We start from the raw sequence: 72,089 nt of genomic DNA on the forward strand, positions 1-72,089 counted from the left end.
TAGTTAACTCTTAGTTAGTGAAAAAGGATAATCACAGAAGACGAAGGGGAAGGGGAGAACAGGAGGAATATATCCATTATGAATAAAATCAACTGTTTCAATTAAGAAAGGAACCAATGTATCTGCAATATTTTATTTGGACTTATTGATCGCAACCTTTACAAGTAGGCATGGCAACAGGGCGGGGCGGGGGCGGGTTTTACGTTCTCCGCCCCCGCCCCCGCAAATTTAAACCGCGCCCGCCCCTGCCCCCGATACCTGCCGGGAATAAAATTTAGGTCTCCATCCCCGTCCCGGCGGGGTTCGGGTTTCCCCGCCCCGCCCCCCGCCCCCCGCCCCCGCCCCCGTTCCTATTTTTTTTCTTCTTTCTTTCTTTTAAATAAATATGAACAATTTAAAAAAAAAATAAAAGATAAGTAAAATAATATAAATTTTTACATATAAATATATATAATTTTGATTTATATATATATAAATAATTTTTTAATTATATTATTAAGCGAGGCTGAGATGGGAGCGGGTATGGAAGCAGGGGCGGGGTGAACCCAAACCCGATAAACACGGGTTTTCCCCATCTAAATCGGGGCGGGTTCGGACGGGTACTCACGGGGCGGGTTAGATTGCCATGCCTATTTACAAGTATTCATTATACAAAGTTAGTTTCTGGTTGTACATCCTTCCATGCTTGTTGGACATGTCACACGAGGAAGGTATTATATTTTTTTTCAGTCTTCTAAGGGATAATATATATGATCATATTTCTAAATTTCATATGTAAACTTTAACAAAGATGCTAGAGAGAGAGAGGAGTAAGACCCCACAGGCACTTCGTATGATGCTAGAGAGAGAGAGGAGTAAGACCCCACAGGCACTTCGTATGAAGAAAATAAACAATAGTTAAAAGTATGTTTTAATATGAATTTAAAAGTATATTTTTTTTGGAGTTTCGTTACTAAAAATAAAAAAATATTACCAAACAAACTCTTAAAAATTCTTCTAACTTGTATCCAAACAAGTTTTAAGTCTTATATATCAACACTAAGTAATAATTATTTGTGTCTCCTAATCAAATTATTTAGGATTTTGAATAATAATCTTGAATACAAAATAAAGTAGAGAGAATTGCATTAACCTCCCTAAAATTTGTCTAGATAACACAAACCATTCCTCTAAGTTTTGAAAAACAAAGATTTCTCTTAATGTTAATTTTATTTAACTACAGTTAACTTATAAATAATAAAACTAAAAGATTACTCAGGTAAAAAATAATAAATCTTTAATATATATTATTTTTTTCTTCCATTCATTAACATGTTCCTTCTTCATTATTATCTCTTCTTTTCGGTGACTCTATTTAAGCAATTATTATCCTTTATACATAGTTATGTGGAAAGAAATATTTTTTTTATATATAGTAAATTGTTTATGTAATTAGTTTTATGTTAGATCAAAATACTTATTAGTGGAATGTTTTGTGAGCTTGCTAATCCATCATCTTACATGTTAACAATGTTTTTTAGTTAAAGTATCTTGGATTTTTAAGAAAATGATAGTCTTCTTATGAAAAAGAAGTGAGAGTGTATTAATAAGTCCTAAGAGCATTTGCTAACGTACACTCGAATATTTTTTAGTTTGAGGGCATTAACATACTACCCTTCAAAAAAAAATATATATATATATATATATATATATATAAAGAAAATTGTAGTTATAATTTATTAATATACTCTCTTTGAAAAAGAAGTGAGTGCATTAGCAAATTACAAGTGTTACTAATGTAAACTGACTTATTTTAGCATTGGACAAAGTAAGTTACTTTGTACAAGAATTTTAAGATAATCATAATTGTAGCTCTAGTCAAGGGATGTGTGTGTGTTATATAAGAAAAAACATGAGCAAGATAGAAATTTTTTTGAAACTTTTTCAAATCTTTTTGAAGAACTAAATTTTTTCTAAGCATTAAGATGATTTAAGAAATTTTTCTCAAAGACTCGTTTAACTTCAAATGATTGGAAAACTATTCATATATTGATAAACAATTAATTTTTGAAAAATAAAGATTTTAAAACACAATTATGGTTAGTGAGAAGAGATCGAAAGGGAGAGAAGAAAACATATTTTTTTGATATTGATTCATGCCAACGCTCAAAATTACATCCAATTATGACTTTATATACAAATTAGAAATTAAACTCTAGATATTAGTTAAAAAGAATAAGTGTTGAGTTTTTTGAACTAACAAATTTTGATGGAAATGGAAAATCTATTAGTTTGAACTTATGAGAAAGTTCTAAATATTTTTTTGGATGTTACTTTTTTTAAGCTTTTGTTACTTTTCAAGTTTTTAAAATATGTAGTTATTAAAACAATTATAATATGTTTTCTGGTTAAAAATACAAACAAACAAATCCTTACTATCGACCACTCAAACTTATCGTCATTCTTTTCATTTTTGTCACCCTCTTCTCTATCTCACACTCTTCTTATCGGATGAAAATTGAATGCTTTAATTTGGTTAGTGCGAGATCGGGCTTTGATTAATCTATAATGCAATGTCAGTAGGGGAGCATAAACTGTTAAGAAATAAAATATGTGTTATGCTTTACACCACAAGCACCATAATTGAAGGGATCATACCCTAATTAAAACGGTTAGGTAAACAGTGTATGTAGGACCACAGGGCATGTAATTCAAAATTCAGGATAAAGATGCCGGAAGGAACAACTGTCAAATCACAAACGGGAATAGATTCTTACGACACCGACCTCTCTATAATTCATATCTGACTCGAATTATTGGAGCATATATGCTTAAAGTCAATCCCTTTTATATGATACTATTTGAGTCCATCCATATCAAATTTTTACATTTATTACTGAGAACTTAGTTACAAGTTCACGACATCTTTTAATTGTCCACTATTATAGCTTCTTATTTAATTAAGTGGCTCTGTTGAAATTGTCCACAAAGTTTTAAAATGTTGATTTTGGAAATGTTAATATTACAAATGTCTACTTAGCTTCTACCTTCATGATTTACAAGCTATATCTAGTCAATTATATTTTTTTTATTATTCAGAATAATTTCATATAAATGTTATTGAGGTTTACAAATTCACTTTATTCTGGTTATAAAGGGAGTATTATCTCACTGGAGAAGTAATTAATAAGAGATTGATTTGTTATCAAACAGCTAAACACTACAGAATATATACCTTCTAACAATATGTTTTTAATACACATTATTAAGCATAACTAATTAAGACCATATGCTTGACTGATTCGAACTCCATCCAATTAGACCAATACATATTGGTTAGAAAAGTTTATTTTTGTGCATGAAATATAATAAAACTATCTTATTAGATAATAGAATCAGAATTACGGTTAGAAGTTCTAAGTTTAATTAAGAAGGTGAAAATTTAATGATTAATTGTTCACCATAAAAGGATGATAATTTAATGAGAATGTAATTTTCCTATTTAAAATTAAATTCATTTTAATTTTTAAAATATCTAATATATAAAATTAGAAAATGATATATTTAATTTATCTTAAATATAATTTTTAGTAGAATTTTCTTGTAAAATTAACTCTTAATTGGTGTTGGATATATGGCGAAAAGCAAACAATATTAGTTATAACTTAGTGCGAAACTTACATGAATATGAAAATATTATCAATGTAGGTTTATTTCTTTCCTTAATCTATTAAAATCTTGTGTGGTGGATGGACAACTCTTTAAGAAAATTCTTTGACAGCTAGAGACCAGCTGGATTTGTATTTGTCAACAGTTAAAACTTCTTATATACTATAGACTTGTGCAATAATTTACGGAGTGAACCTTTACTTGTAGTCCCAACATGTCCTTAAAATCTTGCTCAGAAGTGCCTCCTCATTCTACTAATTTTACTGTATATCAACATGACAATCTCTGTAATATTGAATTTACATGTACTTTGATAAATAAAAAATTTTAAAAAAATTATATAAACAGTATTACTGATTACGTACAAATTAACTCACTTTAATTATGCCATTGGATAAATTCACTACTAGATTTTAATCTTTTAGCAACATTTTCTTGTTTACATTTGTTAAAATGTTACTATATATTAAATAAATATTATTTTGTAACACTTTTTTGAAAAATGTCATTATAGATAGAGTAACATTTTTTATTTCAATATTATTCTTTCTAATTGTTTTCAAAATCAAAGTCCCATATCGAATAAATTTTTTTTACATAAGTTATTTTGCAACATTTTTTTGAAAAATGTTACTATAATTGCTTTTAAAATCAAAGTCCCACATCGAGTAAAAAAAAAAATATTTCTCTTATATCTAATTGTAACTCATAATTAAAGTCCCACATCGAATAGGTTAATGACTTATAAAGAGTATATATACTCATCTAGTTATATTTAAGATAAATGAAATTTGATATTCTATATATAATTAGTGGTGACTAACTAAAAATGTATTTTCCTAAAAACTTAAGGAACTCTTAGAAGTTTAGGAAACATAAAAATATAATAATTGATAGTAATATTAATTAAAATTAATTTTTATTTTATAAGATTAACAAAATATTGGTAACATCATTAAAATGTTACAAAAAATTATTAAAATGTTACAAAAATACTACTTTGGTAACATTTAAAAAATGTTACCTAATTATGCAAAAATGTTATTAAAAGTCTTTAGCAACATGGACTATATACAACATTTGATAATATGTTGCTAAAACAAATTAGCAACATTTATACATAATTAAGTAACATTTTTCAAATGTTGCTAAATACCATTTGTGTTGTAGTGAAAATATGATTTCTTAAGTTTAAATTAATTTCTTTAAAGTTATTCTATTAGAATTGATGACTTGGAGGTAGGGATGGCAACGGGGCGGGGCGGGTACGGGTTTCATGATACCCGTCCCCGTCCCCGCGACTGAAACCCATACCCGTCCCCGTCCCCATACCTGTCGGGTATGTAAATTTTGTCTCATCCCCGTCCCCGTCGGGTATCGGGTATACCCGTACCCGTACCCGTAAAAATTACAGTATTTTTTTTCTTCTTTGAAATAAGGATTTTGTTTTGCAAATTCAACCAAATTGAAACACGCAGAAGTGAAGCAGAAAGAGTACCTGTGGTTGGTGCGGTGGCTCCGTGGCTGACTGGCTGGTGCGGTAGGCGGCGGCGTGGTGGGCCTTGGAGAGGGAGACAGCGACGGCCACGCGGGCGAGGTTAGCGTGACTGCGGTGCACCGCGGCGGCGAAGCGTCAGAGGCAAAGGTCCGGGTATAGCATGGTGTTGCAGCTTGCTCGGATGAAGTCGATGTCGCCGGAAGCCTCGGGTGCGGCGGTGACGGCGGTGGCAGATGGGGTGAAATGGGAGAAGGTGAATGTGAATGGGAAGAGTAAGAGAGAGAAGCGGAAAGGGGTTGTTGTATCAGATTTGAAAAATTGAAACCCTAACCTAAGTGTTTGATTGCTCACGTTTAGATTTTACAATAATATTTAAAATGTTAATTTTTTTAAAAATAATTAAACGGGGATGGGTATTTAACCGGGGACGGGGATGGGGACGGGGACGGGGACGGGGACGGGGACGGGGCGGGTAAGTATATACCCGACCCCGTACCCGTACCCGATTTTTTTTATCGGGTTTTACCCATACCCGTACCCGTACCCGGTCAAAGCGGGTATTTCCCGTCAAAGTCGGGACGGGTTCGAGTATTACCCACGGGTACGGGTTTATTTGCCATCCCTACTTGGAGGACACTCAGGATATCCTAGTTTTGTTTGGCAATATATTTAAAAATAATTTGATCGGAAGTAGAGTTTTGATATAGGAATTCAATTTTTAAATGGATTACACATCAAAATAATTTGTTTGGACATCAAATTTTTTTATAAAATATTATAGGAAATTTTTTAAATGAATTAAATTAAGAGATTTCAAGTAATACCTAAAATATCTTCACTGTGAACTCTCTCACTTCAAAGTTTTGATAAATAACAAGGCTCGTACGTCTCTTTTTCTCCCACCCTCTTCCCTCTTTCGGTACTTTAAGTATTGTTTTAAAATTATTATAAATTAATGAGATAAACTTATTGCGTATCGAACACCTATTTATGTTAAATAAACTCATATATTAACCAAATAAAATATAAACTAAAATGACTAGACAAATTAACACACTTATAGTACTATACAAATTAACTCACTCGAATTAAAAAAGTACTCCAAAGATGTGGTCAAAACAATTTTCTTTAAATATATTCTTCTTGGCTCCACAGGAAGAGCTGTAGATGAAGCTAAAAAAGGATGTACTACTTCTGCCTTCTATAAAAGCCATTTGGGTCTCTTCTGTTTGAAGTAAAAAGCCACACAAACACAACCAAACCAGCAACTACAATATTGTTATATTCTTTTGCTCGATCCACCATTCAACATGGCATCATCTCAATCAGAGCTCAGAAAGATCGGTTTAGAAGGCTTTGCTTTGATAGACAAGTTCTACGGTCCAGCCAGAAGGAGCCCTGCGAGTGATGCATTCCCTGGCCGAAGAGAAGGGTTTTGGGTGGTTCATCAAGCCAATGGCGAGATGGAAGAGCCTGTTGTCAAAACCAAAGAGGTTTGTAGCTATGGGGCTGCGGTTGCAAATTACCCTAGGGCTAAGCCCCAAAATCGTTGGGTTAGGCCTATCAAACCTTTTTAAGCACTTTGGCTTAAATGTTACCACTTATCTTCTAGTGAGTCCCTATAATTTCATGCATGTAGGTTAATCACTATAGTTTGGTATATATGTATGTACTATGTAGAGCTCGATGACCTGCCAGTTTATTTACCTAAGGCAAGGTCTCATGCAGCTGAGGAATTATAATGTTTAGTTTAGTTGTTTTATAATTAATATAAAGTACCTTATGTGTAGTTTGTGTGTAGTGATAAGTCTTGAGTGGATGTATGGAAAATATCTCTTGTCACTGGTGTCTGTGTTCTAATTTCAGTATCTACCCAAATTCTTGCATAAAAATCATGAACTCACCAAAATTTACCATATGATGATATTGGATCAAATCGGTAAGAACGAATGTAAATCTATAACATGGGCCAATTGGTATACCTTGATTTTAAAATGGGATCGGTTAAAACATTTTGAACAATAAATAAAGATCAATTCATCCGTGTAAATCTTGATTAAATATTAATTGAAATAACATAACCTTAAAACTCAAAAAAATCATTACAGTAATAAGAAGATGCAGATCATCATGGTACACTGAATCCCCCAGAGGTACTTACCGAACCTAAAACATATATTTATAGCATGCATGCTTACCAAAAGTGAACAGCTTTAGCGTTTGGGAGAGGCGCATGAAGTCTCATGAAACAAGAATAGGACTTACTTATAACAGTAAAGTATCCCAAGATGAGCACATTCTGATTATAACAAAATGGATTTTCCAATTATCTAGTGAATACCCCTCTTCCTGTTCAAGTATAAACAAACAAGTTTTTCTGAAGTGGTGACGAGTTTTTTGATTTTAAATGTAATTTTTAAAACAATTAGTTTTATTTTAAATGGAGTTGAAATAATTTGGTATAATACAATTTTTTTTTTTAAAATAGGTCCCTGAACTATAAAATTTTGTAATTGAGTTCTTAATATTTTTTGAATTTTTGTATTTAAGCCTCTAGGATTTTACCGTTGACGGTTCTTTTACAAACAGTTAGTTTTGATAAATTAATATTTAATTCCTTCCCAACTTCAGGGACCTAAATATAAAATGGGAAAAAAAATTAAAAACTCAATTACGAATTTTATAGTCTAGGACCTAATTTAAAAAAAATCCCAAAAATTCATGAATTTATAGATGTATTATTTCTAAATAAAACATGGTAATTAGAGATGTGTCTCGCAATTTGCACACTCTATAATAAATCTCTTTTCAATGTTTCACTTTTTCCTGCAACTGAAAAGAACCATTTCGTTACCTTATACAATAATATAGCAAATTAAATAGAAAAAATAAACTGAAATTAAAGAACAGAACCATGTTTTTATTATTAATATCAAAATGAGTCACTCAACTTGTCAAGCCAAAGTTTGAAAAATGGATCAAACCCACTTATATATAGGCACCGACTTATATATAGGCCAGAATTTTATTGTTTTTCTAACTTAATAAGGAAACCAAATTAACCCAATAATTTAATTCTTCAGAAAAATATTATATAATTTTTTAAAAAAATATTGGCAAAAAATAAGCTCAATAATATTATAGTAAACTTTTTCACAACTTGATTTAGCCTATTTGATATACAATAAATGTATTTATAATTTACTTTTTTTAATATATTTATCATAAAGTATTAAGAAGATTTGTAAGAGAATGTATATAACATTATTCTCTAAGAAAAATATTAGAAACCTTGAAGTACAAGAATAACCGAATGAATGAGTTTAATGCTCTGCCACCATTATTTTTTCATTTTCGTACATCTAGGTTTCTTTTTATTAGCAAAAAGAAAATTTTATTAAACATGGGTACAAGGGGTACACCCTTTTACATACTTAACCAAATTTTTACAAAGATAACTATAAATAGCTTACAACAAGCTTAATCTGCAAAGTTCACTTTGCTCTGTTAGCAACATGTCTCATATTATAACTAATTTTTCACTGCCTCACATTTTGTGCTACTATCACTTTATATAATTTATAGGTTCATTCAAAGAAAGAGAATGAGAATAAGTTCTTCAACTTGTTGGACATTCACAACCAAGTTCTGTATCTAATTAATTCTTCTAGGTAACTTCAAATTATGATTGTAATCTTTGAAAATTCTCAAATTTATAAAGTGTTTGATGAAAATATTTGCTACTTTGTTTTTATATCTTCATGTACTTCAATTTCTTCTTTCTTGGTAATGCATACTTCTTTTCCTTCTCCTTGTGTAGAGAGACATAATACGACAATTTATCTTCACATCCTTTCACCATGTACCTTAATAATTGTCGGAGCTAGGTACACCTATTCACAAAGGAAGTCATTTAAGAAGGGAGACTTGACATTCATTTGTTCGAAATCATTAATCAAGTTTTTTTTTTCTAATTAAGTCAAATTGGAAAATATTTTATCATAATTAATTTCATATTGTTGACTGTAGTTAGCCTTCTGTGACAGGTCTTACCTTATTCCTTTCTACTTCTTCTAGAAAAATTCTTCTAACTTAATATATTTATTTCACAACCTAAGAGTGGAAAGCTTTCAGTCATGTCATTCTTTTTGAATTGCTTGAATTTCTTCGTCCGTTAGAAGTCTTCACTTCTCTTCTTATAATGCTTCTTCAAAGTGTAGGGGCTCAAAAGTTGGCAAAAAGACAAAACAAAGTTGTATTTTGCACCGTACAAAAATATCTTAGATTTTTTATTGTTCTTTTAGAACTCTCAAGTGAACTATGAGGAGATTTATGATCTAGGATTAGGAGACTGGTGCAAGTAAACATCAATATATTCTTCATATGGGTTAGATTCTTTAAGTATTAGAAAGTAAACATTTTCTTCATTTCGAGGGATATTTCTCTTCCATATCTTTTTTTTTTTTTTCATTATAAAAAAGAAACGTAGTAGAAACTTGTTTAGTATTTTGAGGAGGCAAATGATATATTTTTCATATAAATTCGTAAATATTTGAAAAAATATATATAAGTACAATTAATATATATAACTACAAGCTATCACACACACAAAGTCTATTCTATGTAGAGAAGACTATTAATGCAAGTACTATTATATTAACACATTTTAACATTCAAAATAAAAACAAATAAAAAAATACAAGTTTACCATATTAAGTTTAAAACAAAATGAAACAACCAAGACGTATAATTCTAAATCACATTACAACTACAAATTATAAATTTATAATACATGGTATAATTATGTCCTAAACATCAAAGTTGATTCAAATGCAAGTCTTGGGTATTCATCACATAAAGTTGACGTGTTCCCTTTTTTTTTTAATTTCTTATCTCATTTAATCATTATTATTTTTTAACATAAATTTAATTATTTTTTTTTTATATATCCTTTTTGAGCTTTAAGCATTTCTTTTTATAACAGACAAAACGAAATCCTTTTAAGTTTCTTGAGTTCAATGCAAGTTCCGGTGGTCTTCTGTTGGGCTTCTCTGGCTTGTGGTAAAAATGGCCCAATGCAAAGTCAAACCTGATCCTTATTATATAATGGATCTGGCCATCTGGCATGCTATTTGCACCGATTATGTAGCTCAAATTTTCTTGTTATACTGACTCATTTCATCCAAAATTAATAATGTGGTTCGAAAATCGGGCTATGTAAGATAATTAATTACTTGTACTATTACATTTAGACTTTATTGGCTCAATATCTAAATAATTTAAATTATTTTATTGTGTGTCTGTTATCTTCACCAGAGTAAATATACATCTATGTAGAGTTACCATAAGAATAAACGGAACCTTCCTATATTCATGAATATTTATAGATATTTAAGAAAATATAAAATTGTAAGCTAAAAGATAAAAAATTAAATTAAAATTAAATAATTTAAAAATAATTTTTATATTAAAAAATAATTTTATAACATATATTTATATTAAAATAAATAATTATAACATATATATTTAATATAAAATTAAATTATTTTATCTATAATTAAGAGTATTTTTAATGAAAATACAAAACTACAAATAGCTTATTATCTATATTTATCTTATTATTAAATAAATATTTATTTATTTATTCATTTAAAATACATGACATACGAATTTTTTTCATCCCGATTCTCAACTCTCTAGTATCAAAACGTGATACGTGATTTAATTGATCTTTTTAATATTTGCCTCTTGCTCCTTTATTATTTTAACTCATTAAAATAATTTATCTACCCTTATTGTCAGTAATTACTGGGAATAAACTCCATTACTTTTATGCATTTATATGTATAATTACTTATTTGGTTTATTTAAATAATTTTTATATTTTTATTCTTATATATAATAACCACATGTTTCAGTTGTTATATAAATAAAATTTAAACGTATAAATTCTCTCATTTAACATTTATCGGTTTCTTCAATAGATATTTTTACTGAACATTTTTTTTTTTACTTTTACCAAACATTAATAATTCAATAAATTTGTTTAATTTTTTTTTATTATCTTGTCATGAGTATCCTTACGTCAATGGACTAAAGAGTAAAGACGAATCTCATTTGATATATTATGATTGTCGTTGGCATAAAATATTTTTTGCATATTAGAGAATTGAACAAAAAAAAATCACTAAATAAATCCTCACTAAATTTAGGATATTTAACCATTATGTTAATCCATCGTATTATAAGTTTGATTAATTTTGCTTTCAACTACTATCTTTCACCTAATAGTTAACTTTTAAATTTCTAACTAATTTTTTAACTACTTTCCCAAAAACACGACCCTAAGTTATAAAGAGCCTAATAATTGAAAGTGAGAAGTCTTATTTAAAAGCATTATAGTAATCATGAGTTGCATATGAGTATTTTTTATCTTTAAATAATTAATTAAAGTAGGATCAAAAGACTCAAAATTTTAAGTCGTTAAAATATAATGATAAATATCTTTTTAAAGGAACCAAGATATTGAATCTTTCTAAAGCAGATATATATACACTTTATTCAATATATAATGTGGAGGACTATTAAGACAAAAAAATGTTGAACGTACACTTTAAAAACAGGTCAAGTGCATTGATAGAAAGAAAAGAAAGATAAATAAAAAATAAATTATGGTAAATGATGTGTGATGACAAATAAAAAAAATTAGAATAAAAGTTCGATAGCAAATAAAAGAATGTAAAAAGTAACCTAATCATTAATGATATGATAATGAATAATGATACACATACTCATGTATATTTCATATATGCCTTGTGATATTTCTTTTAGTTTTCTTTTTAATGGACGGTAGGTCCAATATTCTTACCAACCTGATTGCCTCTTATAATACATATCCTTTGCCAAACGCAACGTATTAAATATACATAGATACGTAGATAATGGAGCATATAGTATCTTTCTTTCCAATTCCCTCCCTCCCTTCTTCCCCTTTCAGCCTGAGGACGAAACATTAGCACCTAACTTCTTTTATTTATAAAAAAAGAAAAAAGAAGAAAGGTGCTAGAGGCTAGCTAGATACAAATTAAGTGTTTCTTGCAATTGATTAAACCACATCAAATATGTGCAATGACATGCACTATATGTGTGTCTGTACACTAATAAAATTAACCTATGTTTCAAGGTACTGCAAAGGGCACCACTTAATTAATAATATGCAATAAGTACATGTGGGTCCAAATGTGAAACTTGTTAGGTAAAGAACCATATTTGCTTTGTCTATAAAAGGGTCTCAGTTTGTTGATTCCAATCAAGACACCACCAAACAAATCATATTAATCCATTTGATTCCACAGTCACTTTGTGACATACACTTTGTATGGCACCCCAAAAAGATCTTGTTAAAATAGGATTGGAAGGGTTTGATATCATAGACAGGTTCTATGGTGCACCAAACAGAAGGCCAAAGGGACGTTGGGGGGTTCAAGCCACCCAAAACCACAAGGAAGAGCCAGTTATCACTAGCAAAGAGGCAGCTTCTAAATTTGGTGGAATTATGGTTATGAATTATTACCCCAAGACTAAACCACAGAACCGTTGGGGTAAGTTCATCCAAGCGTTCAAACCTTGAAGCTAACAAATATATTTACGTAGAAAAATACTAGCAACATTTATCCTAACACTTTTTCTCAATATCTTCTTTATTATTATTGAAAATCATAAATTTTAGTGAGTTTTATTATTTAATTAAAAGAAAATCCTATTAAATAAAATGGAAAACTCACAGAATTTATGATTTTTTTTATAAATTTCAATCAAATAATAAAGAGGATGTTAGTAAATGAGTGTTAAAAAGAATGTTGTCAGTACTATTTATTTATGTATACCAAAATACATATATGTGTGTAGTAAACGGCTGCACTGCCTTATATTTACATCTACCCTTGTCTTTATCTATGTTGTAGAAGAGCTAATGAAGACCATATAATAAGAGTCCTTTTAAGTTTCTATATATAATGTTATGCTTATAATGTAGCTGAGAGCTCTTATGCCTATCATATCCACCAATCTGTATCCTTGTTTTATGAAGTGTGTTTAGTTGTTAGCTATACTGATGCTCCTTTATAAAATTGCGTGGAATTTTTAAAAAAGTTTTCTTTTCTATATATAGTGAAAATTTTTAATAAATAATATAAAATAGTTTTATACCGTTATCTAATTAAATTTTATATAGATAATAAATTTATTAAATTTTAATATAATTATATCAAAAATCATACAAATTATAATTTTTGATTAGTTGATTTTGTAGAACTTTTTGTTTTTAAATAATATTATGTTACTCAAATTGTATTTCACAAAACTTGTAAAATTATATAACCAAAGAATCTATTTTAGTTGCTTGAATACGACATGTGATGTAAATCCACTTTAGTAAAGGTGAAATCTACTTTAGTAGTTCAGTTCTAAGTTATACAATTCATTAATTAGTAACATGTCACGCGCTATTTTATTTATTTAACCTTTCTGTATGGTAAAGTGTATCTTAATTTTACATTATATTATAAAAGCTAAATAAAAAAGTGTGGTAAAGGATTTCTTTTGTTGGTAGATCTCACATAACGTGTAAAATTTGTGTAACAATAAGTCAATACTCAGAAGTGGGATCATCAACATCAAGCTAATTCAACGAAAAATCATTAATTGACAAAAAAAATGATGAAAAAATATTTTTTAAAAAAAATTACATAATTTGATTCAATTTCATATTGAAATGTGAAATCACTTCAAATTAAGTCAAATTACACTTATTTATAAATATATTTTTTTCAAATGTATAGTACATATATATAAAATTAACAAATAACATAAAAAGTATTTTATAAAATTGTAAGTTATTAAAAGGTATGTTTATCTCCAAATATACATTATAACTAATATTTAAAATGTGTTTTTATAAAATTGTAAGCTAATAAAATAAATTTTGGAATGAAAAAATATGAATTATTTATAACATTTAAAATTAAATTTTTTAAGTGACAAACTATATAGATGAGGAAAAATATTTAATATGATAATTAAAATTGTATTAAGTAAATATTTTTATTAAAATAATAAGATAAAAATTGGTATTAAATATAAGTGACAAAAATATTTTATTATTTGTATACTTTTAGTTATATTCTTGATGTAGGGTTTAAATAACTAACAAATTTTAAAAATTACAAAAACTAAATCAAACCAGACCATAAAAGATTGGTTTATTTTGATTCGAAATTCATAACTCATTCAAACTGAATCAAATTGAACACACTTAATTTTTTATTTCATTTGAATGACTCTTAAAGTAAAAATTGAATCAAATCGTAATGCGAACACCCCTACCCAATCATAAATAATTTACATTATAAATCTATGTGTGTGTTCAACGTACATGTAAACTAGGAATGCCAATAGAACGGGACACAAAAGGAACACAAAGGAAGATATGGTGTTAATGCACAAAGGCAAATTCTAAGAATTGAAATTGCAATTCACTCAATTAACAAAGTAAATGGAGCCAAATTTATAGGCTTAGCTTTACAATTGATGAATTGGAAAATAGGCAACTCCCCACGCACTAACAAAATATTTTTAAAACATGGATAACAAAAAAAAATGCATTTAAAATAAACCGAAATTGATAAATTAAAACTTAAAGAATTTTGACCCAATCAACAATCCCTCCCTTAAACTGTATGGTCCTTGTAGTAGTTTATCTTAGGTTCTTCAAGCATGCCCAAAGCACCTCGTAGAAGTTGGAAACTTTTCACTACAAAAAAAAACGTAAATTTCCGACGGATATGAATCCGTCAGAAAATATGAATTTTTTGACGAAAAATTTCTTACAGATATTTCTCTAAGAAATATCCGACGGATTTATATTTCTGTCAGAATTTTTCGTCAGAAATTTCTGACGGATTTTTGTTTACATCGGAAAATTTAAGACCATAACACATTTCCTAATGTCCCTTGTTTGAACTCTTTGGGAATCCGATGATCGCTATTTTTGAAATTTATAAATATTACTTTTAATATTATAAAATGAATAATTTTTATTTTTATTTTTTTAAAAATATTTTTCTTTAATTTTATCTTTTTAAAATGACTTAAATGTGTCTTTAATCCTTATAAAATTAATAAGTTTTGATTTTAGTTTCTGTAAAAAAATTTGTTTTTCATTTTCTAAAGTTAAAATTTTTATTTTTAATTCTTATTTTTTATGTAATCATTTTTAACTACTTTTTATTTTTTTTTTAAATGATAAATAATTATCTTAGCTGTCACCTACAACAATTACGTACTATTATCATATTGGTATTTAACACATCTAAAAAAATTTAGTTTTTTAAAATAAATATTATTTATCTACCTTAAAATAATCAAACTAGTGAATTTATATTTTAGAGGGATGAAAATCAAAGAAAAATATTTTACTCAATTTACAAGTACGAAACAATCTTTATAAATCTTACAAGGATGAAAAATAAAGAAAAAAATTTACAAAGACCAAAATCAAAATCACCCATCTTATAGGGACTAAAATATATTTAAACCTTCTAAAATTAATATTTTCGATCTTAACAATTATTTTAAATAAATAATATTTATTTTTAAATATTTATAAAATACTTAGAGAAGTTAGTATATTGTCTTTAAAATTATAGTAAGCAAGTTCAAGTGTGAATATTTTCATATTTGTGTGTTTTATGAGTTTTCTATTAAATAATTTATTTAACATAAATAGTAGTTTTATATTTTAGGGAAAAAAACAATTTTTTATTTTCTAGAAGTAATAAGCTTAAAATTATATATATATATATATATATATATATATATATATATAATATATATATATAGGGGGTTATAATTATACTGGTGTAATTTTTACTAAATATTACACCGCTCAATAACTTTGTATTAAATGTGAATTTTGTAAATTCAACCGTTAAATTGAAAGTTCATATTACTTTATACGTGTATATCAAATTTTGTTAAAATTGAACAACAATTAGAAGGTAATCAAAATGTTCATATTTTAGTTTATTTTGAAATGAATATATTACATCAATTTTGTTTTATAAAAATGAAGTATCAAATCATCTTGGATTAATATAAAATTCTGTATATATAATCTAAGAGATATGAACTTTCAATTTAACGGTTAGATTTACAAAATTTACATTTAATATAAAGTTATTGAGCGGTGTAATAATTAGTAAAAGTTACATATATATATATATGAGGGGGGTTATAATTACACCAGTATAAATTTTACTAAGTATTACACTGCTCAATAACATTATATTAAATGTGAATTTTGTAAATCCAACTATTAAATTGAAAATTATTTACTCTTAAATCATATATACAAAATTTTATATTAATCGAAGATGATTTCTTATAAAAAAAAATTAAATCTGTCAGAAAATTTATATTTTCTATGAAATTTTTTTGTAGGAAAAGCTATATTATTGATAGAATATTTCTGACAAATTTATATTTGTCAAAAATGTAAGAACTGGTTTTAAATTTGATATGAAAATATTATATGATATAATTAGATAAGATTTTAAGTTAGTATTTTATTAATGGTTGATAATTAGAAAATAAAACAAGGATAAATACATTTTTTGAATTTTATATGTTTGATTTAAGATAACTTACAAAATAACTCTTGGTAAAGTTATTCCGCTCAATAACTCATGGTGTGTGTTGAATTTCATCGATCCAATTAATTGTTAAATTAAAATTTATTAAATTTTACTAATAATTAATATTAAAAAAATTAATTAGTTTTAAAATAAATTATTTGCTAATTAACAATATAATTGAAACATGAATTATTTTAAATTATTTAACTAATATCGTATTCATAATTTACTATATGATCTTAATATTTTTGTATAACTAATATCTGATTTTAAATTTGATATGAGAATATTATGATATATTTAGATAAGATTTTAAGTTAGTATTTTATTAATGATTGATAATTAGAAAATAAAACAAGGATAAATACATTTTTTAAATTTTATATGTTTGATTTAAGGTAAATAAATATACTAAATTAATTAATAATTATTTAAAATGTTAAAATTTAATTTATAAGTATGTAATAAATAAATATTTATAATTTTATAAATTATATTATCATTATAAATTATAAAATTAAATAATTTAAATTATAATTTTAAATAGAAATAAGTATATGTTAGTTATAAAAGTAAATACATATAAATAAAGAATAATAAAATATATTATTATTATTATTATTATTCGTAATATAAAATATTATATATTATTATTATAGTACAAGTATGAGATTGTATATTTGAGGATGACTTAAATGAATTAATTTGTACAAGTTATACTGACAACATACATATACGTTTCGGTAGCTTACTCATCATAACTTCATTGTTAAGTGTGTTTGACCTGGAGTAGTATAGGGATTGGTGACCTTTTGGGAAGTTTCTTAGAAATTGCGCAAGTAAGGATAAAACATGCTAAGAAGTGAAATGTTGTGAAATAGAACCCTTGAGAGGCTAAATATAAGAACTGTTACATTAATAAATTTATTAAAATTAAAAAAATATATAATTTTCGATGGAATTTTCCTACAGAAATATCTGTCAGAATTTTTCGACGGATATTTCCGACAAAAACTTTTGACGGATTTTTTTTTTCGACACCACTTTTTTCAATGGATTTAAATCCGTAAAAAAAAATCCGTCGAAAATTTACTTGTTTCTATCGAAAATTAACATTTTTCTTGTAGTGTTCAACTTTAAGTGGATTTGTCATTATATCTACTAATTGCTCTCCTGTACTGCAATAATTCAGTTCAATTACACCATTTTTGCATAAATCTCTCACGAAATGAAATCTCACATCAATATGTTTAATAGTAGAAACATTATCTCAAAACATGTAGTAGCTTCTTCTTGGCAATGGTTTAGATACTCTAAAATTCTTCTCAATCAAACACATTGACAGGCACATAATGTGCTGCAATGAATTATGCTTCAATTGTGGATAAGCTAACCACTGGTTGTTTCTTTGATGCCCAAGAAATCACACCACCTCCCAACATGAAAACATAACCAAATGTGCTCTTTCTATCTTCAAGATCCCTTGGATAGTCACTATTAGTATAAGCCAATAATTCTTCATTTCTCCAACTTTGTAGAAAATTCCCATAGTAATTTTTCTTTCTTAACATCTTTCTTCAATTAAAATATTTTGTTACAGTTGCAAATGATATCATCGTTCAATGACATATTGGCTTCATAATATTCTATTCTCACTGATTTTCTCCTCTTAACTGGTTAGTTGGTGACCCTTATGTGAGTAACTTGATGATTGATACCCTTGAAATTGTGAACTTTGAATCACCTCTGTTTTTTCCTGAACTCTCCTCCGTTGACTCCTAATGTTGATCTATATTAGTTTGTGGACCATTAATTGACAAGGTATTGCTTTTTTGCTTCAAGTCTCTTCGATCAACTATTAGTCATTTGTTTGATTAAGAACTCTAAATATCAAGACCTTTTCTTCATTTAAGTTGCGTCTTGCATTCCTTATTTTTGTGTCTGGCCTCAATTTATAATAAAATGGGTTTCATCACCTTTGAGCTCATACAATCAACTTTATTCATATAATCCTTCATTATAAAAGTGTCAGTTTTGTTACTCATATCTGATTTTGAATTTGAATTTTGCTAATTGTTGACATCTTGCTTGTTACACATCACAGCCTCAAGCCATGTGTTTCCCATCATACTAGTTTTTCCATCACTCTTGCGAAGCAATTGAACATTTTCACCATTTGTCACCACTTTCCTCCTTATGAACCACATAAATGCTAATTTTAGTTGGATTTTTCTCATTTGTACTTTCATTTACTACAGTTGTATGATGGTTTATGCTTCCATTTCCTACAATTGTATGTTGGTTGATATTCGAGTCTCCACACCTAAATATCTCAACTTGATTCCTTTCACCTCATCCATTGCAACCCCTTCTTGTAATTTGTGAAGCATATCCAAGTTACTCAATTTGCCTATCATGCTTTCATATAGCCACATTTTTAAATCTTACAAATTTGTACCTTTAGTTCTCTTGAGATGGAAACAAAGTTCTACATCGTTCAAATCAGATGATGGACATGGATTTATGTACACATAATTGTCTCCATTTGTTAATAGGCCTTTTGGGTGATATCCAAAAGCAAAACCATGAGGACTTAGGTCCAAAGCAGACAATATCTTATCAATATGTGGAAACATGTGTATGTATGTGGTAACCTCCACAAGTTCCAAACCTTTTCCAGCCTTTGAAAAATCCTCCATAAGAGACAACCTCCTATTGTTGCCCACTAATGCAACAGGTGAAACTAGTGTTTTAAAAATTGACTTAGATCGACTGCTCCGACAGGTTGAACTAGAAATCCACAATCCAGCTGATTCAAACCTTGAATTAAATCTTTATATATTTGCCTCATTACAAATTGGTATTAATCGACCAATTTTGTAATTGAACCAATGAATTGGAAGGTCAACTCAAATCGATTTTTGGGCATGAAAAGAGACTTGTCAGCCTCTACACCAACCATTACATCAACAAGTTTAATTGTTATATAAGCAACTTAAATAAGTTTTATAGTATAAATTATTTTAAATTATATATTTAATAATATAATACATATGCACATACTACATATATTATTTTGTAACATTAATTATAAATATATTTAATTTGTATTAATTTTATATAGTTTAATATGCAATGACGGATCTAGAAATTTAGATAGTGGGTAATACTTATTTATATATTTGTAGTATTAAACAATTTACATATAACTTTTAAAAGTATAAATATATATCATAATTATTTTTTACAAGCTTTTATATCTATGATTATGACTAGGGTTTAAAACAAACTAGGTGGGATCAGACTAGGTTATACTATAACTTAGTAGATCTGAGTCTAATTTTTGCTAAAAATATATGTTTTAAGTATGACTTATTTATCTATCGTAGACATTTTTAAAATGTTTGCTTAGAATCACAACTCTAAATGTCTACTTTATAATAATTTAACAATAATAAAAACATAAAAATAAATATGTTAAATTTTATAAAAATCAAGTTTAATTTATTTATGATATAAACATGTTTTTAATATCTATATAAACTTTTAGATGATAATTTATTTAAAAACACATTTTATAATAAAAATTTTAAATAAAACATAAATCTTACAATCTTTACTATTTTGATTTTTTTAATCAATATATATTATAAATAGAAAGCACAAAAGATAAACATGCATTCTGCAAATTTTATTTTATCAAAAATTTATTTTTTAATATATTACATTATATATATGTGAACATTAATATATATATATATATATATTAAACTTTTACAAGAAATTGGTTTATTATCAGGAAGTATTTTTCGTCATATATGAGAATTAATCTCATTCGAAAGTTTGACAAATATCAAATAAATAGAAATTTCCTCTGAATTTCAATTTTAACATACAATAATTTAAATATATATTTATTTTATTAAAATATTTTAAAATATACTATTTGTACCTGTCTGAATGGCACACAAGTAGTCTTCTTGTATTCTGAGGACCGAACGAGAACTCCAATCGAATATTTTGGTGAGGGGGAAGTACCTGTAAAAGGCACTCCGAAGCTCAAGTCAGGACAGGGCACAGATATCGATAGTAATTAATGAACAGTGACGTTACCTCGTGGCATGAGCTCTTTATAATGACATTTATGGGCCCTGACCTCCCTGGGTCCTGTGGCAGGATTACCATATTAGGTAATACGCCTCTAATCGGCTTATTGGTGTGATTAACTCTTAATCCTTAATTAGGGGGAGTCCTTAACTCTTTATTAGTGGGAATCTGGACCTATGGATCATTTGGTTGCTAATCGGCCACCTAGTTCGGCCATTCGGGTGCCGATTGGGTGTCGGCTACCAGGTGGCCGATCGACCAAGCCAGGTAGCCGAATAGCCTTGCTAGTACACTTGCCCCCTAGCCTTGTGGAAGGGATACCTTTTGCAAGGGTATAGATGTGAGGTTAAGTGATGGGACAGTCGAAAGGTTGGGACAATCTCCAGCGTTGGATCTTGAAGATTAGGCAGTTACACTTTTCAAATTTTTGAATTTTTCCCGCCTTTTTTCCTTTGCTATATATAGTGATGAGTGGTGGGGTCTTTTACGCATATCGCTCTCAACCGAACCGTGTTGCCCGAGCACGTTTGAAGATCGACTTACGCGCGCTGAGTGACCGTTGTGAATTCGTATTGTTGGTAAGTCTGCTTTTATGGCTACTTCGTATGAAAGCTCTTCGGCTAGTGAGGCTCGGTCGTCATCATCCGAGGGGTCATCATCCAGTGCTTCGGGGCATTCGCCGAATGAAGACGAACGATCTAGCAAGAGTGTGAGCGCATCCGAAGAGGCCTCGACCAGCGGGAGTGAGGGGGGTACCGATTAGGACTAGGCGTGTCTCAAATCGGCAAAGGTATGGGCCATCCGAAGTGCCGGAGTACAAATGGGTGAATGGAGAGGTGACTTCGTATTACTCGCGTTACCGAGATACTACAATGATTACCAACCTACTGGAGTACACGAAATTTTTATACTTTGACGTGAAAGAGGAGCCATACCCAATTGGGGTTCATGCGTGCCGAAACAACGCTTTTCCCAATCCCGACATGGTCTGCCTAGACAAGCAAGCCGAGAGGATGACGTCTTTCTATATTTATGATTTTCTTTTGAGAGACTTGAAAGTGACACTACCATTTGATGAGTTTACGATGGGAGTTCTTCAGGTTTTGAATGTGGCGCCGACCCAGCTTCATCCGAATAGTTGGGCCCAGCTGCAAGGGTTTAAACATTTGTGCCGATGTGTGAATATTAGGCCTTCTCCCTTTCTTTTTCTTTACTTTTATTCGTCTCGGCCGTCAGACTTGGCGAAATGGGTATCTCTTAACCGAGTGGGGACTCGGCAACTTTTGGATAGCTTCACGTCGTCCTATAAGAACTTCAAGGCTGGGTTCTACCGAGTGACCATTCGGTCGAACGGATGGCGTTTCTTCTTTGGTGCTGACGATAGGAGTTTGTTTCCTTTGTACTGGACACGTGCCCCTCGGCCATATGATGAAGTGCCGGACGAGCTTCTCACAGCCGAAGAGCAACAAAACGTCCAATTTTTGCTTTAACTTCCTCGGCGTTTGCCGACGAGGTCGCTGATTAACTTGGTTGATTCTTCCCGATGGGATTATGATTTGATAGGTAAGTGATTTTCTTATTTCGGCCTTAAGCTAAATTCATATTGATGTTCACTTGGTTTTTTATGCAGGAATCATGGTGAAGAGCGGTGCGAACGAGTTCAATATTCGTGACCTCCTTGTCAGTTGGGTGTGCAACAGGTTAAGGCTTCCGGGGTTATGGGTAGCTCATCGGTTGCTCCATCGCCTTGGCCAGAGCAGGACAATCAGACCCCTCCTTCGCTGAATCGTAAGCATAAAAAGGGGAAGAAAGGGAAGGGATTGGCCGAGGGGAGCCAAAAGAGAAAAAATGCCGAGGAAAGGCCCGAGAAAACAAAAAGGTCAAAACAAACTGTGTCTTCACCAGGTGGAACGGTAATTTGCGTCCCTCCCAGGTTGATGTCTAGGGCCTTTTGGGGTGAAGGTATTTCTGCCGATTCACTTGTTCGGCCAGAGGCCTTCTCGGAGCAGGGCCGAGAGTTTCTGGGTCAGCTGGACGCGGTATCAAAGTGGAAATACTACTGTGAATTACAGTCTCGGTCATTAGCATTGGTGAACCAACTTGCCATGGGGCCGATCGGCGAATTGATGTAGTTGAGGCAAAGATTGGAGGAGGCTGATAAAGCAATAGCCGAAGCCAATGCAACGACCGAGGAGGCCCTAGCTACAAACCGCCAGCTTACAGCCGAGTTAGACGTGCAGAGGCGCAATAACGACACTCTTCGGCTGGACCTTCAAAAGGCAGTAAACGAGGAGAAGCGCCGAGCCAAAGAGGCCCAAGCCGAGCTGGAGAGGGTTAAGGAGGAGGCGAAAGATCATATTGTGGCTCAACATGAGGCTGGTTTTCGTCATGCTCTTCGGCAAGCACGATACTTCGGCCGTTTTCGCAAGGGCTTTGAGTTTGACATGACGAAGGAATTTTACCAGGGGTCATTTATGTCGTTCGGGGAGATGCCCGCTGGGGCTGTGCCCGATAGTGATGAGCCGAATGACACCCCTGAGGAGGAAGAAACTCAAGGTGCTTCGGATGACGAGGCTGAGGATGAGCAACTAGAGCGGGATGGTGAGCAAGAGGACAAGCCGGAAACTCAAGAGGATGCCCCCGTGAATCCTGATGATTAAATGTTTTGAAAGGCCGATAGAGCCTTTTTTTTGTATGAAAAGGTCATTAGAACCTTCTTAATAAAAGTAATGTTTTCCCTTTTATTCCGAACTAGTGCTGTATATTTTTGAATCGCTAAATCTGGGGAGTCTGCGCCAAACCGTATATTGCATAAGTTAATAACTCAATAATCCGTCCTAGGAAGAACCGAGTGAGATTGATTTGAGACAAAACCAAGTAACCTCTTTCGGAATTGTTTGCTCTTTGAGAGAAAACCGAATGGACCCATTCGCTGTTGCTTACTTTTTGAGAGAAAACCGAATGGACTCATTCGGCGTTACTTGCTTTTTGAGAGAACCGAATGGACTCATTCGGCGTTACTTACTTTTTGAGAGAAAACCGAGTGACCTCCTTCGGAATTTTCTCTTTGAGACAAAACCGAATGGACCCATTCGGTGTTGCTTACGTTTTGAGAGAAAACCAAATGGACCCATTCGGTGTTGCTTGCTTTTTGAGAGAACCGAATGGACTCATTCGGCGTTACTTGCTTTTTGAGAGAACCGAATGGACTCATTCGGCGTTACTTGCATTTTGAGAAAATCGAATGGATTCATTCGGTGTTACTTGCTTTTTGAGAGAAAACCGAGTGACCTCCTTCGGAATTTGCTCTTTGAGACAAAACCGAATGGACCCATTCGATGTTGCTTACGTTTTGAGAGAAAACCGAATGGACCCATTCGGTGTTGCTTGCTTTTTGAGACAATTCCGAGGCACATCCTTGGCCGAGTAGGGTCACTCGGGAGGGAAGCCTTTTTAGAGTGATTCCGAGGCACGTCCTTGGCCGAGTGGGGTCACTCGGGAGGGAAGCCTTTTTAGAGTAATTCTGAGGCACGTCCTTCGCCGAGTGGGGTCACTCGGGAGGGAAGCCTTTTTAGAGTGATTCCGAGGCACGTCCTTGGCCGAGTGGGGTCACTCAGGAGGGAAGCCTTTTTAGAGTAATTCTGAGACACGTCCTTGGCCGAGTGGGGTCACTCGGGAGGGAAGCCTTTTTAGAGTAATTCTGAGGCACGTCCTTGGCCGAGTGGGGTCACTCGGGAGGGAAGCCTTTTTAGAGTGATTCCGAGGCACGTCCTTGGCCGAGTGGGGTCACTCGGGAGGGAAGCCTTTTTAAAGGAATTCCGAGGCACGTCCTTGGCCGAGTGGGGTTACTCGGGAGGGAAGCCTTTTTCGCTTCGTATTATGCAGTTTGATAAATGACGAAGAGCAAAATGGAAGAGTTGAAGTGATATTTCATTAATGGGTGCCTCGTTAAAAACCTTATCGGCCAAAACCACTTTTCACTTTTTTATAAGGGGAGAAAAGACCGATCAAGGAAAAGAGTGCACCATGTGTGTACATCGGCTATTTATCATTACACAAATCAACTATAATAGGTCTTCAAGTGAGTTGAATTCCAGGTCCTAGGGATGACTTTTCCTGAAAGTTCTTCTAACTTGTAGCTCCATTGAGGAGGTTGTGTCGGATCCTAAATGGGTCGTCCCAGTTAGCTGCCAACTTTCCTTCTCTTGGGTTCTTCCTGGCTGACCCTTGCGTTCTCCATACCAAGTCTCCTTCTGAAAAGCTTCTCGGACTAAGATTTGAATTAAATCTTCGAGTCATTCTCTACCGACAAGCTTCGGCAACAATGCATGCTTTTTGGCGCGCCTCGTCCACCATGTCAACTTCCGCTCTTAGCGACACGTCGTTGGAGGCTTCGTCAAAATGTAATCAGGGAAAAGAGGGTTCCCCAACCTCGACCGGAATCATGGCATCGGTCCCATATGTTAATCTGAACGAGGTCTCGCCGGTTGTGGATTGGGGGGTACAACGGTAAGCCCACAGTACTTCTAACAACTTGTCTGCCCAAGTGCTTTTGGCATCCCCTAATCGCTTTTTTAGCTCCGAGAAGATGACTTTATTCGCGGCCTCAGCCTGCCCATTGGCTTGTGGGTGTTCAACCGATGTGAATCGATGTTTGATTCCCAAGTCTTGGATAAACTTATTGAGCTTTTGATCGGTAAATTGTAACCCATTGTCCGTTACTATGGAGTGAGGAATGCCAAAGCGCGTAATGATATTCTTCCACATGAACTTCTGAACATTGTTCGCCATAATTGTAGCAAGTGGTTCGGCCTCGATCCACTTCGTGAAGTAATCGATTGCCACTAGCAAAAATTTGTTCTGGCCTTTAGCGATGGGAAATGGTCCAAGTATGTCCATTCCCCATAATGCAAACGGCCAAGGCGAGCTGACGCTGTGTAGTTGTTCTGCTGAGGCGTGAATCAGATTACCATGTTTTTGACATTGGATGCATGTTTTGACAAATTGAGCGCAATCACTCTTCAGAGTCGGCCAGTAGTAACCGGCTCGTAGTACTTTAGATGCAAGGGTTCGCCCCCCCGAATGTGAACCGCAAATTCCTTCGTGGACTTCTCGCAATACATAATCGGCTTGTTCAGGTCCGATACATTTAAGCAGTGGGGTTGAAAAACCTCTCTTGTACAGTTTTGTGCCGATTACCGAGAAACGTGTCGCCTGAGTGCAGAGCTTTCTAGCGGCCAAGGCCTCGGGTGGCTCCTTGCCGTGCAGAATGAACTCGAGTAATGCCGTTATCCAAGGTGCGTTCGTTCTAGAAGTTTCTGGGTCAGAAACTGCTAAGCATTCGGTGATTTCCACGCTAGGTTGGGGCAGTTCCAAATGAAGGGTAGTTCGTAACTGGCTTTGTTTGCGTCCATTACTGGCTAATCGAGCGAGTTGATCGGCTCGGCCGTTGTTTTCTTGTGGTGTGTACTTGACTTGAACTTCTTCGAATTGGTTGCACATATTACGAAAACGGTGGTAGTATTTTAAAAGATTGGCATCCTTGACTTGGAAGTGATTATTTACCTGTTTGACGACTATTTTGGAGTCAGTCCAACAAAGAAGCCTTGCCACACCGACTTCATGTGCCAGCCGAAGGCCGGCCAGTAGTGCCTCACACTCAGCCTGATTGTTTGAGGCTTTGAAAGCAAAGTGAAGTGACTGTTCTAGAGTTACGCCGGTCGGTCCTTCCAGGATTATTCCAGCTCCACTCCCATGTTGGTTAGACGAGCCATCTACGTGCATTGTCCAGGTAGTGTTTTCAAAATGGCCCTTTGGCTGTAACTCATTGACAAAATTGGCAAGACATTGTGACTTTATAGGGCCTCTAGGTTCGAACGAGATATCGAATTCTGACAACTCAATGGACCATGCCATCATTTGGCCTGCTAATTCCGGTTTTCGCAATACTTTGGCAATTGGGCAATCTGTGCGGATGACGACTTGATGACCCTGGAAGTATTGTCGAAGTCGTCGCACTGTATGGACAAGGCCGAGTGCCACTTTTTCTAACAACTGATACCTACCCTCGGACCCTTGAAGCGTTCGGCTGATAAAGTAGATAGGTTGTTGGGATTCCTTCTCTTGCACTATCACGGAACTAATTGTCTCATGCGAGATGCACATGTAAACAATCAACTTCAAGTGAGGATCAGGTTTGGAGAGGATTGGTAGAGTACCGAGCCGTTGTTTGAGCGTTTGGAAGGCCGCTTCACATTCATCTGGCCATGAAAATTTTTTGACCTTCTTTAATAAGCCCAGGATTGGCTTAGTTACTTCGGCAAGGCATGGGAGAAAACGTGATAGTGCCGTAAGTCATCCGGCCAGTCGTTGTACTTCTTTGAGCGTTTGTGGGCTCCTCATGCCTATTATAGCTCGACATTTGTCTGGATTGGCCTCGATGCCTCTGGCCGATAGCATGTAACCAAGAAACTTGTCGCCTGCGATCCCAAAGGTGTACTTATCAGGATTTAAGCGCATATCATGCTTTCATAGTTGATGAAACACTTCCTTGAGATCGGCCGAATGTGCCGCCACGGTTGCCGATTTGACAACCATGTCGTCCACATAAACCTCCATATTGTGTCCGATCTGATTTCTGAAGATCTTATCCATGAGGCGCTGGTAGGTGGCGCCTGTATTCTTCAAGCCGAATGGCATTACTCTGTAACAGTAGTTAGCTGAATCAGTTATGAAGGTTATTTTGTCTTCATCCAGGGGATGCATCCTGATCTGGTTATATCCCGAATAGGCATCCAGAAATGATAAGATCATGTGACCGGCGGCACCGTCTACCAATCGATCGATGTTGGGTAACGGATATGCGTCCTTAGGGCACGCCTTGTTCATGCTTGTATAATCAGTGCACATTCGCCATTTTCCACTTGGTTTTTTAACCATAACAACATTGGCGAGCCATGTTGTGTATTGGATTTCCCGAATGAAGCTTGCCTTGAGTAACTTTGGTACTTCCTCTTCGACTGCATTTTTTCTGTCGTTTCCCATCTTCCTTTTTCTCTGAGCTATTGGCCTAGCTTCTCGGAAAATTGATAATTTGTGGCACATGAAACTTGGGTCAATGCCGGGCATGTCTAAAGGAACCCACGCGAACAGGTCTCTATTTGCCCGTATCACTAGGCTGAGCTCCCTTCGGTTTGCATCTGACAGGCCAGCACCGATAAAGGTGACTTGTGGAGTTTGCGGTCCAATCTGTAGCGGGATCTTTTCTTCTGTGGGTTCCACATGTTCTTCATTGTTCATTCTTGTATCGAGGTCCCAAGCCGAAAAGTGTGGTTCGGGAGATGCTGGAGTAACTGCTACATTGTGTACTCTCTTAGGTTTAGGGTGCGTCTCTTCCATGGGAGTTACCCGCAAGCTAGCGAAGTAACATTCTCGAGCTGCTTTCTGGTCAGCATGGATTGTGATGATCTTGCCTTTGTCGGATGGAAATTTCATTGTCAAGTGCGGTGTCGAGACGATTGCCCCCAACACGTTTAGCGATGGTCGTCCGAGCAGAATGTTGTAGGATGTGTTGGCATGCACCACTATGTATTTCACTTGAATTTCCCTATACTCCTGTTCATCAAAACAAAAACGAGTGAAAAGATTAATGTACCCCCTAATGCTTACCTTTTTGCCTGAGAAGCCGACTAGGGGATCGTCATATGGAACCAGCTCCTTCTCTGAGATGCCTAACTGCTTGAAGGTGTTCCAATACAAAATGTCTGCCGAACTCCCCTAATCTACCAATGTTTTCTTCACTATGCAATTGTAAATTTCAACACTGATTACCATTGGATCATCTTGCACGGGGTCAATACCTTGGAAATCGGCATCAGTGAAAGTTATAGTTGGTAGCCTCCGAGTAGGTTGTTTGTCCACAGCGTTGATTGACCGAACGGCGCGCAAATGTCTCTTTTGGGATGAAGAGGTCGAGCCTCCGCCGGCAAACCCACCTGCAATCATGTTAATGACTCGCCGATGAGAAGTGGCAGGTTCATCGTTCTTATCCCGTGACCGGCTTCGTTCACGCTGACTCCCCTCGTACCGATCTTGTCTGTGTCGGTCTTGGTGCCGAGGTTGGTATGTAGGTCGAGAACGCGATGAATTTGGCCGATCCACAAAACGCTGCAACTGCCCCTGCTTAATTAAATCTTCAATTTTATCTTTTAGTGCTGCACACTCCTCAGTAGAATGCCCATGATTGCGATGATACTTACAAGACTTGTTGGTATCGGCTCGCGGTGGAGTGGAAGCTCTCTTCGGAACTACCAGTACTTCGGAGGCAAGTGCTTGTTCTAGGACGATTGCCCGACTTGCATTCAAAGGCGTATACTAAGAATATTTCGGCCCGCGGGTAGGTCGATCTCGAAGTGTTATCTCCTTGTTGCGACCCCGAAATGGTTGCTCCCCAGTCTTTTCAGTTTTAGTTATGGTTTCGGCCCGGGCTTGACTTTGGAACTCAGCCAACTCCTCCATTTGCATATATTTATCGGCTCTCTTGCGTAGGTTGTTCATATCTGAAGGGGTTTTTTTTGCAAAGGCTATTGACGAATGGCCCTGGTTTTAAAGTTGTTGTCAGATGATGGAGTGTTACGGCTGGATTAAGATCTCGGATCTCCAAGGCTGCCTTGTTGAACCGATCCATGAAATTCTGAAGTGTCTCCTTCTTATCCTGTCGAAGACTGACCAGCGATAGAGATGTCAGGGTATGGGGACGACTTGTTGCAAACTGGACTGTGAACTGAGACGATAGCGTGTTGAACGAATTGATAGAGTTCGGAGGGAGCCGAGTGAACCAACTCAATGCCCTGCCTTTCAATGAAGTTGGAAAAATTCGGCACAACGCAGCATCATCTGTAGTGCTTAATGTTACCTACATAAGAAAAATGTCAAGATGTTCATCAGGATCCGATGTACCATCATATTTATCAATTGGTAAGGACTTCCAGTTATCCATCAAAGGTAACTGCATGATAGAGGGTGTGAAGGGGTGTCAGTGGGATCCCACTGTTGCCAAGTCGATGGGACGTCCAACCGTAGGTAGGGCCGAATGAAACTTTGGCGGTGCAGCAGCCGAGGCATGTAGAGCCGAAGCATGGATGTCATGGGATTGGTATGATCCTTGTGTTTGAGTGTTGGTAGGCTGAGTAGGTTTCCACGAGGGGTCTTGATTTTTCAACGCCTCGTTTTCGGCTCTCAAAGCCGAAAGTTCCTTTACATCCTTCTCCCGTTGCTGTTTCATTGCGGCCATTTCTTGCTTGAGTAGACGAACGGTCTCAGAGAGATCGGTTTCATCTACAACTTCAACATGTTCATCTTCAGTCTGGTGATCTTCTACGTTCATTCTCCTTGTCTTCGTCATTGCTTTACTTTGTTACTTTTTACAACTGTCTCGGTTCGGGCCCCACGGTGGGCGCCAAAATGTACCTGTCTGAAGGGCACACTAATAGTCTTCTTGTATTTTGAGGACCGAACGAGAACTCCAATCGAATATTCCGGTGAGGGGGAAGTACCTGCAAAAGGCACTCCGACGCTCAAGTCAGGACAGGGCACAGATATCGATAGTAATTAATGAACAGTGACGTTACCTCGTGACATGAGCTATTTATACTGACATTTATGGGCCCTGACCTCCCTGGGCCCTGTGGCAGGATTACCATATTAGGTAATATGCCTCTAATCGGCTTATTGGTGTGAATAACTCTTAATCCTTAATTAGGGGGAGTCCTTAACTCTTTATTAGTGGGAATCTGGACTTATGGATCATCTGGTTGCTAATCGGCCACCTGGTTCGGCCATTCGGGTGCCGATTGGGTGTCGGCTACCAGGTGGCCGATTGGCCGAGCCAGGTGGCCAAATAGCCTTGCTAGTACACTATTTTTTTTTTATAAAAAAAGTATGTATACATAAAATGGTAGTGGGGTAAGTGCCCCTGTGAGACCCCTAATTCCTTTTCTTCCTCTTTTCACTCTCACTCACGCAAGCCTCACTCTTTTACTCTAAACTCTCCCTCTCTTTTCTTCTCACCTTGCTGATTCACTTTTCTTGGATTCAAGGTGGTGGTGTGGAGTAATTCAGGTTGCTAGCTGAGCATTTGGAGTTCCTCTTCTTCCCCCACTCTCCTCTCTTCTCTTGTTCTTCTCTTCTCTTTTCCCGGAGCTCGGAATCTTCTACTGAGGTAAGGGAAGTTAGGATTTTGTGCTAGTTGTTGTTGAGTGAGTTAGAACTCACGGATGGTGTGATTCTTAAGGAATTGATGGTTGTATTTGAAAAATTTTCGTTTTCGGGGTTTCGGGATTTGATGAAAAATTTTGGGGTTTTGATGATTCGTGGTTGCATGTTGAAAAAGAAGGGCTTTTTGTGTTGATTGATGAAAATGTGGTTATTTGGATGGATTGCATGTGCTTGGATTTCTTGTTTTTGCAGGTTGTTGTTCAAAAATGGAGGAGGGACTGTGTTTCTGTCACAAACGGCTGAGCCGTTTTGAGGGTGTAACGCCTAATTCTAATACCCAAATTATACAATATTATAATATTTTCGCAATTATATCATTAACAATATCTATATATTTATTTAATAAAATAAAAGTAAAGAAAAGAATATCTTGTGAATTTAATACAAAACATATCGTTCTAAAATATTTAGAATAACGTATTATTTTACACATTATTCATTTTCCTTACTCTTTTAATACAATATATATATTCATAACGGAAAGAAAATTACAATTAAAATAATATGATTGACAAGTAAAGTTATAACAGATCCATCAAATAGCCTCCGTATTCCAATTTCCTTCCACGTAGGACAGCAGTAATAATAACAGCAAAATGATCTGGAATCTCAAGTTGATCCATCTATTTATAATATATTTAATTAAAAAAAACAAAGAAAAGAAAGGAGTAAGAACAATATCCAATAAATACAATAATTCGAACGAATAAACATAATTATTTATAAATAAAATTTTAACATATATATATATATATAAATATATATTTATACAGATTAAATATTAGATTTTCTTGATACAATAAAATTTGAATTATACTTGTAGTGACTAGTCAGGATAAATGAGCATCATTATAATACCAACCAAAAGATATTCCACCTCCATTTCTTACTCATTTAAATCCCCAAGGTTAAACCTCCAGCTACAAATAATTCAAACTTTATCGTCTATGGCCATAGAGTATTAATTATCTTTAAAATGAGTAAAAGACATTTTAACAAATTATATTAATCATAAAAAAAATTACTCAAAATAGATTTAAGAATTTATCATTATTTAAGCTTTAATTAAATAACACAAATTTAAATAAAATATATTAAGAGCACTAATTAATTAAATGACAATGACAATTATTATAAAATAATTAAACAATATAAAATGTGAATATATTAATAATTATTATAGATAAGAATAATCATAGAATAAGTAATAGTAATTAAAGGTTAAACAAATATATGAGGTTAGAAACACCCCACTAAATAATAACGTAAATAAATAAACATAACAATTAAAAGTTAAGTAGTTAGATGAGGTTAGGAACACCTCACTGAATAAATATAATAATAACATAAATAAACATTGTAATTAAAAGTTAAGTAGTTAAATGAGGTTAAGAACACCTCACTGAATAATTATAACAATAACATAGTAATTAAAAGTTAAGTAGTTAGATGAGGTTAGGAACACCTCACTGAATAAATATATAAATATAGTGAGGTTAGGGGCACCCCACTAAATAAATATAATCAAATAAATGCATAAATAATTATACATAATAGTATATAAAATTTTAAAAAGATAAGGTTCTCCTCCCCCTTACCTAGATAAACAAGAGCTAAAATTTTAGCAGAACCTCCTCTTTTGGATTCCCTTTCTTTCCCTCTGTCTCTATCTCTAAATTTCTACTTCCTTCTCACTAAATAAATTTTTTTTTTCCTAAACCTTTGCTTTCTTCTTCTACGTAGACCCTTTTCTCTCAATTTCTTCCCGTTTCAAGTGACCTCCTCCTACGGCTATTTATACTAGCATTTGTCATGATTGCATTTTCATTAAATTAATTCTTTATTGTGTAGTAGGTTGTCAGAAAACTATATTTTAAGTTAAGTGATAAACTTTACTATTTGAGATAAGGATAATAATAATATTTTAATCGAATTAGGTGGTTTCCTGTACATTATTGACACAATTATATAGAGCTGTACTGATTGTATATCCCACTATATATAAAAATTCCGATTTCTGTACTGATTGAAAGCATAATTCACTATTACGTGAATAGTAAAAAAAAATATTATTCATAGCACTATTATAAAAATAATAAAATAAAAATACTATATATATATATATATATATATTTATCTACATTTTAATTTCTGAAAATTTTGACAATAAAATTAAAATTATAAAATATCATAAAAAAAAATTGATTATTATAATAATATAATAATATTATAATTAGAATGTCACAATTCTACTTATGATAAATTAAATTTTTTCACAATAAGAAATAAGGAAGAACTCCTTATTTGTTACATTTTTTTTTTAACTTTTAAAAATATATAAAAAAAAAATAACCCTTTTTAATAATTTTATAAATATTTAAAATACATAAAAATAATCCTTTTATTAATATTGTATAAAATTTGGGATGTTACACTAATAATCTCAATAAATATTTAAAATCAAAATAACCGGTTTTATTTAATAAAATTTTGGGATATTACAATTCTCCCCTACTTACAGAAATTTCGTCCTCGAAATTTTTATTGCTTAAAATAAGTAAGGATAATTTTTCTTAACTTCTTCTTCGAGTTCCCAAGTAGCATCTCCAGTAACATCATTCCAGATTACCTTTACCAGTGCAATCTGTTTGCCTCTCAACTGTTTGATCCTCCTGTCTGCGATCTGTACAGGCATTGTTTCAGATGTAAAGTTATCCTTTAATTGTACTGTATCAGGCATTATTATATGAGAAGGGTCAGAAATATATTTTCTTAACTGAGACACATGGAAGACATTATGGAGATTAGAAAGAAAAGGTGGTAGAGAAATTTGGTAAGCAACAGGACCTATTTTTCTAAGGATTTGATAAGGACCAATAAATCGAGGAGTGAGTTTCTTTGATTTCATTACCCTACCAATACCAGCTGTTGGTGTAACTTTCAAAAATACATGATCACCTTCCTGTAATTCAAGAGGTCGTCTTCTTTTATCAGCATAACTTTTTTGTCTGCTTTGAGTCATTCTCAATTTTTCTTGAATCATTTTGATCTTTTCCGTGGTTTGTTGCACCAATTCAGGACCCAAGATTAAATTCTCTCCTGTCTCAAACCAGCACAAAGGAGTTCTACACCTTCTTCCATATAAAGCTTCATAGGGTGCCATACCTATGCTAGAATGGAAACTGTTGTTATAAGTGAATTCAATCAGAGGCAAGTATTTGTCCCAACTACCAGAATTCTCTAGCACACAAGCTCTCAATAAATCTTCTAGGGATTGTATGGTTCTTTCTGATTGTCCATCTGTTTGAGGATGATATGCAGAGCTAAGACGAAGCTTAGTTCCTAATGCTTGATGTAAACTTCCCCAAAATCTAGAAGTGAATCTAGGATCCCTATCAGATATTATGCTAGATGGTACCCCATGTAACCTTACAATCTCTCTTATATACAGTTCAGTCAATTTTTCTAGAGAATACCTAATGTTGATGGGTAAGAAATGAGCAGATTTTGTTAGTCTATCCACAATAACCCATATGGAATCAAACTTATGAATTGTTCGTGGTAAACCAACTACAAAATCCATTGCTATACTGTCCCATTTCCATTCAGGTATATCTAAGGGTTGTAACATTCCTGCTGGCTTTTGGTGTTCTATCTTAGCTTTTTGACAAATCAAACATGTAGCCACATATTGTGCTATTTCCTTTTTCATTTTGGGCCACCAAAACATTCTTTTGAGATCTTGATACATCTTTGTTGCCCCAGGGTGTATGCTCAGCTTGCTCTTATGTGCCTCACCTAAAATTATTTTCTTAATTTCTGAATCATTTGGTACACATATCCTATTATTAAATCTCAAAACTCCTCTTTGATCTAAATCGAACTTTTCACCATCCTTTTGACCTATCAACCTCTTTTTCTTCTGAATGAATTTATCAACTACCTGAGCCTCACCAATTTGTTCATGTAAGTCACTAGTAATTTGAACCGCATGCAATTGTATTTTATCTTGACTTACCGTAGTTGATAAACTCATGTCTCTAAATTTTTCTATCAAATTCATCTCTTGAATCATTAATGAGGAGACATGTAAGGATTTTCTACTCAGTGCATCAGCCACAACATTGGCTTTCCCTGGATGGTAATGTAATTCAAAATCATAATCTTTCAAAAATTCCATCCACCTTCTTTGTCTCATATTCAGTTCCTTTTGATCAAACAAATATTTTAAACTTTTATGATCACTAAAAACATCAAACTTACCACCATACACATAATGTCTCCATATTTTGAGTGCAAAAACAATGGCAGCTAGTTCTAGATCATGGGTTGGGTAATTCCTTTCATGAGCTCTCAATTGTCTAGAAGCATATGCTACTACCCTTCTATCTTGCATAAGAACACACCCTAATCCCATTTTTGAGGCATCACAAAATATGACAAATTGTCCATTAGGATTGGGTAAGGCTAAGACTGGTGCAGTAGTTAATCTTTTCTTAAGCTCCTGAAAACTACTCTCACATTTTTCTGTCCACTCAAAGGGTTGTCCTTTCTTGGTGAGTTGAGTTAAAGGCATAGCTATTTTAGAAAATCCCTCAATGAATCTCCTGTAATATCCTGCCAAACCCAAAAAACTACGGATTTCTGTTACCGTCTTTGGAGGTTCCCATAGTAGAACTGCTTCTACCTTAGATGGATCCACAGACACTCCATCTTTGGAAATCACATGTCCTAAAAACTTAACCTCCTCTAACCAAAATTCACACTTAGAAAGTTTGGCATACAGTTGTTTATCTTTCAGGATTTGGAGAACAGTTTGAAGGTGTTCTTCATGTTCTTCATGAGTTCGAGAATATATGAGGATATCATCTATAAAGACCACCACAAAATGGTCTAAATACGGACGAAAAATCCTATTCATATAATCCATGAACACTGCAGGTGCATTGGTTACTCCAAAAGGCATTACTTGATATTCATAATGACCATACCTTGTTCTAAATGCAGTTTTCTGTATGTCTTCTGCTTTCACTTTGATTTGATGGTATCCTGATCTTAGATCTATCTTAGAAAATACAGTGGCTCCTCTTAATTGATCCATCAAATCATCTATCCTAGGAAGAGGATATTTATTCTTTATGGTAAACTTATTTAATTGCCGATAGTCCACACACAGTCTAAAGCTTCCATCTTTCTTTTTGACTAACAAAACAGGAGCCCCCCAAGGTGATACACTAGGGCGTATGAATTGTTTTTCAAGTAACTCCTCTAATTGTTTCTTCAACTCAGCTAATTCAGAAGGTGACATCCTATAAGGTGCCATTGAAATTGGTCCAGTTCCAGGTATTAAATCAATCGAAAATTCAATCTCTCTGTCAGGTGGCAAACCAGGAATATCATTAGGAAAGACTTCAGGAAAATTTTGAACGACAGCTATGTCTTTCAAGTTGACTTCCTCTTTAGTTTCCATAGAGGATAAGATTAAATATCCTTGAACTTTACCCCAAGGAAACTTGTTTATTGGTTTAGATAATGAAATCGATAGGTCCTTAGGATCAGAAAATATTATAGACTTTTCTGCACAATTAAGAAGAACGTGGTTGGAAGATAACCAGTTCATACCTAAAATCACATCTAATTGTGATAAAGGTAAGCAGATCAAATTTACAAGAAATTTTTTATCGCCAATAAAAATAGGACAGTCTGAACAAACCTTATTGGCAATTACAGATTTGTTTGTAGGGGTTGAAACAATCAAATTATTCTCTAAAGAAGAAATTGGTAATTGGAGGTATTGAACACAATTATTGGAGATAAAAGAATGAGTTGCGCCTGAATCATACAGTACATTTAAAGTTTTGCCTTTAATGAAACATTTACCTTGTATTAGATCATTGTTTTGAGCAGCTTCAGTTCCGGTCATGGTGTAAACTCTTCCAGTTGTAGAAGGTCTTGGTTTGGATCCGGAAGTATTCACGTGCGTCTTTGGTTGTCCACACTCAGAAAATACATGACCAGGCTTTCCACACTTGAAACAAACAGGTCCTTTGAGATGACAATCTTTAGTATAATGACCCTGTCCACACTTAAAACACTTGGCTTGATTATTAATGGACCTACTGGAATTTCCTGCAAATTGAGAGGATTGGGGTTTCCATTGTGGTCGAACATAAGGTTTTCTTTCATTATCCCTTTTCTTACTAAATTGAGGGCCAAAAGATTTTGGTCTATTATCCTTATTATGATCAAAACCTTCCAAAAATCGACACTTGTGTATTAATGTGGGAAAATCAGAGATTTCCAATATCCCTACTGCCTTTCTTAATTCTGATCTAAGTCCATCCTCGAATTTAATACACTTCATCCTCTCATCAGGGTGATAAAAGAAAGTAGAGTATTTTCCCAATTCCTCAAACTTAGAAGCATATTCTCCCACTGTCATATTCCCTTGTTTTAACTGCATAAATTCTATTTCTTTAGCCCTCCTAACATCATTAGGAAAATATTTTTCAAAAAATTTGGTTCTAAATACTTCCCATGTAATGATTATTCCCCCTCCTTCTAATAATCTCCTGGTACTATCCCACCAATATTCTGCTTCTCCTACTAACATAAATACTGCATAATTTACTTTTTGGTTGTCAGGACAGTTCATAGCTCGAAATATTTTTTCTATTTCTTTAATCCATAATTCAGCTTTTTCAGGATTGTATCCTCCATCAAATTGGGAAGGGTTATTGCTTCTGAATTCTACAAGTCCTTGTGACTCTCCTGTTCTTCCTGGTGGTTGATTCCTTAACAAGGCGGCAGCCATGTCCCTAATAGCTTGTACAGCCTCTGTTAGTTCGGTATTCCTTCTTCCTGCCATCTGTAATTTTATAGATCAGTTTATAATAGAAACATGGTTAGCACATTTCCCCAAGTTACACATGGAACGTTGCTCTGATACCATTAAAATGTAACGCCTAATTCTAATACCCAAATTATACAATATTATAATATTTTCGCAATTATATCATTAACAATATCTATATATTTATTTAATAAAATAAAAGTAAAGAAAAGAATATCTTGTGAATTTAATACAAAACATATCGTTCTAAAATATTTAGAATAACGTATTATTTTACACATTATTCATTTTCCTTACTCTTTTAATACAATATATATATTCATAACGGAAAGAAAATTACAATTAAAATAATATGATTGACAAGTAAAGTTATAACAGATCCATCAAATAGCCTCCGTATTCCAATGTCCTTCCACGTAGGACAGCAGTAATAATAACAGCAAAATGATCTGGAATCTCAAGTTGATCCATCTATTTATAATATATTTAATTAAAAAAAACAAAGAAAAGAAAGGAGTAAGAACAATATCCAATAAATACAATAATTCGAACGAATAAACATAATTATTTATAAATAAAATTTTAACATATATATATATATATAAATATATATTTATACAGATTAAATATTAGATTTTCTTGATACAATAAAATTTGAATTATACTTGTAGTGACTAGTCAGGATAAATGAGCATCATTATAATACCAACCAAAAGATATTCCACCTCCATTTCTTACTCATTTAAATCCCCAAGGTTAAACCTCCAGCTACAAATAATTCAAACTTTATCGTCTATGGCCATAGAGTATTAATTATCTTTAAAATGAGTAAAAGACATTTTAACAAATTATATTAATCATAAAAAAAATTACTCAAAATAGATTTAAGAATTTATCATTATTTAAGCTTTAATTAAATAACACAAATTTAAATAAAATATATTAAGAGCACTAATTAATTAAATGACAATGACAATTATTATAAAATAATTAAACAATATAAAATGTGAATATATTAATAATTATTATAGATAAGAATAATCATAGAATAAGTAATAGTAATTAAAGGTTAAACAAATATATGAGGTTAGAAACACCCCACTAAATAATAACGTAAATAAATAAACATAACAATTAAAAGTTAAGTAGTTAGATGAGGTTAGGAACACCTCACTGAATAAATATAATAATAACATAAATAAACATTGTAATTAAAAGTTAAGTAGTTAAATGAGGTTAAGAACACCTCACTGAATAATTATAACAATAACATAGTAATTAAAAGTTAAGTAGTTAGATGAGGTTAGGAACACCTCACTGAATAAATATATAAATATAGTGAGGTTAGGGGCACCCCACTAAATAAATATAATCAAATAAATGCATAAATAATTATACATAATAGTATATAAAATTTTAAAAAGATAAGGTTCTCCTCCCCCTTACCTAGATAAACAAGAGCTAAAATTTTAGCAGAACCTCCTCTTTTGGATTCCCTTTCTTTCCCTCTATCTCTATCTCTAAATTTCTACTTCCTTCTCACTAAATAAATTTTTTTTTTCCTAAACCTTTGCTTTCTTCTTCTACGTAGACCCTTTTCTCTCAATTTCTTCCCGTTTCAAGTGACCTCCTCCTACGGCTATTTATACTAGCATTTGTCATGATTGCATTTTCATTAAATTAATTCTTTATTGTGTAGTAGGTTGTCAGAAAACTATATTTTAAGTTAAGTGATAAACTTTACTATTTGAGATAAGGATAATAATAATATTTTAATCGAATTAGGTGGTTTCCTGTACATTATTGCCACAATTATATAGAGCTGTACTGATTGTATATCCCACTATATATAAAAATTCCGATTTCTGTACTGATTGAAAGCATAATTCACTATTACGTGAATAGTAAAAAAAAAAATATTATTCATAGCACTATTATAAAAATAATAAAATAAAAATACTATATATATATATATATATTTATCTACATTTTAATTTCTGAAAATTTTGACAATAAAATTAAAATTATAAAATATCATAAAAAAAAAATTGATTATTATAATAATATAATAATATTATAATTAGAATGTCACAATTCTACTTATGATAAATTAAATTTTTTCACAATAAGAAATAAGGAAGAACTCCTTATTTGTTACATTTTTTTTTTAACTTTTAAAAATATATAAAAAAAAAATAACCCTTTTTAATAATTTTATAAATATTTAAAATACATAAAAATAATCCTTTTATTAATATTGTATAAAATTTGGGATGTTACACTAATAATCTCAATAAATATTTAAAATCAAAATAACCGGTTTTATTTAATAAAATTTTGGGATATTACAGAGGGGCTGAGCCCTTTAGGGGTTGCGTGATAGGGGAGAGTTTCTGGAGCCAAACGGCTGAGCCGTTTTAAGGCGCTAAGTGCTTTTGAAACGGCTGAGCCATTTTGAATGGCTGAGCCCTTTGGGGGCAGAGAGCTAGAGGAGAATCCATGGAGGTAAAGCGCCGAGCGCTTTGGAGGCACTGAGCGCTTTTGTGCTTTCAGAATTTGAATTTGTAGTCTTCACGAAAGTTTTAGCCTTGGATCTTATCTTTCCAATGGCGCTGAAATCACCCAAAAAGGAGTTCTAGAACTCTAGATATGGCTGTTTTAGAGAAGAGGGGTCAAGCTGTCAGCATTGGTTAAGTTGAAGTTGTTTTAGGTGCTTAGGTTGATTGGTGTTGTTTGGGTGGGTAATTTGGCATGATAGATGAGTTTTAAACAAGATGGATGAGTCGTATTATGTATTGAACATGCTGTATGTTGTTTGAGCTGTTATTGCTGTTAAGCTTGGTTGTGCTGAATGTTGTTTGTGCTGATTTAAGCTGTTAATGATGAATGTTGTTGAGCTGAGTGATGATTTTGATGTGCTGTGAGATGTTTATGCTGCATTATGATGTTAAGCTGTAATAAATGTATATTGCCATGCTGAGCTGGGCTGTTATTGATGATTTGAAATGCTGATTTGTTGTGTTATGTTGTGAGCTGTGTTAGCTGGGCTATGCTGTATATTGCTGAGCTGTATGTTGGTTATAGCCACTATTGTGGTGTTGTTATAGCCGCTATGTCGGTGTTATTATAGCTACTATTGTGGTGCTGTTATTGCCGCTAAGTCGGTGCTATTATTGCCGCTAAGTGGTGCTGTTATAGCCACTAAAGTGGTGCTGTTATTGCTGCTATGCAGTGCTGATATTGCCGCTTTACGGTGTTGATATTTGCTGAATGTTGTGATGTAGTATAAGTTGGTTGATGTGCTGATAGCTATAGCTATTTTCTATTCACATATTTATATATGTATGTTGTTTCTTTTCACTAGCTTACCCTTTGTTTCCATTGTGTTTGGACTGCGATGATCATATTGTTATATGGGAGCAGAGCAGGGATAGGTTGGTGGCTGGTGGTAAGTTTGCAGCTGGCAGACGGAGCTGATCCTTTAGGATGTTTAGTTGTTTTAGCTACTTGGTGTAGTAGCGTTTGATGTATTTTTTTGTACATTTTAACTCTATTCAGATTTGGACCTTGTATATGTATATATTTTAACCCTATATGTATACACTTGTTCCTTTCTGTGTGGTGTTTCGGTGTGTTGTGCCGTGTGTAGTGACCAGTCGGGTCGTTACAGCTAGAGCTGTCAAAATGGGTCGTGGCCCGTGGGCCAACCCGGCCCACCTTGAAAACGGGACAGGCCGGGCCAAAATAAATAACAGTTTTACGATAAGTGGGTAAATTTAAACCCGACCCACTTTTACCCGGCCCACTTGGGCTGAACCCGTGGTGGGCCGGGCAGCCCACCAGCCCACTTATTTTTTTTATTGCAACAGCTAACCCAATAGGAACAGACAACATAAAGTGGAAACACTAAGTCTAAAGTCAAAATTATAAAACAAAAACAGTCAAAATTGAAAACCCTAGTCTAGCAAGGAAACGAAATGGGACCACGCCGCACTTCACGTCTTCACTGCTTCAGCTTCACGAAGGCTCTGCTTCACTGCTTCATCTTGACGAAGGTTTCGGTTCACGAAGGTGTCCCTCTACAGGTGGCTTCAACTTCACGAAGGTGCCCCTCTACACTACAAGTTCCGCTTCAATCTTCATATCCCAATTTTCCTATTTAGTTGCTTACCTTTTAGACCATATATGCGGATAAAGAAATATAAGAGAATAACGGGATAAGGAAAGGTGCTAATGCTACAGGGAAACTAGTTTCGTAGAGTTACCACTGCATACGTAGACATTTGATCTCGAAATTTTCGGTGAAAAAGGAAGAATATTTGCTATAAAATACAATGATTTACCTAATTACCTTATCTGAATCAATATTATTATTAAATCTGTCCAGATATAGGACAAGTGTTCCCGCCACCATTATTTGAAATTTTAAATTTTGTTTGTATATTTTTTTTATTTTTTGGTGGGTTGGTGGGCTGGCCCGTTTGACCCACCAACCCGTGGTGGGCCGGGCCGGGCCATAAAAATTTTGACAAAATAAAAAGTGGGTCAAGTTGGGTTGGCCCGTTTTTAAGGTGAGCCAAAGTGGGCCGGCTCACATGGGCCGAACTGGCCCGTTTTGACAGCTCTAGTTACAGCCCCCACTAAGTTCCATATAGATCTGTCTTTGTTGACATATAATTTTTTCATGTATTTCTACATATAAAATAAAAAAATAAAAAAAATAAAAAATTTTAATAAGATAGAAATTGAATCCAAGTAAATGTAATTATTTAATACTTATATTTTGAAAGTCTTATTTAATATCCGATATGAATTTATTTAAATTTATAAATATAAAATATATAATATAAATAATTTTTTAAAAAAATTCATAAATATCAAATTACGCGATTCAATTAATGATGTATTGATCAAACTTTTATCCTATTGACTCAATATTTTGACTATCTGGCTTTTAAAATAATGGATGAAGCATCGACAGGGCCGCAATCTCCACCTCCTAAAACAACAATATTTAGTGCGTGTTTGTATTGGATTCCAAACGTGAATTTTCACGTTTGAGTAAAAGGAACAAATAATAGCTTATGTGTAAATTCATTATTGAACGTAGAGAGAAGAAAAAATTGCGTTCCAAAATGAAATCCAAACACACGGTTAATCTCTCCAATGTTGTGCACTTTTTAAAACTCTTCCTTCGTCTCCACCTTACATTCCTCTCTTCGTTTCATTAATTGTGACTTTTTTAACAACTTTTTTTTTTTTTTATCAATTTGTAACGACTACTTAAAAACACATTTAAGACTGATTGATAATACAAAAATTAAATCAGTGCTGAAAGTTCAATTTTCATTAACAATTATAATTCGTATAATACAACATTAATTTCTCTCAATAAATTCTAAATTCAAAATGTTTTACACTTTTACTTAACGATATAAGTAGATTAACGGGTAAAATAAATCTGTTAGAAGGTGAGGTTGATCGCGAATGGAAGAAAGTTGATCAAGCAAACAATACAATACTTGATGTACTAGAAAATTTTAAATTAACGATTGATTTTGGAGACAAGTTAATTTCTGAGAGTAGTGGGTAGAGGTAGAACAAAAATATTGTATTTTAGAGACAACTTGTATAGACAGAAAATTTTGTCCCTAAACTATCCTATCTCAAGATTCATCTCTAAACTATTTAATTATTACCAAATATGATTGGAGACAGAAGTGGTCTAAGATATGAATCTATCTCTAATTTTTTTAATTTTATTTTTTTAGAGTTTTTTATTTATTAAAAATTAATATAATAAACACATGTCTTAAACAGAAAGTAAGAAATTAGTAAGGGAAACACAATGTTTAGGCCCAAATATTAGGCCGAACCGACAAGACCCACTCGTTCAACTATGATTTGCTCAACACTCGTTCAGCCTCAAATCAAAGGCCCAGTCAATTAAAAAATGAACAAAAAATTTAATATTGTAGTTCTTGATTGGGCCTTTTAGGCTTGAATCCAACCGGACCCGCCTGATGTGAATCCTACTTATTTTCATTTAAAATATAGCTTCACACCAAGCATTTCTTTAGAAAAAACATTAAATTCAAGCAAAGACTTATATTAGGAAATAGGAATAGGGGCCTTGGCCCTTGAATTTTTTAATTTAAAAACTTATAATATATACTATTTTTATATTAGAGTTTTTATTTTTACTTTTAGGGTTACATTGTGGATAAAATGATATTGAACCTCAAGTGTTATCTTTCTCTTTCTTATTTTTTGACAAAATATTGTTTTCATAATTTTCATGATAATAATGAAATCCTTTTACCATGATAAACTTGTATTAGTCTTTTCATTGCGGAGTTAATTACTTTTAAAAAACAAAATATTTAAGTACTATTTATTTTTTAATTTTTCTCTTTCTATAGTTTATTATAGTTGTTTTAAATCTTATAAATCAACCCCATTACAACCATTTTTATAATGTGTTTCTATCTTTAAAAAAAAGTGTTTATAAATGATTGATATCGCAATCAAATAAATTTATTAACATTTCATTTATATTGATTTTTTTATAATTATTTTGACAATTAAAAATATATTTATTAAATTTTTCTAATAGAACAAACTTACAAAATAAACTAAATGCATGGGGCAAGCAAGAGTCTTGTTCTCCATAAACCTTAAATACTTGTACTTATAATTTTTTTATTGTAAGTAAAATTTAAAAAATTATTACTATATAACTCATATAATGGATAAATAAATTCTCTATAAGTCAATATCAAAATAATATTTCACTTACAAATTTTTAACTTTTAATAACATATTTTTTTATCTATAACTATAAGTCAAATTTTTTGTAGTGGTATTTTTTAAATTATAAAAATGTCAATACTTTTATTTTATTTCCTTTTTTAAAAGAAACTTGTATAATATAAAAAAAATTAATAAATATTGTTTTTATTTTTTTAATCAAACTTTTGAAAAATAAAAAATATATTAATTACATAACATGAAAAAAAAAATTCAAAATTAAATGCTTCTTTAGGATTCTCCTTCCTTCCAAATTTCTACACCGAATAAAAAAAAATTATAAAAATTCTTTTTTAACCTTTTATTTTTCTTCATCACTCTTCCAACAATATGTTAACACGAGTTTCTATGATTTTGTTTGTTTATCCTATTTGAATTTTTTTTCTGATTTAATAAATTCAAATTAAGAAAACAGTATGGTTGGAACTTGGGAAAGGAATCGCCTATCATATCAACTTGTTGATCAGAATATTTAGCTGGAAAGGAAAAAGCAACATGAGGGACAGATTCCACGATGAAAAAGTGATCTGAATCTCATATTCTTTCATCTTTATCATCCTATTCTCTATTGTTTTATACAATAGAAAACTGAATGCCCCAAATAGTTGTACAACAACAAAAACTGAATTGAAAGAACACACCAAATCTGCCTAACGAGATAGAAATTAATATATATCTGGTCAAAAGTTTTACTAGGTAAGGATACAATCAGTCAACAATTACTTTTGTGAAATCATTGTCAAAATTTATTCTAATCGATTTTCCTTACATGGGAAATATTATGAATCGTAGATGTAAAAATATAAAAACAAGATTTCACCATTGAAAAGTGTAGGTGATTCTAATCGATCTCTTGATTGGAGTTGTTTGGACTTGGAGTGAGATTTTGCAAGAGTCGATTTTGATTGGAGCTGTTTTAACTTGGAGTGAGATTTTGCAAGAGTCGATCTTATTGCCCCATTTATGATAACGTGTAATTTCTCAATATATATCAGCAACGTACGTAGTTTTAGATATTTTAGATATATCAAACCATAATAACTAAGGAAAGCGATACAGAATTTTGTATCTAGCAAGTTAAAATTCACATTCATCTTGGATGAAATAAATATAATTATACCTATAAGTACTCTTTGAATTTGAATTTGAGGACTTTCTTCTTTGATCGTGATCCATTCATCCTTAAAAAAAATATGATATATTCACTCCTAAAAAAATTACCATATAGTAACATATATCTTATAATGATACAATATGTATTATTAAAAATTACTTTTATCCATACAATAAATATAGTATATGTTGATATATTATTAAAAAGTGTGATATAAATTATAGTAACATATAAAACATGTTATTAAATCTCATTCAAAATCAATACTAAAATTATATATAACTATATGTCAAATAGTTATATATCTACATATATTATATTTATATAACATTTCTTATATTGATTTTATATTTTTATTTATATTCTATATTATTTATTAAAAACTCATTAAATAATTAAGGAATGAAACTTGCCTTTTTTTTCTTTCTTTTTTGTTTTTGGTGAATTTCCTTTTAACTCGCCAGTCTCACATATGAACTTATTCGATAGTAAAATTTTATTAAAATGTCTTTAGAGAAAATTAATATTACCTCAGTTTGGTTGGTATGGAGATACCTAGGAAGGAGTCTCCGGAGAACTAAAGGGTTAACTGTGATGGTTACTGAGAAAGTTTTACTACATTGTTCTTAACCATACCTACATTAATCACCTTAATCTCATATCATTATTCTACCCTGTCCACCATAGGGTGGGACAAGTTAATTATCCACAAAGATAAAGTGAGATTCCTAATTTGATGTTGCCGTGTTTTAACAAGCATTAAGGTGTCACCTAATTTTTCATTTTTATGTTTTACAAATACCTTTTAACATAATTCTGAAATAATATTGTTTCTTTGTTGGGTTACCCAGATAGAATATATATGTTTTAAACCAATTTCATTTGTATGAATATATTATTTTTTAAGATTGAAATTGTTCTTATTGAACTTTTGTGGGTTAACGAATTAAATGTCATTGCTGTCGCTGTAAGCAGAACATCTTTTGTTCATATTTATAAAGCTACAATGCTTTCATCATGACGACGAAAGTTTAATGCTCAAGTAATTGAAGACCATGGTAATTGGTAACGGAGTTTAATGTTTTTATCATGAGAAATCTGAATAGACTGGATGATCATACGTTTGGTATATATACATAGTAATATGCCATGCCATGGTAATTGGTAATAGAGAATCGATCCGTTGATGAATAAAAAAATTGAAGGCAGGACTAGGAAGATTTTTTCTTATGAGAATAAAATCATAATCCGTATATTTCAAGTCGCGAAAATAAAAGTAAGTTGTTTAAACCATGATTCATGGCATATATAAAGATACCTTATGATTTTAATTAGTACTCCATAACAAAAATAAATATCTTTCATTCTCTTTAAAAAAAATAAATATCTTCCATTCTCTTTAAAAAAAAAAAAAAAATATCTTCCCTCCTTTATCTTATTGTTCGTTTGTACAAATATCTTCCCTTCTCTCTCGTATTAAGTCATAATAATAAAACTTTTTATCTTTTAGTATTGAAAAATGAGATTTGAAAAATGTTGAAGGTAATAATTAAAAGAAAATTGAAGTTGAGATAAAAAAGATTGTCAAATTTTTTATAAGAAAATATATAAACATGATATATATATATATATACACATACGAGAATTTAAATAATATCGATGTAACTTTTATTAACTATTATACTATTTAATGACTTTTAATTAGATGTAAATTTTTCAAAATTTATCATTAGAGTAAAAATTTATTATTCTTAGATTATAAATATAAATTTTTATATTAATTCAAGATGATTTGATATCTTATTCTTATATAATAAAATTGACATAATATATATTTCAAAACATACTAAAATATGAATATTTTGATTACATTCAAATTGTTGTTCAAACCTTTCCAGACTCAAACAACAAGTATTTTCTTACAGATAAACTTCTCCATACTCAAACCTAATAACTAAGAGTTACCAAAATTTACAAGTTGTTTTGTCTTCCTATCAAGACATGATACAAAAATTGAAGTACAAAAGTCTTCATAGAAAGAATGAAAAGATAACAATTTTAGTTCTTTTTCATTTTTAGCTTGAAGTTTCTTATATAGTAGTTCGGATGAATATGATCGTTGTATAAAACTTGAGGGTTCCTCATAAGTTTATTTCGTATGTCTTCATTACAAATTTCTTAAAGCGAGAAGTGTTTGTTAATGCATTAAATGCTTGCATTAGTTGTATTTTACCAAATTATCACTTCTTATATGATTAAGGAGGCTACATCTTTAGTATACCAAACAAATTATCTATGGCATATGTCAACTAGGAGCAAGTTATACATCAACTTTTGTTGACTTCTTTTTTGTGATTTTAGAAATCAACTTGTCCTTATTTCTTATGCAAATAATGACTTCATTCACTACTACAAAATTACTATTTTACATCATTACATCTACATCGGTTTCTCTATAAACGATGTAAATAAGAAAAAGCGGTGGTAATCTTGTAATTAAATTAAAGAAGTAAACCATTCTACATCGGGTCTATTTCTGACCGATGTAAAATTCGATTGATAATATTATTCTACATCGGGTTTTTCATTTAACCGATGTAAAACTCAAGCCAAATTTTCGTGGCCCATTCACCCTCTCGACACAACACTCTGGTGGGCACTCTCATAAGATTGAACCCTCTCGACACACATCGCCCTCTCCAACCTCTCCCTCCCCTTCGACTACGCCGTCGCCATGGTCCTCTCGCGCCTCGCCCACACCTCTCCGCCAAAACCCTAGCCTCCCGCTATTCCCTCTCCAACACCTGCGGCGCCATCGACACCACCCTCGTCCACCTCCGCTCCAGCCCTAACCCCAACACTTACCGCTGCCGCTATGACTTCCCCTCCTTCCTCCTCTAGGTCGTCTCCGACCACAAGAAGATCTTGTGGGACGTTTACATCAAGGCCACCAGTGCCACCGACGACGCCACCCACAACCGCTCGTGTCGTCTCAGCAGTGCCAATTCTTTCCATTTTCTATTCTATTTTTCCTCGCTCAGCTCTTCTCACAGTTCAATTTCACTTATCTCTTCGATCTCGCAGGTCGCTTCCACCGTCGTTGACTACGAATTCTCATTGCGCGGCCTTCACAAGGACTCCGACCAGTACCATCGAGCGATTTCCCATGTTTTTGTTGTTCCAATCGTTTTGGTGATAATAACTTCGATTTTATGTTGTGTTGAGATGTTGAACTCATCATTTTGATGCTTAGGTTCATCTACGCTTTGCCGAGAGGTTTCTCAAGTTATGCGAAGCCAACAAAGGGTTTTACGTGAAGGGCTGCTTCATTTAACATCATTCCTAGCAACACTGGAGCTGCCAAGGTGAACATTTGATACTCTATATGTGGGGTGCATTTGGCTCTTTACCATAAATTGATATTATATTGTTTACAGATAACTTTTTGATTATACTCAGTTTTTCTTTCCTGTGTGAAGGTTGTTGGGAAAGTCCTCCCATCTTTGAATGGAAAATTGACTGGAATGGCATTCCGTGTTCCTACTGTCGATGTCTCTGTTGTTGACCTCACATTGAGGTTGTAGAAGGCAGCTTCATATGAAGATATTAAAAATGCTATCAAGTAAGGGAAAAATATTTGTATTATTAGATCGTATGTGAATTAAAAATATTTATTTGAAAGTGCCTCCATTTTGGAATTGGTACTTCTGCATTAGAGTCTTATATAATGTTGTCTTTCTTAGGGAGGAGTCAGAGGGCAAGTTGAAGGGAATTCTTGGTTACACTGAAGATGATGTGGTCTCCAGCGACTTTGTGGGTGATAGCAGGTATAAATTATGTGACAGTTGGAAAGTTATATTTATCACACATGATGGCCGGCAGTGGGGATGCCTTTTTTCATTTGACAATATTTGCCTTTTTCTGGAATGAACTATTGACCTTTTTCTTTATCATTGTGCCAGATAAGCATTTTTGATGCAAAGGCTGGAATTGCATTGAGTAAGAATTTTGTGAAGATTGTGTAGTGGTACGACAATGAGTGGGGATACAGGTAATCCACCTTAAACCTTTTCAAATACATATGATGATGGGGTAGTGCATCACTTAACAGATTTGGGACGTGTTTTTAATTTGGCCAAAAATCTAATACATGCTGTGTTCCGTGGTTCTGCAGCTCCTGCGTGATTGACCTGCTTGTTCACGTTGCCAAGAAGTCTGCATAAATTATAACTTATGTTTATGTCTAGCTGAACTTTGATTTTACAGAATCATTTATATTTTGTAATGTTGCATTGTTCAATTAATGGTTATATTCTAATTTCTATTAAGCCCTCTCGTGCAAGAGCCATTTGGACTAAAAAGTGTGAAAATGCATAAGCTATTGTTTTAGCTTGAATTGAACCTATCTTGGGTAGTGTGTTATCAAATACAATTAACCAATTATGCTCTTTATAATATGTTTTTTTTCTACTTGTACTTGCTATTATAGAATACGTGTTCATTTGATTATAATCTCCCTTGTTTTGGTGCAGGTGTATAGCCAGCCACTTTTTGCCACATTTGAGAATTGGTTCCGTTTTAAATTCCCATATAGTATTAAATTCTTTTTGGGCTGGTGCATCATCATATAAATTAGCATTTTCATTTTGGATTAATATGTTGAACCCATGATTTAGCATATTCTGATTAGGATTGATTAGATTTTGATGTTTAATCAGTGGTTTGATAAGGAATCGTTTTATAAATTGGTTTGTTGATTTAAAAGGCGCTTAATTCCGTAGGTATATTCTTAGAATTAATTGACATTTAATTGATTAATTTTAGGGTAAAAAATGAATTGAAACAAGAATTGGGATAGAGCTTTAGAAATTGATGATAGGTCCGATTAGAAAACTTGTGGATTAGTTGTTTTTATTGAATTTATTTCTCTTTATCAATCTGTAATTTGTTTTCGTTCTTAAACCGACTCCTTTTATTTGTTTAGTTTTTTGCACGTTCTTAATTGGTTGATAACAACTAAAGCTCTTGGAGAGAAGACCAAGACTTATATTCTCTAGTTATAAACCAATATAAAAATAATTAGTTATATGAAGAAGTTCATATCTGTAATCTGCTACTGATCTTAGAAATTATTTTTATATAAATCAATATAAAAATAATTAGCAGGCGAGCATACTAAGAGAGTAGGCTATTGTGTCTCTCTGTTTTATTTTTCTTTTAATGTATTGTTTAGGTATAAAATGATAAGTTCTACCAACCGAGTGATGCATATTCATGATAGGTTATGTTGTTTAACTTGAGTTATTTTTGGTACCTGTTCTTTACTATCAACATCATCTTTTAATTCAAGCTGGTTCACAGAATATTACTAATCTGCCGAAAGCTGAAAGTTTTGAATCATTGTGGATGTGTTAAAGCTGCATCTGATACTGCTTTACAGGTATGATTGAGACTTGTTGGTTTGTCATCTTCATAGAAGAACTAAGATGGTTGAGTATTAATCCAATAAATAAATGAAATGCAGGCTATTGTCGTAGCATTCTGGGATTCCTCCTAATTAAAAAGGCCAAAGGTTCGTAAAAAGAAGTTTATTTACCCTCTGCATTTTGACATTTCTTTAAATCTGATCTTGTTTTAGTGTAACTCTGTTTTATTTGTTTTAGTGTAAATCTGTGATTTGGGTTTTTTGATTGTTTTTCGTTTGTGGGAGTCTTGAATTCTCTCTAAGTTTCGATCTTTTTCAAAAATCTTAATCTGGGTCTTCACTTTAGAACTTATAACTTCTGCATACTGTTGAAGATGGAGCTAAAAGACAGATGATAGCATAGTATTTCTAAAATTTGTCATTGGACAAGAACTATTCGATTGTAGGTGTATAGGCTCCCGAAATAGGCCTAGAGGAACAACAAAAATCAAATTTTGGGGAGATTGGATGGGTTAGTTCAAGAAATTCAGTAGGATAATTGTATATTTTTTGGGAGGGGATTTGAATGGTCATGTTGGAAGAGATATGGGGGTTATATGGTGTTATGCACTAAATGAGAAGGTCCTTTGCATGCAGTCTGACCATGACATAAGGCATGTTGCATCATGTTTTTGTGGAGTAGTGATAGCAGCTTGAATTGTGGCTGTCAGTCTGTCACAGCTACCATGGTTAACATTCAATTGAATTCTTGGTTTGCTCTCCTTTTGTTCAACATTTTGAGGTGGTTTATGAAATTTCATTATTTTCTCCCATAAGAATGAAAATAGGGTTTGAAGCGCCTTTCATTCTTCGAAGAATGATGTACTAGGTTGTTCAGTTCTTATGCACCTTCCATCATTGGCCAGCATTGCCTGTTCCAGTGATAGTCTTGCTTTTCTAGCAGCTCAATGTTTTCTAGCAGCTCTTTTACTTCTGTTGAATTCGTGCCTTCTTTGTGACTCTTTTCATAGTTCATACTTGCAATATGCCCTTGCTGCAATTTCTTTTATTTTTCAGCAATTCTGTCCTGTGTTTCTTTTTACTGTCTCTGTTCATTTTCTTTGGTTCAGCCAAGGCATCATCATCTCAGTCACATCCAGCCCAGAAGATCACCTGTTTCTCTGATTTAGTCTCTAATTTATTAAAGATTAATTAACCATATCCACAATTCTGGTTGTTAATTGCCAGGAGACCCAAGACATTGTCGAACTCTCCTTAGTGAAGTCTGGCATTTTATAGTAGCACTGTTAGAAATGTATGCCATTGTCAATGCCCATAAGCTTTATCAGCTCTCTTTTCTATGTGACCCATGAGAATGCCTTTTGGTGCACAGTTTGCATATGGTTCCCAGGTTCAGTTGAATTATGGCTTTAGGTAGGTTTGAGAACCCAATTGGGCTTATTAATACCTGATTGTAGTGTGATAGTTTATCTATAAACTATGTGACAAATGAAATAAGATGGAAGAGTTAGAGACCTGGGATTATCATCTTGCTGCCTCTTCCTTGGGGAAATTTTCAGCCTTGTTGGTGTGTCAGGCGTATAGAGGCACCAAGGAGTGCAAGGAATATGAGTTATTCAATGATTTCAGAGTTTTTGTTTTTGCTTTCTTTACACAGATCATGTACAATTTTTTAATTCAATTATGTACATTGCAGGCTGGATACTACTGCTCAGTTTGTGAGTGTGTGGTAAACAACTTATCCAATTATATTCTGTTATTCACAATTTGCAATATATTTCCTTAGAGATTGTTTTATTGTAATTTATTTATAAAATGTTATAACTCTATTATGCTTATTATCTTCCAAGGTTTGGTTTTTACCTAATGATACAATTCTTCACCATCAAGTTTTTGTTCCATGAGGCATATGACTTCCCTCTACTATTTTTCTTTAGCAAATGACTGGAATTATGGTAGTAATTTTTTTTTTGTTTTTTTGTTTTTTTTTTGGTGATTAGGTTTTGATTGATTGGTTTTATGTGGTGTGTGTGATTTTGCAGGTATAGTTTGTGGGTGAATGTGATTGGGTTTGTGTATTCTGGGTTGCAGAGATGTGATCTAGTGCGGTACTTGGCTGCGGGAGAGCACTTGGTGGAGCACCAGCTATGAATCTAAAAAAATAATTTTTTTTTTAAAAGCAATCTACATCGGTTTAAAGTAGAACCGATGTAGATATGCGTTCAAATCTACATCGGTTTTATTTACAACCGATGTAGATTTGAACGCAAATCTACATCGGTCTATTCTACATCAGTTATAAAACCGATGTAAATTACCTTCCAGAACCGATGTAGAACAGTGCTTTTGTAGTAGTGATTCACTTTAACAAATTTATAAGCTCTAACAAGTTTTCTTAGTTTAATCTATAAAGGAATCAATTAATCATGTAATAAGTAACTGTTATTCATTATAAAATATACACATTTAAAGCTTTATGAAGAAAGAGTGTATGTTTATCTAACGAGGCATCATCTATCTTACATTTATAAAAAATATACATTTAAAGCCTTACATTTTTGTGATAGTGTTTAACTAGAAATTTGAAGATACACACTATATATGGTTAGCCTAGATTTAACCTTTGAGCTAATTCATATGAAAACACATTTATTTATGAACTAATTCATATGAAAACACATTTATTTAGATAAATTATTTCTTAAATAAATTTCACTATCTTATGTTATTTAACCCTTGACTTTCAACTAATAAAGGATATTTTAGTAAAAAAAATATAAAAAGATCATTTTCTTAATTAAAACTAATGGCATGATTACATAAATTCATTGAGATCTTAATGATGAAATCTCAATTGTGGGATGGAATTTTGATAACAAAATAATCATCGTGACAATTATTTGTTATTGTTGTCACCCATGATTTTATATTATTGTAAATATAGATTTGACAGTTTTAGATGGTAAATAGCTAAGTTTAGTGGGATTAATTAATAACCATTTAAGAGCATGTTTGATAGTAAGTCCTTGACATGAGTTGTTTCCAAGTTGAAGTTGTTTAAGGTAACTTTTATACTAATGACATGATTTTATTGTTGAATGTGAATCTCCATCAATCAAATATACATTAAATAGGTTTATATAATTAAGGACAAAATTTATGTATAGTTCTTTATGTATAGTTAATACTATTTTTTAATTAAATTGGAGTTTTACTTTAATATTATACAAGTACATTAATACAAATCTCATTAATATATATTTATGCATTTTATTAAGATAAAATTTTAATTTTGATTGAAAAATAATATCAACTATACTTAAGAAATTGTGATTAATTTTTTTTTCAATAATTAAATCATAAGTATACATAAACTTTCAATCACATTAAAACACAATTGACATATAGAGTATAGACCAAATCAAACAAGCCTGATTTTCATTGTCTTTCCATGGTCTATCTTTATGTTTATGCTAGCTACTTTATTTATACATGTTTGTTTTTCTCTTTCTTTCTTATTTCCTTCCAAATTTCACAAATCAATGCATCCAATTTACGTCATGATTTCCTTATGTTTTTTTTTGTGCATATTCCCAACTCATTTAGGCATGTTTTCTTATTATAGTTTTCATATATATATATATATATAAAGAGAGTTATAATAATATTGATGTAACTTTAATTAAGGATTACATTGTTCAATAATTTTATATTAAATGTGAATTTTGTAAATTTAACTGTTAGATTTTACTTACTAAATTTTGTCACATATGCATTCATTTATCGTAAAGGTTATTGAAAATAAATTAAAAGAGGAATATATAACTATTTGAAACATCATACTTTGTTACTAGTAATTTCACTAAATTTTGACTTATAAATGTTGGTCGCACAAATCATATAACTTGTGTAATTGAGAGCTCTTTAAAGATTTCAACAAAACTAATTTTACAAAGTGAGAATATTGTAGTAGAAGCAGAGGAACAATTGCATTTGAATGCCCTTAGTGGTAAATGCAAACCCATGGTCAGTAAGAACATTAAATGAAATATGTAAAATTAAAAATGATAAAATATATAAACTTCAAATATTTAATTTAAATAGTAAAAAAAAATTAAAAGTGTAGGTTCAAAAACATTAAGTTAGCTAGGGGATGCAAAGTATAAAAATTTTAGATATTTATAAGTTTTTCTTTTCTTTCAAATTCTTACAACCATGTAGGTTTGCCGTTACCTTTAGGTTTAAAAATAATGGATGATGTTTTATACGTTCTTAAAATTGATTAAAAAAATGTCGAGCGTTGTTCATTGTTGGAGAAAACCTATGAGGTAATGTTTGAACACAGATTGTTTGATTAAATATACAAATAATATAAAAATGTTCAAGTCTAAATAAAAGACGACAATTTTACTTTGGATTTGATGAACAAGAAAAAAAAATATAAATGCAGAAAACAAAAATAAAATGGATTAGAAGTAAAAAAAAAAAAAAAAAAAAAAATCAAAATCTACACATTTTGAAGAAGCTCGATATTGATCATGAGGAGAATGAAAATGTGAATGAAGAATCTGTTGGAGGATTTAGACCACCATTTGACTTCTATCAATTGATGCAATATTGGAGCCTACAAAATATGAAAAAGTTGCCACTAACAAAAAAAAATAGATAAATACAATGAAGGAAAAATTTAAAATGATTGAAAAAATTAGACACAGAAGCTTATGGGCACCATCTAAATGATATCACATATGAAGGAGAAGCTGAAGTAGATTGTGGAGGTAGTCCCACTAAAAAAAAGTAATAATGATAAAAGAAAATTATATAAAGAAAAATGAAAAGAAAAAAAAAGGTCATATTTAAAACTTGAAGTTCAACATACACTAGTATTGGGATACAAGCAAAGTTTCACATCATTTAAATAAGAGGATGGACATGAATTTATATACACACAGTTGTTTCTATTGGTAAAGAGGTCTTTTGGGTGATGTCCAAAAACAAAAATTGTGAGAATTTGAACCCAAAGCGGACAATATCTCACTAATTTGAAAACATGTGTATATATGTGGTAACTTCCGGTGCACAATAACTAGCTTAATAAGGAAATAAGGAAAGTTTCTATTTAAAATATATGGAACTTGAAAATAAATAATTAAAATTTTAAGAATTTATTAATTGCACGTTTCTAATCTTTACTATATTATTGATATAAAGATAAGGATGGTCTTATTCTTATCACTTAATTAAAAGATAAGGAAACTACTAGTTTGTTTTTATGATTACGATGTTGCGTTAGTATTAAATTTTTATTATACACCAGAACAATAAAAGTTTATGAGATTTTTTATACATCATATCCTCTCTTTTTTTCCAAAGTTGTTTTGATAAAAGTAGCGGTTAAACATTCTTTCGACTTCGTATTCAAAACTTTCACTTAATTTTGTTTTGTTTTCTTGTTGTTTATAATATATAAATTTATAGAAGTTCAAATGAGTTCATCGAAGTCATGAAAAGTTGGCTCCCAATTTGAAGCTTGAAAAGTGAAACTCTGAGAGAGAGAATATCCTTCTTTTATGCCGTCTGTCCTAACCTAGACAAAATGTAAGAAGGTTTTAAGCCTTTCGTAGTTGTGTCCCAAATTCATCCACGTACGTGTTCTGATCAAATTTATAATTTGGATAGAGTCCATCGTGTGCGCTTTTATTTTTACCTTGTATTTGATTGGATGCTTTACCATAAAATATCACCTTATCCTGATTCCTGACATCTTTCGAATTCGGGTCCCAAAATGTGCTTCTTTTCCAAAAGAATAGAATAATTTTGCAAGGATGAAATCATCATGATCACAACTTCATTAGGCATTCTTTGTGGTGTGTCTGTGAATTTTGACCAGATGAAGGTCTTCTACTAGTCATCAACTAAAAACTGATTCCACAACAATCAAGGGCTTTTAAGATTATTATTATTATTATTATTTTGTTATTAAATAATTGTATAAAACTGTTTTATATATAATGTTAATCCATGGCTTATATTTTCTTAGGCATTTTTTTTGTGCAAGTTTTGTTTAGGGGTACTAAAACCTATGTGACTAGGACCACATAAATGATAACATGTGTTAATTTTGTCAGAACTTATATTTTTTAAAAATATTTTAATATTTATTATTTAACCTCATTAATTTATAACCTTTTAAATAATAGATCCAGCTTATTTAAATATATTTTATCTTCTTCATCTCTCTACATGTTTCATTTTCATTTTTCCTCTTCTCTCTGGCGCATCTCTGGCAAGTGCCTCCCATTCTCTCCTCCGCTGCGGGACAATCTATTCTCCCTACAAAAAGCACTATTTGCTTCTTTTGTCTGTTTCCAAGTCGCTGCATGAGTTAAAAGGGCTGCGTCTTTGACTTGGAATTGTGAATGATGTTTCGGGTTATGTGAAGAGAAACAGATCCGCGACATTTTTTATTTTGGCATTTTAAGTGGGAATAAGAAGTGGGTTTTGGTTTGCAAGAGAGAAAGTGAAGAGAGAGTGAGAGAGGTTGAGGTTTATGATGTACGAAACTTTGTGCAGCAATTGTAGAGGGTGGTGGCGTTTTGGTGAATCTCTCACATGGAATGGTGCTTGGCATTTTAAGTGGGAATAAGAAGTGGGTTTTAGTTTGCAGAGAGAGAAAGTGAAGAGAGAGTGAGAGAGGTTGAGGTTTATGATGTACGGAACTTTGTGCAGCGATCGCAGAGGGTGGTGGCGTTTTGGTGAATCTCTCACATGGAATGGTGCTTTTCATAGGGAGAATAGATTGTCCAGCAGCGGAGGAGAGAATGGGAGGTGCTTGCCAGAGATGTGCCAGAAAGAAGAGGAAAAATGAAAATGAAACAGGTAGGAACGGAGGGTACACGGGAAAGTTACGGTCTTTGATAGAGCTTTTGATAGGGAGAGTAGGTTTTAGAGTACCAGAGCCAAAGATGCGCTAGAAAGAAGAGAAAAAAATGAAAATGAAACGGGTAGGGAGATGAAGAAGATAAAGCATATTTAAATAAGCTGAGAACTATTATTTAAAAGGTTATAAATTAATGAGGGTTAAATAGAAAATATTAAAACATGCTTAAAAAATATAAGTTATGACAAAATTAACACATGTCATCGTTTATGTAGTCCTAGTCACAGAGAGTTTTGGTACCCTCAAAACAAAACTTGTACCAAAGGAAATGTCATTTTCTTAAGCCATGTTGGGAGGTAGTATTACCACAGTTAAGTCACATTGGAGGTGTCGGTTTGTGAGGTTCACGAGTTATTTGTCAATATTGACCGAAAATATATGAATGTTCATCGAAGTAAAACTTATACAGGGAATAAGAATTAAACATTGAATTTCTTGTTTGGCGCTTTATATTCGAATCAAATTAAGAGGTAAATATTTAGTTTCTAAAGTTTGTGGTCCATCAAGCCTAAGACCTCTTGTGAGAACTCAACCTTCACTTAGAAGATGTTGTATTCTGCAGCATATATGCTTGCCATGCCAACTACTCCATGATAGCTTGGGTTGTTATATAGTCTGATCAGTGAAATGAGTTTAAATAAATAAAACATACAATTTTGCTTTTGATGATTGTCAATTTATTTATATAAAAAAAAAATCGCAGCTTGATAAAAATAAAAATATTAAACAAATTTTTAGTCTCTAATTTTTTTTCCACTTTTAATCTCTCATTTTTTTTATTCATATATTAGTTCATGGAAGAGACTAAACTAGGCAAAAACTACATCTGAACCCTTATCTTGATTTATTCTCATATTTTGTATGATAATTGTGGTCCAAATTACATGAAAACAAAAGGATAAGATAGAGTTCAAAAATATGTAAACATGAAAAATAAAAGGATAAGATAGTCCAAATTACATGAAAACAAAAGGATAAGATAGAGTTCAAAAAATTAAACCCACAAAAACTAATTTTGATGATTAAAAATAACGAAGGAAGGACTAAAAATTAGCACAAAAAATAAATTGTAGGAAATATATAATGTCGATCGATCACATCTATACAAACTACACAAGATGACACTGACTCCAACAAAAGCCACCTCCACCGCCACTCAAGCCTCAACTACATCTGAACCCTTATCTTGATTTATTCTCATATCTTGTATGATCATTGTAGTTCAAGTTACATGAAAATAAAAATATAAGATAGAGTTCAAAAATATGTAAACATAGAAAATATTTTTATATCATATAACCTCATACCACAACCATATATGAAGGCTAAACACTTCAAAGCCAATATATATCTCATTCAATCCACGTTAACCAAGACATCCATCAATGCATGTGAACACATGACAACATATATCATCTGCAAACACCTCGATCAACTAATGCGTTATCACACATTCAACTACGAAGATCTCCTAATAACATGAATAGTCTAAGTGACTCCATCCTATCGAACCAACCAAATCATTTTTACACCCAAAGCACCGATTTGATCACAACAAAATGGGATAATAATATGTCCTTTAGTTTCTTGAGTTTTGACACTTACACTAAGAAAGTCTGATTCCACCATTAGGAATAGTACAATTGGGTATGAACTTATTACGACCTTGATATACATTATCAGTCACATAAGAAATTTGTCCACTAATTATCCTTAAGAAACAACACAACCTTTTCAAGTACTTAGTTAAGGGTTATATAGCCCTTGACCTCCTACCTTACTCAACTACTAACTAAAGGCCTAGAGGAGACTCAACATACTTCAAAACCTACTCCAAGAGACACATCTACTTATGAAACGTTTTCCAACAGTAACCTACCTAAGCACCACTTCAAGATTCCCTATATAGGATCTTCAAATTTTAAAAATCATTTCCTCTCCTCAAGTCCTAAGTTAGCCAATCATGCCTTAATGTCATACTACATTCTCAACATCCACACATCATGCATACATCAACTATATATATTACATCCAATCAATACATATAGAGATCAACAACAACATTATCCATACATGGCATATCAATGCTCTCCAGAATCATACACCATATGATCATCTATATGTATCATTGTTAAGTCTCAATTATACTTCTTTTTGGACAAGACTTATTGAACAATTCCACTCATCCTTTGAACCATTGCAATATAATTGTTCTCTTTTTGGTTCATTTTGTGTGCAGATATAACTAACCCAAATTTAGCTAACAATACCTTAATACACCTCATTTTTTGTGCAGGTATTGAGCTAGAGAATTGAGGATTGAACATCCTTTGGGTTGGAAACTTAAGGAGCTAAGGAGCAGAGAAGAGTAACTGCGTCTGGCACAAGATGACCCGCGCCGGGCTTGAGCAGAACAGAGTGCCTTATCTCTACAAGTCATAAAGGCGCCGGGCGCAGGACTACCCGCATCGGGCATGATCGAAGCAGAGAGTAACTCAAACTCTCTGGAAGCCATTGCGCCGGGCGTAAAAGGAAATTACGCCGGGCGTGTCCTGAGACAGATATTGCTCAACTTCTCTGGAAGGCCCTGCGCCGGGCGCAAAGACTTATGAGCCAAGCGCGAAACCCTAATCTGACTCCCCAAGCTCGTATTTGAAGACATTTTCGAGGGCTTCTTCCTCATTCACACATTGGGCGCGTTTTAGGAGCTGTGGAAGGGATTCCCGGAGCTTGGAGTCGTTCGTGTGTGGGTCTTTCCTTCAGTTCTTCATTCTCTCTTCATCTCTATTTTGTGTTTACCCTCATTGTTTTGAGTGGTTCTACCAATTTTTTTGTGGGGTTAGATGCAACCAACGAATTCTATTGTAATCCTTACGTTTTCAATGATATATATATATATATATATATATATATATATATATATATATATATATGTTGTTCATTCATTGTTGTGTATGTTTCTATTCTTAATGCTTGCTTTGGATTGAATCTCCTTTGCATGATATAGGTTCCATTGGGTGTTGGAAAATAACCATTGAAATTAGCTCTGAAACAAATGCCTAGTGGGAAATGTATCTAGGAATGGAGCTTAGCCCATTAGTAGTCTTAAACCCTAGCCCATAATGCAGGTGTATGTATTGGATACTCAAGGAATTGATATTCAATATCCGCACCTAGGCTCTTACTCTAAGGAATTAGGTTTGAGTAAACTTATGGGTTTACTAAGCAATGTTTGTAACAAGAGATTAAGGATTCAATAGTGTAACGTTTGGTGAAATCTGACCCCACAATCTCACAAAAATCATAATACCATTTCTACCCTTTTCCACTCGCAATCAAATATTTTTATAGTTAACATTCCAGTAGTTATACTCTTCAATTAATCTTCACATGACAAACTACAAATTGGAATTATTCTTTAGTCACGAATAGTCAATAAATGCTTATTTTACCTACTAATCCATGTGGATACGATAATTTTACTACTTGAACGGCCGGTATACTTGCCGTGTTTGAGACCGTTGATAGAACAAAAGTGATTTAAAGTGTTAACAAAAATAGTTTTAACGAAAATATCAACAATCATCCCAGATCAATATACATAGAACTATAATCCTCATACGTAATAAAATAAAATAATATACTCATGTTCATCATACAACTTCACCAAAACATCAATATATCACATATACATCCCTTATTTGAGGTAGAGAGCACTCTGTCTTGCTCAAGCCCAATGCCATAGGATCTCTGCTTGACTCACATTCGATGTCACCTTAGTGGCATCCGACATCCTCCAAGCAAGGAGTCTTTGCCTTGATCACACTTGGCACCACCCAATTGAGGTCTAATGTCATTAAGTCAAAGACCTTCCTATGTTATCATGCCCGGTGCCAGTCAAACCACACCTAACATCATTCCAATCTGAGACGAGTTTCTCTCTTCATGTCTGATGCCATCGATTCTACGCCTAACATGACCAAGACAGAGCCCTTTGGTTGGAATTGCGTCCAGTTCCATAAAGGCATACCTGGCGCAACATCAAAAATCTACAATTGCAAACTTTAAAAATTGCCTCAATCCACTTGAAAAACAATCCAACCTAACGTGCAATGCATCCAAATCCACACATTAACCATATACAATTCAAAACCAAGTGCAATTTCAACATGTAACATCATATAAGGTCAATCACCAAAAATTCACCTTGACATTGAAAAACACCCAAAACCCTTCACCATTCAATCTAATTTCAACCATATGTACCCACATTTGATTAACACAACAACACAATTCATCAAATTAACCAATCAATTTATCTAGCTTCCTTTGCCTCAAATCCTAGCCACCAAGATGAAGAAATATTGAAGAGGAAGAGAAGAAGAATTCCTAAGTCCCCCAAAGAACTTCGCATGATGTTGAACTAGAATCCAACTTCAAGAACCTAGAGCACCTCTCTTTAAAACTTCTCTCTAAAATCTAGATAAATGAGTTTATGAGCCTTAATTCTTAATATAAACATTATATACTGCTTCCTCTTAGGATTAATTGAATCTTTAGTCAGAGACCCTCACAACTCACAGTTCAACCTAAGTATAATGTTATACATGACTTAGTTTTAAAAATACTATATTTTAACTCCATAAAAAAGTATAATCAAAAGATATACATGATAAATAATCATGACAAATAGTAACTTTGTGTTTACTTGAATCATTATGATTAATTTAGTTGTTAAGAATTGAGTAGCACATACAAGAATGTAAAATCAAATTTTATTATTATCATTATAATTTTTATGAATAAAAAAACAACTTTAATCAATTTAAATGAATTGGATTCAATTTTTCAAAACATAAACACGTAATTTTTTAGATTCGTATGTGGTAAAAAAAAAAAAATTAACCTCTCTCTTATCGGTTGAAAGAATTTTATAAAAGAGAAAAAAAAAATTCCATCAAGCCAAAGTCCTAATTAATGATTAACAAATCTTAACTAACTTTATTTCAGAAGATATTGTATTTTAACTTCACAAAATGCAACAATATGACCTTGACATAAAGCAACATAAAAAAGATCCACGTTCCGCACATGACATGACAATTCTTAACTTGGAATTATGCAATTTTATCATCGAAACAGTAATGTTCACATTCTATAATTATAATTATTTTTTTTTTTTCAATCTCAGAAATAATATTCGGTATCTGACCATATTTCAAGAGGTTAACACTATCACTAGCTAAAAGAATAATCTCAAAAAAAAAACAAAAAAAAACTCCATTACTAATAATTTCATGCACAGGAGTAACCACGTCTACTATTCTACCACCATCTTTGATGCTCTAATAATTTACTACTGCAACAGATTCGATTCCTCTTGGAGGTGAGATGCATTGTATATAAACCCTTGTCCTGAAGTTTTATACTCAAAAAATAGAGACCCTTTTTCCTTATAGTTGGTTACTACTTTCCTAATTCCTTCATTTCCTTGAGAAATGGCACCACAAGCAGATTTTTCTAAGATTGGGTTTGGGTATGAAAAGTTCTTTGGTAGGGCAAAGAGTTTTGGCAATGGCAACCCTCCAGCGACTCAAAATCTCTGCCAATACAAATTCTATCCAACTTATGGTGCTACCAAGGTGGTTCACATGCAAGTAGAAGATATCAACTGCAACGAAGCCGCTTCAAGATTCATAGCAGAAAAGAGAACGGAACTGCAGATGAAAGGTTTGGTTGGGCAGTGATTAATTAATATTCTAGTTATCTAACCAGAAATATTTAGCAGTGTTTTTTCCCCCTTTTATTATAAACTTTAGATGTCTGCTAGGTCTTGATGATGAAACTTTTAGCATATGGTGTGTCTAGTACTACTCTTGATGTAATATATAAATACACCTATGTATGCGCTAGCTCGAAGACAAAGAGGAAGGTCTTCTGCAGCTTCAAGAGTTATTAGGCTCTTTCTATGGCTTAGGTTTCTTCTTTACGTGCATGTACAGAGAGAATATGTTACTATCCATCAAGAAGTTTTGTTCTCGTGATCTTATTATTGCATGCCTCTTGTGTTTAAAATAGAGTAAATCATCAATTTGGTCCTCCAAGTATTATTCTCTCTAGTTTATACTCATTACTATAAGCACTATAAATTAGAGAGAATAATGTAAATAATTGCTAAATTACTGAAAATCTATTGATTTAGTTCCTATATATATGGATATATTTTCTGGATATCAAAGAGCTTATATAAAGGATTTTTAAATACTTTAAAAATTAAGGAACAAGATTTCTAATACTTTAGAAGTTATTAATATAATTTTATTATTTTAAGGATTATATGGTAGAGAAGTTAATTAATATATTTCAAGGACCAAACTGATGATTTATTTGTTGATAAAATATGATTACCAAATGTTTGTTTATAGTATAGACTTTCTCTCATCATCAATTAGTATAACGTGCTATGAATGTTCAAAGTTCATCTGTATACATGTAACTCTCACAAACTGGAGTGTGGTTGCGGATTGCTAGCTTTTTCTATTCCAGAAAGCCAACTAAGTTTACGCATCAAACTGGCAGTACCAAGGAGCAGCGAGAAATTGCAGTGTGAATATAAAATCTTTAAGAGTAAATTGGTAACTTACCCGTGAAATAATCATTCACTTGCATCTTAGTCCTTGAATAGTTAATTAAATTTAATAACTTCGTATTAGAATTTAGAAATAGTCCTTCTTGAGGGACTAAATATTCAATAAAAACTATGACGATATATACTTTATAAATATAGAAATTAATTTTGAAAATATTGGTTCAAGCAATATTGAATTCCATTTTTTAAGTAAAATATTGAATTTGGATTTTGTAATAAATTAAAAAAAAAGTGATTAAGAATGAGATTCTATTAAAAATGGTTAGTTTCTCAATAAAAATTAACCATCAATAAAATTGTAAATATTTGGTATCAATACTATTATTATAAAATAAAAATAAAAATTATATGGACTATGTTATCATTTACTCTCAAATTTTGCAAGGCAATGGCTGCAAAGCTTGTAATTAAAGACAGAGACGCGTGGATTAACTTAATATTCTTTGTTAGTTTGAGTGGCCATTGAAAGCATATTTCAGGGATTGTGGTGACAGCATATTTTTTTCCATCAAAACTGTGAATGGGGGAACAAAAGTTATCTTTCTTTTATCTTAGTGCTATTTGGAATGTGGTAGAGAAAATATAGCCTGCTAAGGAGGGGGAATTGAGAGAACAAGAATTTAGGAGTTAAAAATCAACAGAGAGAATCACAAACTTTAAATTACCCAACTTAACTGCAAATGCTGAAGTTCTCCGCGGATTTAGATGCTGATAAATAGCAATCAATGACAACAATTTATTCAACCAAAAACATAGTATGAAATTCAGAGGCAAAGACAGAGAGGGATCATTTTTTTTGTTTTTTACAACCTTCTATTCCTAGCCTCCCCGGGAGGCTTCTAGTTGAATAAAAAAAAAAAAAAAAAAAAAAAAAAAAAAAAAAAAAAAAAATTTAAAAGTAAAGGAATATAGAATTGAGGCTTAATATTAATGGCCATTACGAAGAGAGTTGGTGTTATAATTTTGTGGTTTGCACTGGCTTATTATGTGGATTCCATAAAAGGAGTAATTCCTGTTGCTGGTCCTTTGATCAACAAAGGCGCAAATGTAGTTACGGATGCCCTTTCTCCTGGCGAGAAGGTAAACAATGTCATGAGCTTTGGAGCCAAACCTGATGGAAAATTTGACTGCACTCAGGTAGTTTTATGGGATATTATATCTTTGTTCAATCGTGTGGTGACTATGCTGCATAGAATAAGCACCAAGAATGTTTATGGATTGTCTTTTTCTTCTCCTTACAATGTGAAATATATAAACATTGTCAATTTTTCCTTCACTATTGGTAAATATAAGGTCATTTGGTTTGATAAGAAACTTGGCAGAATTACCATATCTTCATTATTATCTTGCAAATAGAACATAATTAACATTCCACCATGCTTTACAGAATAGCAATTAGCTATGCATTAATTACCCATTTTGAGTTTGACGAATACGACTACAATGCTATTATCAGGAGAACCATGCTATAAAATCATTGTAATCAGAGAACCCAAGACTTTCTTAATCCAACACCAAAATATGATAATTTCAATGTGACACTACTTCCATCTTGACCAAATGTTTTAAGGGAACCAAATTAGATAAAAATAAAATTCTGAAGAGATAAGTTGACTTGGGCTACAATGGTTTATTTTACTTTTATTTATAAAAATATTTTTCAACAGGATTTTTTTTTTCCTTTTTGAACTGTAATTCATTTTTTTTTCAAGAGAAATTTGGTATATTTTTATTCATTGACCCTACATATGTACCAGAAGTGCAATATAAAATTTAAATACTAACCTTATTTTAATCTTGAAATCATGTTGATAATATTCTAAACTTAAATGATTATCTTTATCTAAATAATATTCCAAAAGTTTGAAACATAGCAAACTTCTTAAAAATTGAATTATTCTTTTTCAAATTAAAGCTATTTAATTATTTTTTTAAAACTTTTCTTTGATTCAATATCTTTGAAAATCCAAGTTGAATTTCAAGATAGAAAGAGTTGATTTTCTCCTTTTTATGCTTGCTTTCTTTTTTTATATTCTCGTAATGATTCTTATCACAATCTTTTGTGGGACTCATTTTATCATTTAACTTTAACTTTCCTTTGATGCCTTTGTCTTTTTTTTTTTTTTGGTCAATTTCATCTTCTTTGTTTATTGTGGTTTCATGGTATAACAACATTGAAACTTTGATACATTTCAGATGGTTTTTTAATATCTTCATTCTCCTCTTAAATATCAAGTTTCTTCAAAACATATTCATCTTGTGCTCTTCATTTAATAATGATCCTTCATTTTTATATTATTTTTCATAGTTGACTCCCCATTCATCAAATATAGAGGAGAAATCTTATTTTTCATATGAACTTTGATCACTTCTATGTTCACACAACTTTTATCATCAAACAACACTTTGTTGTTTTATCTCTGATAATTGAACACCACTTAAAAGATTTTGACTAATTTTGGAAACATACAAAACATTATATATTAATTTCAAACTTAAGTGGATTTTAATAGAACCATTATCACTAAATCAAGTTTTTGAGGGTTTGTTGGTTGTAAAACATAACATTAAAAGTAACTATTCCTCTTTCTAGTTGATCAATCTTTAACAATGTTGGTCTTTCATTACTACTAACAAGACTTGTATATTTTCTCTGTGTCCAAATTGACCGCACTAATAACATCTTGTGTCAGACTTCTATCAATATCTCTTTTGTGAATGATTAGTCTTTTTACAATAAGGACATGATGGAAAAGTTTAAGTAGTATTGTTTTATTATCATCTTAGAAAGATTTTGTTAACCACCGAAGATTTATACACATATCTCTACATTAATATAATATTGTTCGCTTTTATCTAAAATTTCATAATTTAACTTTTTGTTAATGGATAAAACCATCTTTAAAATGTGTATACTAAATATAGATATGCCTTTGTTATTATTGGTAATTATAAATATAGATTCTAAAAATTACTACAATATGTGAATCACCTCCGATCACGGGCTTTGAAAGTCATTCAAATTTTGGCCATAAATGGTGATATATTGGCAACACTTCACAATTAAACTAATTAATTCTCACCATCAAGTGACATAATTAATCGGTACATTTCAATATAATCATAAATCTCAAATTCAAATACTAAGTAAATACTTGTATTAAATACTTCCATAGAAAGTTTTATTTCCTATGGTGGTCTTTAAGAGAAAGACTAGCCTGTTTGGATAAATTTATTTAAAATTTTTATGAGAAAAAAATAAAATAAGTTTTTCAATAAGTTAAAATTAACTTATACTTAAGTTAATGTGTAGAAGTTCTCTTATATAACTTCTCCAAAATATTTATAAATTAATTTATACACAAGTTTCACATATGAAAAAGCTTGTTTAATTTTTTATTCTTATATTTTCTTTCATAAATGCTTTCGAATAAGTTTGTCCCAACATAACCTAAATTTCCAATTTCAATTCAAAATTAATTACTGCACACCGTTAACATTGAAAATGCAAAATGTTTACTTTACGTTCTGTATCATGTTATCTGAGATAGAATAACCGTGAATTGATATAAAGAACAAATGATCCGGATATTCCCTTTTATAAAAATCTGTCCATGGCTTCCTAAAGTACTTCTAGCTTTGACTTTGGGATTAAGGAACGGAAGTGTATTTTTGGAAGAATTTAGACGAAATTTATTTGAGAAAACTATTATTAAACAAGTGTTTAATTAAATTGTTTACCTAAATACCACCCAGCTGCTGCAAGTACTGCAGGAAACGATCATAAGAAGCCACAAGGACAATGAATCAAACCCAAAATTGCTAATACGAAACATAATTCTTAACAAAAAAAAAAAAAAAAAAACATTTTGATAATTTGATAAAACAACAAACACGGGTCTTACGTTGGTTATACATGTGGCTGTAGGCTTTCATGGACGCATGGAGAGCAACTTGCAAGTCCAACGTGCAAGCGAGGCTTCTGGTTCCTCAGGGAAGATTCGTGGTTTCTACCATGTTTTTCGCAGGGCCATGTTCGACTCCAAATCCCGTAACAATCCAAGTTGTTGGCACTGTTGTGGCCACAACAGATATCAGTGAATATGAGAATGGTGAATGGCTCATGTTTGAAGAACTAAATGGTTTAAAACTTATTGGTGGTGGTACTTTTGATGGCGCGGGTAAGTCTTCATGGGCACATACTGAGAACTGTAAAACAGACCCCAGCGACACTTGTGTCAGAAATCCTAGTGTAAGTCCATATTTATTTAGAATCTGTTTTCATAAATTTTTTAAAAATATTTTTTAAAAAAATATAAATAAATAAATAATTTTTTTTGTGTTTTTCCGAATGCAGAGTCTTTATTTCAACAAAGTTAGCAATGGAATTCTACATAACATAAAATCCGTGGATCCCAAAGGCTTTCACATATTTATCACCAACAGTGATAACATCAGAGCTGAATCACTTAGGCTCACTGCACCAGCTACCAGTCCCAACACCGATGGAATTCATATTAGCAGCTCTTTCAATGTAAAATTATCCGAAAATAACATTGAAACTGGAGATGATTGTGTTTCCATGATAAAAGGAGTCAAGAATGTTACCGTCCACAAATTGCATTGCGGTCCTGGACACGGTATTAGGTAATTCTAAATTGCTCGCTTGGCTACACTGATTCACAAAGGTTAAAAGATTATTTTCTACTCCATTAATTCATATTCATGAATCCATTATTTACTTTTTGACCAACTGAGAAAGTTCACTACTCGATCATATATAGTTGAATGCAGTTAATTGATTTAAATTTTATGAAAATTGAGTGATCCATAAACATAATTATGGATTTGTATCTTGACTTACTTGAAATATAAGTAAATAGTAAGAGTTAGTTAGATTGTAGTATCAGTATGTGGGATTTTTTGAATAAATTTTTCCAAAAGCACTTCTAGAAAAAAAAATGAAATAAGTTTATTCATATGTTATAATTAACTTATGCATAAGTTAATTTGTAAAGATTATTTGTTATTAACTTCTCCAAAATCTTTTTTTTTTAACTCATATATAAGCTAATTTTAGTTTATGAAGAAATTTATTTCAATTTTCTTTTTTCTTCTTCTATCTTAGAAGTACTAATGGAGAAGCGTATTCAAACTGGTCTTATATATAACACAAGAAGAGGGTGGTATTTTGAGAATACAATTTGCCGAGTTCCTTATTTAACTTTACTTGTGCATGACAGTGTTGGAAGTCTTGGAAAGTATGCAGATGAACCAGAAGTGAACCAGATTCGTGTCGAGAACTGCACGTTGGTTGGCACAGACAATGGCATTAGAATCAAGACATGGCCAGATAAGTTTCCAGGTTCAGCATCAGATATAGGCTACAGTGACATTATCATGGAAAATGTTAAAAATCCTATCATCATCGACCAAGAGTATCAATGCTTTCCAAACTGCAAAAAGAAGGTTGGTTTGTTTATATCTTTCTCTTTTTAATCCAATAAATTTGTGTTATACTGATGTTTCAAGTTAGCCTATTAGGCCTCCAACTTGAGAGTACAATGCACAAAAGTTGAAGTTGTTCATTGAGATTGGGATAGCCTTTGTTTATTTTCTTTCACATATAATAACCCTTATATTTTCCCTTTCAATTATGAAGTTGGAACATGCTAATATGGGCATTCATTTATTTCCATGCAGCCTTCACTTGTAAAGATAAGTGATGTTCATTTTTCAAATATAAAGGGAAGCACAACTTCACCAATTGCAGTGGATTTAAGGTGTAGCCAGCAGTTTCCATGCAATAATGTTAAACTCACCAACATAGACCTGAATCTTGGACCCAGGCCTTCAGGCTCTAGATGTGCCAACATTAAACCAATCTATGTTGGCATACAAAAACCACCAGCTTGCCTGTAAGGGCTTGACTTGAAATCACATGCATTTTTGCAGCTCTGGCAATTAACTACCTGAAGCCAAACCTAATTCAACCCTTAATTTCACTTGCTGTCTGATTTCCAATCTCTCCTCTTGAACAACAATTCGAACCAAATAGAATCAACTTCCATGTCTAGCTTTCACCTGCCAACAGAAAAGGCAGAAGTTGTATATAAAATAATTAGATTAAGTAATTTATAAATTTTTTTTATCCTTGTCTAGTCATTCAACTGCCTCCAGATCTTCTTAGAGTGATTCTAGAGAGGTTGTGCTGTTTCAATGAGCTGGGCAAGGTAATTTATTAACTGGATGAGAGATGTAAATTTCAAAGCATCAAATAAGCCATTCTTGGTTAATGATTTTACTAATTTTAAGACTGTAATTTACTGCTAATTTTTATCAATTGTAATTATGCAGTTTTCCATTTCAATTGTCTTGTATTGTAAAGTATGAAGCAATATATGAGAATGATCAACCATTTAGAACCTTTTCTTTTTCCAAGAAGAGGTTATATTGTAGCGTTCGTTACTTTTTTCTGTATCCTTTATTTCTGTTCTGTTTTTTTGGTATTAGACTTTGCACAGAGGCTCACTATACTACGGTGGTGCTAAGGCTATATACTACATGAACTTCTCCATCCAAAGGCGTTGAACTTATTGTTACTTTTAAAACTCAAAGTCGTTTTCACATCGGAAGATATTGTGGAAATCCTGGTTCTTCTTCAATGATATTTAAATGACTAAGAGACCAGAATTTTCCTCTCATATATATCTTCTTGTTATGCTTTACGCAATCCACTGAAGAAGAAAAAAATCTTGGTCTCATTTCCTCATTCTTTCTTTCAAGAAAACATTTTATTATAAGGAAACAAAAATTGGATTCTTTTGGGGTTGAATAAGTAACAGCCGTCTTTAAATGGCAACATAACCTACGTATATAAGTGCCTTACCTTTTTTGTTTGTTTAAATAAAAGTCATTCTTTATAACTTTAACTGTGTGAGTACAATAAAATAACTTCATTGCTTGTGCTTCAGAATTTTTTTTTTCAGAAGTTCATCTTGCAGAATTTTTTAAATTAGAACTGGATGTTTCAAATTAAAGTGCCTATATATAGTTACTTGTTTCATGTCATAAATC

General features: G+C 32.3%; 2 protein-coding genes and 1 pseudogene across 8 annotated transcripts; 2 read left to right on the plus strand and 1 right to left on the minus strand.

Annotated features, from left to right (window-relative positions):
• Positions 1 to 24,855: 24,855 nt before the first annotated feature.
• Positions 24,856 to 39,989, minus strand: LOC109817618 (uncharacterized). Of its 6 annotated transcripts, none has more exons than XM_083063023.1 (4): positions 39,521 to 39,980; positions 37,102 to 38,089; positions 32,820 to 33,904; positions 24,856 to 31,844 (listed from the first exon to the last, which is right to left on the minus strand). In XM_083063023.1, exon 4 carries the CDS (start codon positions 27,109 to 27,111, stop codon positions 25,354 to 25,356), a length of 1,758 nt encoding a protein of 585 aa, XP_082919149.1. In that variant the 5' UTR covers positions 27,112 to 31,844; positions 32,820 to 33,904; positions 37,102 to 38,089; positions 39,521 to 39,980; the 3' UTR covers positions 24,856 to 25,353. The 6 variants fall into 6 exon arrangements, 4 of the variants coding, with proteins under 4 accessions (XP_082919149.1, XP_082919154.1, XP_082919157.1 ...); XR_014429414.1 differs by having other exon boundaries at positions 31,599 to 31,844; positions 39,521 to 39,962; XM_083063028.1 differs by lacking the exon at positions 32,820 to 33,904 and having other exon boundaries at positions 39,521 to 39,983.
• Positions 39,990 to 42,051: 2,062 nt separating this feature from the next.
• Positions 42,052 to 53,602, plus strand: LOC145955741 (glyceraldehyde-3-phosphate dehydrogenase GAPC2, cytosolic-like; annotated as a pseudogene). Its single transcript, XR_014432421.1, has 8 exons — positions 42,052 to 42,159; positions 49,083 to 49,144; positions 49,318 to 49,363; positions 49,478 to 49,620; positions 49,742 to 49,825; positions 49,961 to 50,049; positions 50,173 to 51,438; positions 51,523 to 53,602. The product of XR_014432421.1 is annotated as a glyceraldehyde-3-phosphate dehydrogenase GAPC2, cytosolic-like (transcript).
• Positions 53,603 to 65,225: 11,623 nt separating this feature from the next.
• Positions 65,226 to 71,465, plus strand: LOC109817622 (exopolygalacturonase). Its single transcript, XM_020382935.3, has 5 exons — positions 65,226 to 66,149; positions 68,941 to 69,264; positions 69,370 to 69,659; positions 70,256 to 70,481; positions 70,716 to 71,465. The coding sequence occupies exons 1-5, from the start codon at positions 65,943 to 65,945 to the stop codon at positions 70,932 to 70,934; spliced, it is 1,266 nt and encodes a 421-aa protein (XP_020238524.1). The 5' UTR covers positions 65,226 to 65,942; the 3' UTR covers positions 70,935 to 71,465.
• The last annotated feature ends 624 nt before the right edge of the window (positions 71,466 to 72,089 follow it).

This window comes from Cajanus cajan, chromosome 1, assembly GCF_000230855.2.
Source record: "Cajanus cajan strain Asha chromosome 1, NIPB_CcT2T_4, whole genome shotgun sequence".
Taxonomy (NCBI): domain Eukaryota; kingdom Viridiplantae; phylum Streptophyta; class Magnoliopsida; order Fabales; family Fabaceae; genus Cajanus; species Cajanus cajan.

Bases quoted from the DNA above. Each gene is read 5' to 3' on its own strand.
- LOC109817618 (XM_083063028.1), bottom strand. From the start codon at position 27,111: ATGTGCATCTCGCATGAGACAATTAGTTCCGTGATAGTGCAAGAGAAG.
- LOC109817622 (XM_020382935.3), top strand. From the start codon at position 65,943: ATGGCCATTACGAAGAGAGTTGGTGTTATAATTTTGTGGTTTGCACTG. The intron at 69,265-69,369 runs GTAAGTCCATAT...TTCCGAATGCAG, and splicing joins CTTGTGTCAGAAATCCTAGT to AGTCTTTATTTCAACAAAGT. The intron at 69,660-70,255 runs GTAATTCTAAAT...TGTGCATGACAG, and splicing joins GGTCCTGGACACGGTATTAG to TGTTGGAAGTCTTGGAAAGT.